General features: G+C 40.5%; 1 protein-coding gene and 1 pseudogene across 2 annotated transcripts in view; both read right to left on the reverse strand.

Annotated features, from left to right (window-relative positions):
* Nucleotides 1-5,381: 5,381 nt before the first annotated feature.
* LOC120563670 lies at nucleotides 5,382-31,566 on the reverse strand (annotated as a pseudogene).
* Nucleotides 31,567-48,477: 16,911 nt separating this feature from the next.
* LOC120563671 (cytochrome P450 2F2-like) overlaps nucleotides 48,478-66,674 on the reverse strand; it is an 18,894-nt gene continuing 697 nt past the window's right edge. Inside the window, exons 2-12 of one of the 2 annotated variants that reach the window (XM_039808018.1) lie at nucleotides 66,389-66,551; nucleotides 65,736-65,888; nucleotides 63,995-64,155; nucleotides 52,463-52,531; nucleotides 52,269-52,373; nucleotides 51,511-51,649; nucleotides 50,935-51,020; nucleotides 50,481-50,582; nucleotides 49,725-49,866; nucleotides 49,406-49,597; nucleotides 48,478-49,356 (exon numbers count right to left, since the gene is read on the reverse strand). In XM_039808018.1, coding sequence (XP_039663952.1) covers nucleotides 49,410-49,597; nucleotides 49,725-49,866; nucleotides 50,481-50,582; nucleotides 50,935-51,020; nucleotides 51,511-51,649; nucleotides 52,269-52,373; nucleotides 52,463-52,531; nucleotides 63,995-64,155; nucleotides 65,736-65,888; nucleotides 66,389-66,551 — 1,308 coding nt within the window. In that variant the 3' untranslated portion in view covers nucleotides 48,478-49,356; nucleotides 49,406-49,409. Of the gene's footprint in view, nucleotides 49,598-49,724; nucleotides 49,867-50,480; nucleotides 50,583-50,934; nucleotides 51,021-51,510; nucleotides 51,650-52,268; nucleotides 52,374-52,462; nucleotides 52,532-63,994; nucleotides 64,156-65,735; nucleotides 65,889-66,388; nucleotides 66,552-66,674 lie in introns of both variants that reach the window. The other variant, XM_039808017.1, reaches the window with a different exon arrangement.

Genomic DNA, 66,674 nt, shown 5'->3' on the forward strand with positions numbered 1-66,674 from the left:
CTGATCTCAGCTAGTTTGTCTCTTTCACTCGACCAGCTCTGGTGTTGCGGAAACACCCAAGCTTTCGTATGAATTGACTCCAAAGACATTGTTGCTAGAAATATTGGCCTTCCACTCTCATCATTCCACAGACTGACAATTGCTTCTCCCTTTGACTTGTACACTCCAGCTAATACTATTAAATTTTATTTTATTTATAGTATCAAATCATAACAAGAGTTATCTCGAGACACTTTACAGATAGAGTCGGTCTAGACCACACTCTATAAATTCCAAAGCCCCAACAATTACAGTAATTCCCCCAAGAGCAAGCATTATCAGTGGCTGTTGCTACAGTGGCGAGGAAAAACTCCCTTTTAGGAAGAAACCTCGGCAGACCCAGACTCTTGGTAGGCGGTGTCTGACAGGGCCGGTTGTGGGTGTGATGAACAGTGGCGATGATAGTCACATTAGAGATAATGGAACAGTGACTTTGAGGTAGTCATGGAAGTTCATGTCATAGCAGAGCATATTGTGTCGTACTGAGTAGTGCAGTCTCCAATACCGGATCCTGACTACTCTGTGCGTATGAACATCACAGCAGGGTGTTGCGGGATGTAACGTGGCACTGCAGAGCATGGGTGGATGCTGCGGACGCAGCAGGACTAGGATTTCAATGTATGCATGCAAGTCAATCTGATCCAGTGACTTCCATTTCTTTTGAAATACACACCTCCCCTGCAAGTTGGTCATGTCCACTATGATCCTATCTATTGGTTGGGATATGAAGAGATAAAATGGTGATTGAATATCATCAACTAGTGTGGCAGAAAATCTTGTGGGGCTTGGAGTCATCTTGATGTCAGCCTTGTCGTCAGTGTTTTGATGTTGACCATTTTATGTTAGCATCTTTAGCTGTCCATGTTGAGGATGATTGCTGCCCATTGTTTTCAGCTAATGTATACTACACCAGACTGGTCCCCTGAATCCTCTTCATCATAGGAAAATTCACAATCTGGATCGTCAATAGCATCGCACACACACACACACACACACACACACACACACACACACACACACACACACACACACACAAACACACACACCCCCCCCACACACACGTACACACACACACACACCTAAATGGGTGTTGAAAGTCTCCGGGTCAAAATGACCCGCAACATCATCTTTGTATACAAACTCTGAACAGACATTCCACTACACATCAGTGTGTCCAGATTTTATGAACAAGTTCATGACCCTAAATGAGGAAATGTCATACAATTTCATGGAGAAAAAGATAGGTTAACCAGTATTTTGGTCAACACAAAAACGCAAATGGGTCAAATTGACCCTTAACATAATATGAGGGTTAAAATACTGGAGAGAGTCGTCTCCCCCGCCCCCTCATCCCCAGACTCGAGTTCACGGAGGTTGCCAGGCTGAGACCGCAGCATCCACAACAATGTTGCTAGACGATTGTCTCACATAGCCAGACATTACTCCACAGCACAGCGGAGTAGCTAACGTTAGATGCCTGCTATATTGACAGTCATAAAAGCCCGTGCTCACGCTGAGCTCTGTACCCAACTGACAGCACACTTTTTCGGCTTAGAATGACAGTAGGAACCGCTAAAAACAAAACAACCTCGCTGTCCTCTCCACACGCCAGGATAGGAACTGCTAAAAATAACACTACCTTGCCGTCCTATTCCACCCGACTGAACACACTTCATCGGCTTAGAATTGCGGCAACAACTGTTAAACACACTGCAAACTCATGGTCCTCTCTTCCTGATTCAAAGCCTCCCTCTCTTGGCTTAAAATAACTCACCATTGTACACGTTGTAAACAGCTGTTTACTCCGGTAACGTTAGCAGTTAGCAGGGTTAGCATGGCATTGTTAGCCAGGACCAGTCGGGATCACTTTACTGGCTGTGTCTCAATTGTTTTTGCGAGTAACCAACTCAGGTAACATTACTCTAGCTATATAATTCAATGTGAGTACACAAATGTTTAAATTACATAAAATGCCCGTCCCTTGTAGCTGTGATAAATTAGCCCGAAGCTAATGCTTACCTGTTCAGGAGTAAATTAGCCAACTCAGCGTCCTTTTGGGGCTCTAAGCTGTCTCCATCTTTCAAATACATCTCCAATATTTATCCGGGGTTTGTTACATCTCTGGGTGGTATTTCAGGTAGAAGGTTTAACAAACTCTGTGTGAAACCCTGATGTCTGAGTTGATTTACGCTGAGATGGGAAACTGAGTTTTCGGTTTCAGAACAGCTGATTTGAGTTGGTTCAATCAACTCAGAGTAGGTTCACACGCGTGCACCACCACAATAAAAAGGCAGCATGAATGGAGCCTTCTACGATTCACCATGGTAACAACCATAAACAAACGGGTCGGCGCCATTTTGTTGCTACAAACATAGATATAGAACAATAGATATGACATGTAATTCTGACTTGCCATTCCAGGATGGAAGCACTTGGCGGCCATCTTACCAGGGTTAAGTTTTAGAATTGCTTCCATTGGAATCAATGGGGAGAGAGGCTCATGTTGTCTTTATTATCCTTATATTTTTCTACCAATACATCAATAGTGGTTTTAATTCAAAGTAATGACTGTAAGACAACTGTGCCTTTCTAGAAAGAAACACAAAATAGAGATTTGGGTGGAATTTTGATTGATATAGCTCCAAGAGAACAAGTAATGTGTTCAATTATGAAGATAATCTCATAATTTTGCATTTATATTGCAGGTAATAATTTTATTTTTTCAATTTTGCATGAACTTAATATGTAAAAACTGTCTTTCGTATTCTGAATGGCTAATATACATTAAACAATATTTTTTAATGTCAATCTCAACTATAAGACCACATTTCCCATCAACCCCGCTACTTCCTGTTTAGCGTTTGTTTTCTTACTGTCACCGGCCGGCATGGAGTTTGTTTTGACGATGAGCGGAGTAGTTGAAGAGCCTCGCTAGCTTCAATGAGTTTTTGTTGATAAAGACTATAATGACTTTACCAGAACTGCTGATGGACTTGTCGCAATTTTCATTGCGCCTAACGTTATGGAAATTACATTTTACGATAGTAATGCGGAGACTTGCTGCTGAAGTAGACGAACTAGGAAGTTACTTTACCTTGTCAAGACATGGATTATTAAGTTTTAATTTGCTTTACTGAAAGGAAAATCGTGTAAAGGCATGAGGTAAGCTGACAACAATAGATAGTTAATAGAATAGTTAATATATGATGACTGACAGCAGGATTCAACATGGCTAATGTTTGGGGAGCTAACGTCAGCTGGTGAAAATGTACCGTTAAGTGCGGCTGGTCTGTTAGGCTCCGTGTTGCTGGTGTGTCTACTGTTGATTTGTGTAACGTAACTTTACTCTACGTGTAACGTTACAGTACTTGTCGTTAACTTTAATTTAACTGAAAACTTAACACAGATTGAGTGAAATCAGCCGCAGCAGTCAATGTATGTATGTCAATATTAACAACGTGTTAAAAAAACTGTTATAACGTTAACGTTACTAAATGTCTTATTTGAGGTAAAAATCAATCAACTAAAACGATGTTTGCTGTTCATAAATGATGTTAAGAGCTAGCTAGCAATCACCAATAACTGACATCTCAGCCGGTCTGTTAACAGTTGCTAGGCAACGTAACTAGCTAGCTACCTAGTTCACCAACTTTTCTGTATTTATAATTAAAAAAGAAGAGAAAAATACTCTATCTACTCCTACTGACGTGTGGAAAGTGATGGCAGCCTCCTGGGTCTCTTTGGTCCTTCTGGTAAAGCAGTTAGGTGCTGCACAGCTGATAACCATATTGCTGCCATAGGTGACAATTGTAAACAGTACCCTAGTAAGATGGCGGACAGTTATGCCATAAATGATGACGTCATGTCATATCTATTGTTCTATATCTATGGCTACAAAGCCATCAACTCCTGTCAGCATTCCGCCAGAGAATGTCTAATAAGGGGAGAACTTGCACTCTCGGGAAAATTCCGGGTTGGTACAATGGGGCTAATAGGGAGTGAGATAGGGAGTGAACAGGCTCTCCATAGACAGGCTCTGATTCCGCTGACTGCCATTTTTTTTTTTACGTCACTTGACTGGAATAACTTTACATCTGAAGCATTTAAAGACTCTATTTGTCCATTGTTTATTTCTAAAGAAACACAACGATGTATAAAAGGCTCCATTACCTTGTACCTCACGTTATGGCTCCGTAGCAGATGTTTTTGTAAAATTAGGCTAAGGATTGTGTCATAACCACGCGACTTACTGTCGCATAGTCGAAAAATTACCGTATTGCCAGGAGAAGCCATAGACGGCCAAGCTCGCAGGGAATCGGGGGGCGTGGAGCTATTGTCTATGACGTGGAGCTTATATACTGTCTATGCCGTGGAGGCATGCAGTCAAGTAAGAAGATGAGAAGCCCATAGAGAGTTTATAAAAAGCATCGGAAGAAAATATTTCAGCTTTATCATATATAATATTTCAGTTTTCAGCAACGTTTTGATGGATTGGAATTACTCATACTTCGATATGCAAGTGAATTCATATGAAGTAACATTTATCCACGAACAAGTATGATATTTTAAGAAATGTATGTTGTTAAATAACAAAGTAGGGTTAACAAGGTATACACGGGGGATGGGGAAATTATACAGCCAATGGACAAAAAAAAAACTTCTCAATGCCAATTGCGGTTAACGTTATTCCTTTATTTATTTACAGATCTACGCGTGAAGATTAGGGATCCCTTTCATACAATGTTACTGTTATTACACTGCACATATCTATACATACTGTACATATCTGTCTATATTGTTCATACTGCATATCCATGTGTTCTGCTCTTATAATGCTACTGTTAATGCACTGCACATAGCCTTACTGTAAACCATACCACTTGGTTAACTGTTGCTACACTACCTGTCTATACTGTACTTTTTTTGCACTTGTTGTTAGACACTAACTGCATTGACTTGTCTCTGCACTTGTACTCTGCACAATGACATTGAAGAGAAATATAATCAAATCTAATCTAAAGGTGTCTTGACACCTCCCTTATCAATAATCACGGTGTAGGCAAGTGACTTTGAATATTTATCATTATAAAGTTCTACCACATAAGTAATAAAACCACATGACATTTCTGTCAAAGCATGTCTACTTGAAGTGTCTACTGTGTGTTTCAATAATAAATATTGAATAATTTGGTTAATAATATTGCTTTATTAAAAGTTGAAATAGTAAAACACAAATAAAAACATTATATAAAAAAGTAATAATAATAAATAAATAAATCCCTATCTCTGTTAAAGCTGTATAAACGACCCAGAACACAGAGATACCACTCAGGACACAGATAAACAGTTCAAGTATTTATTAGGCATAAATACTCAGAGGAGATGAACAATCAAGGCTGAGCTTGTAGTCTTCTGGGAATGGACTGCAGCTTGAGGGAACCAGGCAGTGGCAGATCTGAAGAAGTTCCGAGTAGAATCCAGGAGAAGCAGGTGGTTGTGTCTGAGTGGCGTGAGGAAGGCAGCACGGCAGAGCACGGCAGGTAGGAAGCAGGTAACAGCGGGATCTGCACAGAGGAACTGAAGTTAGACAGAGAAAATACTAAATCACTAGAGTTTCTTGAAATACGTGCAGGGATACTGAGCCAAGTTACCACGTAGGAGTATGTAACGATCTGGCGCTGAAGAGGTGAACAGCCCGGGTATAAAGAGCAGTGACTATTGAACAGTGTTATGTCTACCAAAGTGATGATGTATTAATCTAAAGACAAAATGCACATACACAACCCCAAAAGAATGTAACATTCTTTAACTGTTTCATGTTAAAAACATGTTGAGAGGTTTAATCCAGTATCACCCCTACTGGATTAAGACTCTCAAGCCTTCAGCTAAATTATTTAAAAAAATATCATTACCCCTAGTGGATAAATGAACTTCATCCCTAAGAAACAGTTCAGACTTGTCAAATTCAATTTGAGGGTGATGCACGATACCCCCCTGCATTCCCAAGACAAAGGTAGCCATGACACTGTTCACCCATTTACGGGACTTGTCAATTTTCCCCGGATGGCCCGATCTCCACCGACGTCTCTGGGTGATGTCAGACAGCATGATGATCATCTGAGGGAAACGCCGATGGAGATGTTGCAGATCCTGCTTCATCGCTGCCACGAGATTGATGCTCTTCCTGCATCCCAAGTCGTTCCCGCCGCAGTGAATCAGCAGGATATCCAGGGCTGCTCTTCCTCTAAGGGACCGTTTGAAGAAAGGAAGGAGTCCGTGCCATCAAAGTCAGATTCATTTTTATTTAAAACAGGGACAATGCACAAGTTAAAATTAACCTTGTATAAAAACAAGGAGAGATGCATAGTGCCAGGTTGTAGCACAAGTGCTATTTTCCACCCGTAGTCCCTTAACAGGTCATTAACACAATAAAAATGCCATGCAAGCGAAATACAAAACATTAAATATACAATTTTACAACAACAATTGTTCCCCCTTCCTAAAACCACCCCCCCCACCCCACACCAACAAAGCTATGGCACTCAAAATCCTTATATCTCCCAACACACACACACACGCATACACACACACACACCTTCCATTGGCCCGCTGAGGCTGAGGCACACACACACGTCATAAATGTGTGCAATTTTGTTGTGACAGTAACCATGCTTTTGTCAAACTCGAAAAGGTTTGAGGATTTGTACACATAATGAGATGTGTGGGGAGAGTATTCCACTGACTTATGTCTACAAAAGAAAAGGATGATTTCCCAAATGAAGTTTTGCGATTGGGAATATTGCACTCTCCTCTAGTGGCTGACTGAGTAGCTCTTTTTTTTCTGAGTTGAGCGTAATACATTTTTTTAGAGGAGGAGAGACAGCATTATGAATGATTTTAAAAAGTATGCAAACATTCGAATGCATTTTCAAATTTTCAAAATTTAAAATATTATACTTTATATTATTTTGCAGTGGTGATATTGACGTGTTTTTTTATCATGGATCTTAAGGGCTGTTTTATATAATGATTCAAGTGGTCTTAAGGCTGTCTTACCTGCTTGAGACCAACTTGTCATGCAATACAAAAAGTGTGGAACAATCATTGCACTTAAGTAGGTATTTGATGCCTCAATGGTAAGAGAGTTTCTTATATGTCTGAAATTTATAAGGTTAAATTTCAGTGTACTACTCAGTTTTTTAACATGTTTTTTAAAGGTAAGAGTTGGGTCCAGGATGACACCCAAATATTTGAATTCATCCACATTTTTAATTGTATGCCCATTTACTAAGACCTCAGGACATTCCTTAAGTTTGCATCTATTTTTAAAAAACATGGTTACCGTCTTTTCAGTATTCAAAGTAAGACATGAGTTATGTAACCAATCAACAACCTTATGCATAACATTCGTTAATTTTAGAGCAACCTCTGTGGCATTCTTCCCATGAGTGTACAGCACAGTATCATTTGCATACATTATTAAATCAATATCATTACATACTAGTGGAAGGTCATTTATACATATACTAAAAAGCAGCGGCCCTAAGATTAACCCTTGCGGGACCCCCATGGTACATCTTTTCAATGGGGATAATGTATTGTTCATCCGCATGCACTGATGTCGTCCACTCAGGTAAGATTTGAACCAGTTTTGTGTGCTTATTGAAAGATTCTAGTTTGCCAAATTGCTTATTAGTATCTCATGATTAACCATATCAAAAGCCTTGCTTAAATCAAGAAAAACTGCTCCCACTACTCCACCTTGATCTAAATTTGTTTTAATTTGTTCAAGGAAGTAGCAGCACGCTGTTTCAGTTGAGTGTTTTTTCCTGAATCCAAATTGCATAGGGTGTAAAAAGGCCTTAGAGTCAAGGTGAGCAATTAGCAGCCCATGGGCCCACCACCTGTGGGAGGAGCCGCTGGGGTCGGGTGCGCTGCCACATGGGTGGCAGTGAAGGTCAGGGGCCTCGACGGACCAGACCCGGGCAGCAGACGCTGGCTCTGGGGACGTGGAACGTCACCTCTCTGTGGGGGAAGGAGCCGGAACTGGTGCGGGAGGTGGAGCGCTACCGGTTAGATCTGGTGGGGCTTACCTCTACGCACAGTCTCGGTTCTGGAACCGTACTCCTGGATAGGGGTTGGACTCTTTTCTTCTCCGGAGTTGCTCAGGGTGTGCGGCGCCGGGCGGGTGTGGGGATACTAACAAGCCCCCGGCTGAGCGCCGCTACGTTGGAGTTTACCCCGGTGGACGAGAGGGTCGCCTCCCTACGCCTGCGGGTTGTGGGGGGGAAAACTCTGACTGTTGTTTGTGCATATGCACCAAACAGGAGTTCGGAGTATTCGGCCTTCTTGGAGACCTTGAGTGGAGTCCTGCATGGGGCGCCAGTGGGGACTCCATTGTTCTGCTGGGGGACTTCAACGCACACGTGGGCAATGATGGAGACACCTGGAGAGGCGTGATTGGGAGGAACGGCCTCCCTGATCTAAACCAGAGTGGTTGTTTGTTGTTGGACTTCTGTGCTAGTCATGGATTGTCTATAACGAACACCATGTTCGAACATAGGGATGCTCATAAGTGTACCTGGTACCAGAGCACCCTAGGCCGAAGGTCAATGATCGATTTTATAATCGTTTCATCTGATCTGAGGCCGTATGTTTTGGACACTCGGGTGAAGAGAGGGGCAGAGCTGTCAACTGATCACCATCTGGTGGTGAGTTGGGTCACGCAGGTGGGGAAGACTCTGGACAGACCTGGTAAGCCCAAACGTGTAGTGCGGGTAAATTGGGAACGTCTGGAGGAGGCCCCTGTCCAACGGACTTTCAACTCGCACCTCCGGCGAACTTTCGTGCATCCCTGTGGAGGCTGGGGGCGTGAACCCGAGTGGACAATGTTCAAAGTTTCCATTGCTGAAGCTGCGGAGGAGCTGTGGTCTTAGGGTCTTAGGTGCCTCAAGGGCGGTAACCCACGAACACCGTGGTGGACACCGGTGGTCAGGGAAGCCGTCCGACTGAAGAAGGAGTCTTTCCGGGATATGTTATCCCAGAGGACTCGGAGGCAGTTGCAGGGTAACGAAGGGCGCCGAAGGCTACAGCCTCTGCCGTGAAAGAGGCAAAGCAGCGGGTGTGGGAGAAGTTTGGAGAAGACATGGAGAAGGACTTTCGGTCGGCACCAAAGTGCTTCTGGAAAACTGTTCGCCACCTCAGGAGGGGAAGCGGGGAACCATCCAAGCTGTGTACAGTAAGGATGGGACACTGTTGACCTCAACTGAGGAGGTAATAGGGCGGTGGAAGGAGCATTTTGAGGAACTCCTGAATCCGACTATCGCCCTCTATGTTAGAGGCAGAGCTGGAGGATGATGGGGATTGTCGTGATTTCCCGGTCGGAAGTCACTGATGTAGTCAAACAACTCCACAGTGGCAAAGCCCCGGGGATTGATGAGATCCGTCCAGAAATGCTCAAGGCTCTGGGTGTGGAGGGGCTGTCCTGGTTGACACGTCTCTTCAACATTGCGTGGAAGTCTGGAACAGTGCCAAAGGAGTGGCAGGTATTACATTCCATCTATCGCACCGTTGTGACGAAAAGAGAGCTGAGCCAGAAGGCAAAGCTCTCGATCTACCGGTCAGTTTTCGTTCCTACCCTCACCTATGGTCATGAAGGCTGGGTCATGAGCGAAAGAACGAGATCCAGGGTACAAGCGGCCGAAATGGGTTTCCTCAGGAGGGTGGCTGGCGTCTCCCTTAGAGATAGGGTGAGAAGCTCAGTCATCCGTGAGGAGCTCGGAGTAGAGCCGCTGCTCCTTTGCGTCGAAAGGAGCCAGTTGAGGTGGTTCGGGCATCTGGTAAGGATGCCCCCTGGGCGCCTCCCTAGGGAGGTGTTCCAGGCACGTCCAGCTGGGAGGAGGCCTCGGGGAAGACCCAGGACTAGGTGGAGGGATTATATCTCCAACCTGGCCTGGGAACGCCTCGGGATCCCCCAGTCGGAGCTGGTTAATGTTGCTCGGGAAAGGGAAGTTTGGGATCCCCTGCTGGAGCTGCTCCCCCCGCGACCCGACACCGGATAAGCGGACGAAGATGGATGGATGGATGGTTAAAGGGATGGTCAAAGATTCTGTATGAGTTTTTAAGAAAGCAGTATCAAGACCATAAATGTCCTTTGCTTTACTATTATACAGTGTTGAGAGTATTTTACTAACCTTTATATCGTTTGTGGGAGTCATAATAAAATCAGCACTATCACAGACTAAGGAATAATTCAATGTTTTTTTAGTAAAATTCTGACCCAGTATTTCCACAGAATTAAAAAAATAATCATTAAATTCTGTTGCAATAGCTAGGCTATTGTTTTGAATATCATTATTTATTTTGAGATGTATGCTATCACACTTGAACTTGTCCTTGCCAGTTAATTTGTCAATGATCTTCCATAGTTGTTTATTATTCTCTAATGATTTCAAGAAAAAGGGATACTTTAGCTTTTCTAAGCTGCATTGTAACCTTATTTCTCAGGCCTTTATAGATTAGATGATCAGTAGTTAAACCTGATTTTAGAAACCTTTTTAGAGAAGCATCTCTTTTTTTCATTAGTTCCCAGAGATTACTATTAAACCAAGGCAATCTATGTTTAGCTCTAAGTTTTCTGGCCATTGTTTTTGTATATCTAGTTATTATATCTTTGAGGGCTGACATTATTTCATTGCATGCTTGCTCACAGGATTTATTTTCAACAGTGTCCCTCCAATTTGTTTGCTTTATTTCATTCTCAATTTGTATTAACTCTCTTTGGAATAAATGATATAGTGGAGTTACCTTTCACTGTATTTTGGTCCCTGTACCTTGATTTAGTCAGTTTCCTAGCAGCTAAAGTAAGATTATGATCTGACAGGCCAGTAACCAGGTTGTATGTTTTAGTTATCCTTTCTGGTGTATTTGTAAAAATTTAATCCAATAATGTTTGGGAAGATTTTGTTATTCGTGTGGGTTTATTTATCTTTTGTACCATATTAAATGTTTTTGCAACATCCTTAAGCTTTTTTCTGCGTGATTTATCAAGCCAGTTTAAGTTGAAGTCACCCATAAGTATAACTTCTTTTCTTTCATGTTGTTTAAGGGGTGGAGATAAACAGCTAAAAAAATCATTTGTGGCAGTAGGTGGGCGATAAACTGCAAAGACAACAAAAGACATTTCTGGGGACAATGTAATAGTAACCCCTACACACTCCAGGGTGTTTTCATTAATATCTATTTGTTTGCTTAGAATGCTCTCCTTAACATAAATTAAAACCCCACCACCTTTCCCTTGACTTCATGTTGACTTCAAGTCCACCCAGCCAAACCAGTGAACCTTGGCCGCTAGGCCAAGATTGGCCCCCATGGTCTCTCTGGCCCTCTCTTCCCCACGACGAATGTAGCTGCTGCCCATTATCCAAATCATTGGACCTGTTAATAGCATATACAGTAATCACAATCATAAAAGTGTTTTTTTTATGTGAAAGTGTCAGTACACATATGTTAACACACACAAGTAACTTGTCTTGGGCCATAAACAAAACAGAAAAAGTCTATGCAGATATATAATAAATCACAAATGAATTGCTCTTATCTGTTCATTGAAATAATAATATAATAATAATGACAATATAAGTATTACACAACGTTTGAGGGCTTTGCATTCTTTGCTACTGCTTACTGTTAAACCTTAACTATAGTGTGAAATCATGCCATGTATTGATTTGCAGTGTGTCAGTTGGGTTACCTATTTGGACTTGTACTGAAGGCTTCATGGCCATAGTCTCTCCTGCTGTTCCCGAGGTGGAGGATGGGAACGGGTCCTAGAAAAATAAAAAGGCACAGTACAGAGCACGTTAGCTTTGGTATGACTAAATAACAACATTACAACTAACAGGTGACATCTTATTTTAGCACAATCTCATATAGTTCCAAAATATATCCTAGGGTCCTGTTTCTTCAAAGACGGCATTGTTTGCTAATTCAGTAGCTGACAGGGATTATATTTGGACCCAATCTGTTTTCTAGTTATACAATTCAAATCAACTTGTGTAATACTTCCTTTGGGCACCTACAATTGATTGTTAGGCATGGTGTAGGCTAACAGCTTAATGTTAGTATTTAAACCTATGTGGAAAGAAAAATGAAAAGGGCAACCCTCAGTTATAGATGTTATTGGTGACATTATTGTCCATCTATTACATATCTGTTATTCAACAGGCCAAAGTAGACGCTTTTGTCCAAAGCGAATTACTGATTAACTTTTTTATATGACTGATTCGTCCATTTTCTTTTGCGATGTAGCTAGATAACAGTTGACGCCATTTTGTGGTATATTCGGCCAGAATTAACGTTATACAACATGTGCAAGCAAGCTTGTTATCTTTACCAATGCCTCAACTAGATGATATGCATTAACTTAATCTGGCGTACTGGCGTTATATTTTAAAATAAATAAATGCTATGCAAAACGACCAAATAATTAATCATAATACTTAGCAAAAGTTGCTTGTCTAAAATTAACGTTATACAACATGTGCAAGCAAGCATATCTTTACCAATGCCTCTAGCTTAAATGATATATGCATAATCAGGCGTACTGGCGTTATATTTTAAATTAAATAAATACTATGCAAAACGACCAAATAATTAATCATAATACTTAGCAAAAGTTGCTTGTCTAAAATTAACGTTATACAACATGTGCAAGCAAGCATATCTTTACCAATGCCTCAGCTAGCTTAAATGATATATGCATTAACTTAATCTGGTGTACTGGCGTTATATTTTAAATTAAATAAATACTATGCAAAATGACCAAATAATTAATCATAATACTTACCAAAAGTTGCTTCTCGTGATCCATCACGGTCTGCGAGATTCGTAATGACTGAGATTTCTCTTGGCACAGCTACTAGAAGACTTACAACTTTCAGACACGTTGCTCACATCACATTTACGTTGTCTCTGTCAGTTGGAGGCTGCGCAGTAAAGCAAGAGATCACCGGCAAAGTGCTTCTAATAGCCTTCACTGGTCTCCGTACAGAGCAACAGGGTCTATTGGTCCATTATATATATATGTCAATGACTCATGCGCACATACAGCGAGTTTAAAAAAAAAACAAGCGGCTGCAGCAAAAGAGAGATAATTTGCGTGGGAGAAAATTGTTGCTAGAGTAAATGTGTATATTCCAATAAAGTGTATATCATATTTAATCATTTTTTAATTTTTCAACTTTTATTTCAAAGGCCATAATGGTTTACCTCATTCACCTGCAATACTGTGGAACTCCTTTTAAAAACGTTTAAAACACGTTTCAGAGCGAGTCACACTCTTCTGACGGCGCTTTGCTACAGTGGCTTTACTAAAATGCTCCGCATCACCAATGTTGTAAAGACAAATGCCGTTTGCAAAAAAACTTAATGCGACACAAATAGTCTGCTGGGATGTAAGAGCATAGATGGGTGAGGTTAATGATATGAGGACGGATAAGGTTATAGGCTACATAACTGATCGACTGGGAAGAAAAATGATAAGTTACTGCTCAAATAGGAAGTTATCTGAAAATTAAAATGTCGGGGCTTCAATATCATCTCCCGACGTATGTTTAACTCTCTGTGAAGTAGGCTAAAGCAGCTTCTTCATCAATGGGATCGTAGACAAAAGGAAATGCCATGTTTTGAGAAAGAAAACATTTTATCGTCTGCCTAACATGGTTAATAAACCAACATTTTTATTTTTTTATTTATGCCGATAAACTGCGTTAAAATGCGCCTGATCCAGACTGAATGAATGAATGAGAAAATGAGAGAGCGCTGTGTCAGAGGGATGAGACTGAGAGAAACTCAAGGTTTCTTGAAGAAAACCTGCTCCCGACTAGGTTAGGTTCACAGGCTCAGTTACCAAAGTAACTGACTCTGAGGTTAAGTTACCTCTCTTTCTGAAACAGAAAACCCAGAGTTTCCCTCATCTCAGGGTAAACAAACTCAGAGTTTTCACTAAACCTGCTTTCTGAAATACCACCCTGGTCACGGAACTGTTAGAAACATGCCGTTTTTTTATGTCATCTCCGTTGATCCCGTTCGTTTGTGTGCTGCTTTCATGGCTGTACTAACGTTACAGCTGCAGCGCGCTGGGTTTACGTTTTTACAGGTATATCTGGCAACCCAGCCTGGCTGTCAAAATGGGCAGTTGATAACAACACACAGGCCAAAACATAAACAGAAATTCCGTCATGGAACGTAAATTTCAAAAAGAAAAAATACTGACATTAGCATTGTTGTCAGAAAAGATAGTTTTTCAGCTTAACATGTTTCCTTAATATCTGATGAGGCATTGGTGTCATTTTTGGATTTATTACAGTACATATATTACATATTGGACCTTTAATGGAACACACAGTACATTAAAAGCACATTGTAGCCTGTAACCTAAACAGATATAATGTAGATATGACGCCTGGTATAATTGACTATGTGGGTTGTTAGCTGTCATAGCTAGCATTTAGATAGTGACTGCTGTGAATAGGGCAGCTGACAACTAAGGAAAGAGCAAATACCAGTCTGTGTGTCTGCAGACAGCCTCACTGTGTTGCCCTGAGTTGGATCTTCATGCAATAAGGTTTGGGAGTCAGCGTGACCCCATAGACTTGAGTATAGTCTGGCTCTCCTGCATCCTCAGGCCAGATGAACTTAAACTTCCTCAGCAGGGTCACCATGATGAGGAAGAGCTCCATACGAGCCAGACCCTCTCCGAGACACATACGAGGACCTGGGACATAAAAAAAATACCTCAAAGTCATCCACAACAGATTAAACCCACCCTGTCTGCATGCCGCTGCATTTTTCATACAATTAGATCCATACTGTTGTTGTTGTTGTTGTTGTTGTTGTTGTTGTTTTATGCTCTTACAGTATACCTGCAGAGAAAGGCATGAAGGCCTCTGGTTTAACGAACTCTCCCTGGTCATTGAGGAAGTTTTCAGGGTTGAATTCATTTGGGAATTTCCATTGTCCCTCCTCATTCAGCACTGAGGTCAGGTTAGGGATGATCAGTGTGCCCTGAGGAGAAAATTAGGCAAAATAGAAAAGGGCATAGAGGAAGGCAGAAAACATTTGTTAGAGGATTCATTTAAAGGGGTGGTTCAGAATTTTGGACATTTCCAAGTTCGCCAGTGTGTTATTTATCAGTGGAGACCGTTTTGAACACTTTTCATCCAGTCCTTCCAGTTGCAGAGTGTGCTGGTGTTAGTCAACAGTATCTGCTAGCCTGCCACTAAAAAGAGTCTTACCCAATCCACAGTACACCCAAGGCAAATAAATTATAACGCCAGACTATTAATGTAAATGTCTGTGTTGATAGAATAATGTTAGAAATTAAACTAGATAGTAGATAATAAATGCTGTAAACATATTTTTTAAATCTTCACAGTCATTCCCCAAAAGTACCAAGCAGGCCTGCATTATTGCAAGATTCAAAACTACGTCATACCCTTCCATTTTGAATATGTAACTTTAGCTTGCTAGCTCGGAGGTTGTTCTTGTTGTTTCGACACACAGATAGCAGTAGGGGATGTGTTTATTCTGGTAATGTACTTCCGTTGATCCAAACTAGAAAAATTGTAACCAACATTAAAGACACTAAACTTTTATCTTACAATAATTCAAATCAAATGAGAATTGAATTAAGAGTCATGTTTAACTTTATTCCCTACAGAGGTTACCTTCCCTTGCCTCCACAATAAGGTACCGTGCTGATACAGTACAGTGATGTTTCCTTCCACAACACTTCACTATAGTGTTCACTATACCAGTTGCTTCTTACCCTGGGAATGGAATATCCCATGAGCTCTGTGTCTTTAGTCGTACAGTGAGGGACGCTGAGTGGAACAGTGTTGGCTATCCTCTGCACTTCATGGATCACAGCCTGGATCAAGAGAGATTTAAACATGTTCTTATGCTTTATGTGACTTTACGGACCAGAAGAAAAGCAATGCAGGCTATCAGAAGCTCAGCCACAAAACAGTAGACCAATAAACTTGCAATATGGGAACCTGCCAGCAATGTGCTGACAACCAGGCAAAAAATATCATGATAAATGTGGTTCAAAAGCAGTGATTATAATTGATCTACCCCAAGGACAACAACCTAAACAGATTATTTTACCAGATTCATGGTTGATTTAAACACGTTTGCCAATGACCCCCTACCTGTAGCAAAGTTTGTGTCATGCTCTAACAAACATGCAGACCCATGGGTACGCATACAATAAAAGTAAAATTATGACCTGCATGTAAGGCATGTTGTGTCTGTCATCAAAACTGGCCTGATCCTTCCCTTCCAACACCTCGTCGATCTCCTGCTGACAACGCTCTGAAAGATAAAGTAGAGAGATAATGATAATTTGCAATACAATTTACCTAACATAAATTGTGACACCTTCCAAAATGAACCCTAAATAAAAATATAGCCATTTAATTACCACATCATCAATTTAACAATGAATATCAAACTAAGCAAACTAACACCGGTAAATACTAAGAAATATAAAGACACTACTCACAGGCTGTACATACATACACTTTTGGGATAAAGTCTGCTGTTGGCCGCCTACTTCAGCCAGCATTCTTCTCCCCTTATGCTATCTCCGCTATCTATTTTGCAAGGGTACCATCTTTGCATCTGGGGCTTAACACCACCAAAGACTATTGTGATTGGTTTAAAGAAATACAAACAAGCCCAGATGTTTTTTCCCCTATCTCAGAATGTTGCCTTGTGCAGCCAAACAGGTTTGTAAATTGGGTAGGTAGCTTCTCACAAACTGTGACCAGAAATGGTTAGCAAGCATCAAAGCTGTATCTCCAGCGGTGTTTGCTTAGCTGCTCCATTGCAGTGTAAATCACTTGAGGAAGGTTACAGTGCCTTGACGCCCGATTAGCAAGAGCTTTTGGGTTATTTTTAAACAGATTCTCTTTACTATGCACCACCAAAGTGCAGGGCGGCTATCTTCTTGCTAGCAAAGGGCTGTGGGTCAGATACAAACCGACCACTGCCAAGGACTTATGTTGACTCAGTTTTGTCTCAAATTTTTCTCCCTAGCCTAAAAGTTCTGCAGGAGTTCCTCAGTAGTAAATCTCAGCACCATGAGAAATGAATCCACAATGTATGTCAGGACATCTAGGTGCAAACCTAAGGCACCTAAAACAACTCCCCATCTTTTTACTGTTTCTGCCAATTTTAATGAAGAATGGCCCAAAGCAATCTATTCATTTGGAGTGGAAGTGTGGCTCTGAGAGTCTGAGCCTTGCAGGTGGTAAATCAGCCATTTTTGGAATTGATGCCTTCCATCTTCGACACTCAAAACAAATAGTAATGATGTCTTCATATTGCTTCACTGGCAATCAAAATCCAGAATGCGTGACCCAAAATACTCTTTCTGGGCCCAGATGGCATAGTTTAGAGTCTTAATCCTGGAATAGGAGCGTGGTTATTGGATGAGCAGAATGAAGGACTGGGTGGACGGCAAACACCTTAGTAAGGTTTTACAGTCAGCACCGAGGGTCTTGAGCATCCCAACCAGGCTTCAAACTTTGAGAGCAAATCTCTTCAAGGCTTTGACTTTACCTCTGTGGATATCAGAAGCATACATCACTGTAGCTATCTTGTTGTGTAAATGTGTGAACGGGTGAGGCTGGCAAAATGTATTGTTTAAGGCAGAAATGGTGTCTTTATAGGGGGTTGGAAAGACAACCACCACACAGTCCTCTACCAGCTTTAGATGGTCTACAATTAATGGTATTTGAACAACTCAATCCCAAGACACAAGAAATGCCTTTTCTGTTTATGACTTTCATAGAATAAATTCCCTAAGCATGAAATGAATACATATTGAATACGTAGATAGAAAGACAATGGTAAAACTATGGAGCCGGTGGCAGAAAAGCAATTTACATGTGCTTGCATACCTTGTATGTGTGGGTAGGTCGTAAGGTAGAGGAAACCAGTAAGCAGGGTGTTGGAGGTAGTATCTGTCCCAGCAAAGTGAAGATCTAGAGCGTACATAATCAGTCGCTCATCTGAAAAGTTAGAACCATCATCACCTCTCTAAAAAGAGGAGAATGATTGTTTTATATAAACAGACATTAAATGCTATTATGCCTTTCCGATACACACAAATACACACTATAGGACATGAAAACTACACAAACGTGTGTGTACACATAAGCTAAAGATACATGCATATCATGCTGCGTACATAAGGTTGTAATCTAAAAATGAAAACGGTACACACGCACACGCACACACACAGACCTTATTCAGTTCATCCAGATAGCAGTCAACAAAGTCTCGTGGCTCTCCATGGACTCTGGTCTTCTTGTGCTCTTTCATCAAACCAATCACAAGATTCCTACAAGTCTGAAAAGAATTCAAGTCAACATTCATAGTTTGAATGAATTAAAAAATATTCTTCCCACTGATTCTCAACCCAATATTTTTTTGTATATTTTTAACATACCTCAACATTCTTAAGGACCTTAGTGAAGGGCAGCGGCAGGCCACGAATAATGGGAAAAGAGTCATACAGCTGTAAAAGAAGATAAATCATTAATTTATTTCAATCCAAACCGTAGCCTGTATAAAACATGGATGCTAGTCCGTGATGTCAGCCATAGGTTTCTGTTGTAAAGTTAGGCATTTTAACATGGTGGTCTATGAGGTCTGACTCGCTTTTGGAACCAACCTCAAGTCGACTTTCAAGGAACTGCCGTTTTAGGCACTTCTACGTTGGCTTCATTTTTTAGACCCAGAAGGTTCAGCTTGAGCCAAAAACATAGATTTGGCTTCCTGGAATAATTGCTGTAATTGTTTTGTCCACACATATTTTATTTGAATGGACAGTACTGCATTAGTTATACAAAGTAACTTCTGGTTAATTTGCAAGCTAAGATTCTGTGTTTTCTTCAATGTCAGTCAGGTAAGGTGAGGAAGTTTGTCAAGCTAAAGAAAGATGTCTTTAGAGTGTTAGGGTTAGGGTTTGCCACAGGTGGTTCATCTGAGAAATACCAAGACACTATCAGCTACTGCAGAAGTGCTGCAGAACAATGGATGGCTTCAAAATGCAGTAATTTACGGTAGGCTCAAATTGGTTCTGAAGAATGGTACGGCCACACCCTTCTCATTCAAACCCTAATCTTCAATGTGCACTGGGAAAATTTGCATTTCCTCAAGCCTAAATAGCACGAACACCTGCTGCAATCACAGAGTCGAATGAGATGATGGAAGGACGGACAATCCAAAGTGAGGATTCAGATGCAAAGTTTATTCTGACATCGTATTCATGCAGAATAGGAGGACAGTGCAGGATATAACGCATACTCATCTTTCAGCTTGATTATTTGTCTAATGCTGTGTTGTGAAAGCCTATCAGCTTTTAAAGTAGACTTATTATATACTGTTTCCAGATACATACTTGTATTTTGTGATTCTGCTAGAACATGTTTACATGTTTTAATATCAAAACACTTTTTTATTCTCATGCCCATGGCTGCTGTTCCTGTATTCACCCTTATATTAGTCTGAGATGCCCTCTTTAAGCCCCCCTCCTGAAAAGCCCAGTCTGCCTTGATTGGTCAAGGTTACCGCATATCCACGACTCTTCTGGGATCTCCGTAACTACTTTGTTGTTGCACTCCATAAGAGCAGGAGACTAACTGCAACGGAGCATATAGCAGGACTTTGTAGCGTGAAAAATCACCAATAACGGCTTTTAAACCAAATACTACAAAAACAGACATGTTTCAGCAGTAATGTGACCCGAAATTGGGGAGAAATTAATAACATTGGCAGCCAAGAGTACAGCTTTATCTGGCGTTACCATGCAGCTACTTGTAGTTAGTAGTGGATGTAATGGAATAAAGCAGCACTTTCTACCATCAAAAATCCCAGATAAAGGAATGAAGAATGAATCTTCGCAAATGTAAAATGTACGCATGTGTGACCGTGCTTTGATTCCGTGGTCAAACACATGCAAGTAATTTGCGTGCGTGCGTATTGTTAGCATGCTAATGTGCTAAACTAAGATGGTGATCACGGTAAACATGCCTGCTAAACATCTCCATGTTAGCATGCTAAAGTTACTATTTATGTTACAGCACTATTGATCCGAAGAACAGTCACACGGACACACTAGCGTCAAAAGAATGGATTGCGGCCACTGATAGCATCATGATTGTGCATCACTTGTAACCACTATCTGCCCTGTCTCAAGGTCGGATTCACAAAAGATATTGAGCTAATGATTTTACAGCACAGACACACCTATACATTTTTTAGTGCAATTTGCACTTTGTTTTTGCATTTGATCGGCGCAGGCCCAGACTGTATCTGGAGCATCAGGGGAAATTCCGGTGGCCTAGCTAGCTGATTGGCCCGGAGTGTCAGACCAGAGTAAACCCCTAAAGACCGCCAGCGATTTCTACCGAGACTACCGTCTTTACGAGGTTGTAGCAGGCTCTAAAATGATCCGAATTATGATATTGGTATCATATGAAACTTAAGTACTGTCACTACATAACTACAACCCTGGGAATAACTTGTCAGTGTCTAGGCTCCCAGAGTTAGGTTTACTCATGCCTTTGAATCTACCGTATGAGAGCTAAACACTCAGCCTGCCAGGCTAAAAGCAAGGATGAGAAGCTTACCTTTTTTTGTAGCCAGGCCATTGTTCCGCTCTTCGGACCAGCCAGGTCATTGGCACGGTGTGAATCAGCTTCGACACTAAATTTAGACTTAATTTGTAGACATTTAAGATGCGGACAAAACTTTAACACAACTTGATGGGGAAACGTCACGTTCCCGATCCTCATATGCCCGCATTGACTTGGCACAGTATGGTTTCAGACTTCCTATAAGGGGTGCTCAAAATGTAATTGAGGTCCCCTACCTTCCTCAACACTCTGTATGGACCAGTAAAACCAGGTCTCAACTGATCACATGGTCCTTGAACCAACACCAACAGAAGGTCACCTGGATAAAAAGTGCGCAAAAAAGCCTTGTCATACCTGGTCCTCATTTGAGCCTTGGCTGCAACCAGATTCTTCCCTGCAACTTCTCAACGTGCCCCACACATCGTGACCAAAAATGAGTTCAAAAGGACTGAAACTCAGAGACTTAGTGGGAGTATCATGAACAGCAAACAACAAGAATGGGATGGCCTCATCCCATTCGTTTGACTGTGCCTCAACAAATGTTCAAATGTAGCTCCCTGTGACTGCAATTTTCAACTCAGCCATGACATGCTTATGAAATTTCAACAATGAAAGGGCCCGCCTTAAAGAAGTAGAGGAATCGGGGCGCTGTATACAGACTCTGATTTTTGTATTTGCACTTTGCTTAAGCCTATATCATGGGTTTGATTCAGGCAAGGTATTTAAAAGCAAGCAAAAGCGTCTTTGAGTTCCATGTAAAGCGCTATATAAAACTTATGTATTATTATTATTATTATTATTATTATTAAATGTGCCAGAGAGAAACCGTATTTGGGATTTGAATATTCCAGTCTGTCAGTGCTGTTGGTGTTTTCCAAAACACACCACCAGACTTAAAAAAAAGATGGCATGATTTGAAGCAGAGGACACGCCTAATTAATGAGCTTCATTACCACCAACTCTCTGAAGACGCCAATAATTTCCCTGTAACTGTGTGTGGCTATTAGTGCTTATCTTTGTGAGTTGAACTGTTTTTGCAATGAGGCTCACTTGCATCGAAATGTGCTGATTTTACACTGAATGTATGCAAATTACCTAGGGTGCATTTTACACTTTGCTGATGCTTTGGGATTTACACTGTCTTATTGTGTTATTTGTGCAGGTTTAGCTGTAGAAGAGTGCAATCCTTTTGGGAATTTGAACATTATACTTGTTAATATTTCTGAGCCAGGTTTGAAGGCAGAAACATGCTTTCACTCACCACAGTCCATGGTCCATTGATTATCTTGGCAATCTCAGTAAAGCATTGAACAATCACTTTGATGAACTCATCATCATACTCGTAGCGTGTACCAAACAGAACCTGGCAGATGATGTTGGAGGCCGCTCTATGAAATATAACTTGAGGATACAAGGTATTGCCTGTAAAAGATAATGTTGGTATGTATGATACAGCATTGTACAATAACAGAAAAGAACATTAAACATAGCACAATGCAAAATCCATTCACATCAATCAAAATCCACCTTATCAATGAGTAGTAATGAGTATTTGTGCTGCTCAGAAAACCCTCCCATCCTTATTAGGATTGTGTGGACCCTCAGATGACATACCAATACTCTTTTCCAGTGTATCAATGGTGTATTGTATCTCTGTCCGAATCCTCTCTTCCATGGAATGTTTCCCAAGACCAAAGTTCCTCAAGGTCGCCAGAGCAAAGCGACGATGGTCCCTCCAAATAGAGCCATAATCTGCCAAAATCAATCCTACAGTGTAGGACAAGGAATATACAGTATAAGCTTACAAGTCTTCTTAATTTACTTTCAAACCTGAGACATTGCTATCTATTCAACAATTAACCTGAGACATTGCTATCTATTCAACAATTGTCCAAGTCATTGCTGCATCATTGCTGCTGCAACACAGAAAAAGCTTTTGATCAGTCCAAAATTAATTTGTTAAATTAAGGCCCTTACAGTGCTCCTCTCTCATTTAACTAATTCTATTTTCTCAGAACTCTTTTAATACAGCCAAGGGTCTGGCATGGCTGCCCATACAGTCCCCTGCTTCTCATTTTTGACATTGAACCATTAGCGTGTGCAATTAATGCCTGCAACGTAGTGTGTAAATCTTCATGATCATGTTTTATTATTCAGTTATTTTTATTGGTTTCTTCAGAACAAACAAGAAACACAAACAATCATCCCACTACACCCACCCCTCCCTCCCCGGAGACTGGCGAGCATACAAAATAAATAAATAAATACATACTGTAAATAAAGTAAAATAAAAAGGGCAGTGTTGGATATCTATATTAGAATAGGCACAGACAGTTATCAAGTGACATTGTGTAAAGTGTAGACATTGTTATAATAGTCCAGGAATGGTTGCCAAACTTTATGGAATTGATTAACCGATCCCTTCAAGGTATACCTGAGCTTTTCTAGTTTCAAGTGAGCCATGACGTCATTGGCCCAGCGACTGTACAGGGGGTTAGGTGGGACTTCCAGTTGAACAGAATGAGGCGTCTTGCTAGCAATGATGAAAATGCCAGAGCACGAGTCTGGGACTAGAGGGAGGCCCAGATCTCTTCGAGCCACTCCGAATATTGCCAACTGCGGTTCTGGGACTATGGCCTTATTGCACAATATGAAAATGTCTCGAAGATCTTGTCCCAAAATGGTCTCATCCTTGGGCAGGCCGTTGACAGGTTGGATCCAGTGAAGGAAAAAGCTGAGCAAGTCTGCTCCTAGACAGGTGAAGTCTGTGTTGTGTCTAACACATATGGAGGCTGAGTGGATCCCAGCCACAGCCAACCTCCAGCAGTCTTCTGAAAACCTTGTACCAAAATCCTCCTACCATTTTAATTTGAGGTGGTCCAGAATGATCATGTTTTAAAATTAAACACGTATGCTGATATGTTTCTCACTACAGACCAGATTCTTCTACACCAGCAATTCTTAATCCCATCCCACTACTATAATTGGAGAGCGGTGTGGTCATTAGTGTGAACGTGCATATTATGAGAAAAGTCCGATTTGATCTCACACTTTGCAGTTTTATTGCTGGAGACCTCATCTTGCATCGCCAGACCCACTCCACAGCACTGCGGAGAAGGGTCTGGTCCCTCCACATACCCTCTTGAATAGAACAGTCAGGGGTTGTTTGCTAATCACAATCGTCTTGGGTGTTGCTAAGCTCTGGACCCAGCAACCATGGTCTCTGGAAGCAATATGTTTTGGTGGAACATTTACACACTGCAAAAAAAAACGCCACATACAATATTAAATTAAAGCTATAGTGTGTAGTTTCTGTCTCCCCCATGAGGAATTCTAATTGATGACAACAAAACTGTCAGCGCATCCACATGATACATGCCTTTGGTGACTGGCACCAGCCCCTCCTCCATGCAGTTGCTTATAACCAACTCGCAGGATTAAAAAAAACATAGACCCTTCAGGAAAGGTAATTATCTTTGCTCGATTTTCTGCACGCGAAAGTTGCCAAACGACACACTTATCTGAACATAGCCATACTGAGAGATACAGAGAGAGTTTTGTGGAGCTGATAGTCTTAATAAGCTTTGTGTCAACTCATTTGGCAATAATGTAACAGCTGTTCATTACTGTAATATAAATATATAATATAATATATAATATAATAATAAATATAAAAAACATTACGCACTAAAGCTTTGAGTTAACTTATCACACAAATACAGTAAAGTGAGCTATATAAAACTTTCTTCAAAATTGACCATTTTCAGCGTGTAATGTTAGTTTTTATAGCTCAGATGTTCGGGTTGCTGTTCCTTGATGCGACCAGAATTTAACGTAAACACAAAGAAAGTGGAGGGTAAGGGACATCTTGTCATCGATCCAGACTACTGCTGATCCAAGGAAGAGTCCTGTCGTGTCAAATTATTACAAACCATCCTCTCCGCTGGAGTGATAAAACCACATGGCTACTTTATATGCACATGAATGACGTAATCAGACTTTGCGTTCACTCGTTCTAAACTTCACTCAGCATTTTGATATCAGGAATTATATTCATTTATTTTAGCTTCAATTTGAGCTTTGAATAGAAAAAAGGCATAGTACTTTGAAAACACTGCTTTCTTCTAATTGAAGAAAGCAGTACAATACAATACCTTTTGTGGCAATACAACCACAAAAGATCACTAACAATGTTAGAGCAGGCCAAAATCATTTGTGTGTCTGAAAACACCCTTGGACCCCAGAGGGATCTGGGTCTTCCTGTTGATAATGAATCAATACTATGGAACAGAGTATGGGCTGCTGTGATAGAATCCTCTAAGAACCCTGATAATCAGCAGATCCATTTGAACTTTATCCATAGGACTTACCGTACTCCAAGGAAACGCCACATAATAAGAATTAGTCCCTCTGCGATATGCGACTTCTCCGCTGATGGAAAGATAGGCTCTTTCATGCATATGTTTTGGGAATGCAGCTTTGTTGTGGATTTTTTGAGTTAGGTCTCCTCTACACTGTCAGATGTGTTGGGCACTGTAGTTCCATGTTCACCATCAGCCATGCTCTTGAATGACTTCCAATTATCATATCCCACTAAACGTGTAGTGTTGGCAGGCCTAACCGCAACTAAAAATAAGCTGTCTCTCGGCTGGCAACCTCCTTACACACTTACACATATACAATGGCTAAACACTTGTTGATGTAATCACCATAGAGCTTTTAGTGGCTAGAATGCATGGCAAGATTGAGAGAACTATTTCACAGTGGACTGATGCGTATGATAAGATAAAGGCGCTAATGAAATGAGGATGTTGGTTTTCTGTCTATGCTTTATGCAAGTAATGTATGATGCTGTATTGCTTTAACTTATCCTGAGATCTTTGGGGTAGATGCAGCATGGGTGGAAGCCCAATCCAAATTTCATACAATGTAGGACAGTAAAGTGACGTAAATTCTTAAGTCTAACTGTCTGGTTGAATGTTATGGTTTTGATAAAGGGAGACTATGAAGCTACATGTATACCTTCCACGTGTCGGGAAGGGTCCAATTCGGTCCATGTGGCATAAATGTCAGCAAGGCACAATGACTGACGGGTAATATTGCATGTGAACATCCGGCGAAGTTATGAACCGTTGTTAATTTTTTCACTATACAGTTCACAGTTCCCTTTAAACTGAGCATTTTTTCTTCTTATAGTTTGTAATCTTAGGGGGCTTTCACACCTACGGACTTTTCAGTTGGATCCGAAAAAAATTACAGGTGTGAAACCTTTTCCGGACCACAGTCTGGACCAAAGAGCCGAAATTTGGTTCGACCACAGGAGTTAGTCTTGGTCCAGATCAAGCTGTACCATGATCCGGTTCGTTTCTAGTGTGAAAGCATTATTTTGATGGTTCAGACTTTCGGGCCAAATAAAGGAAAGCTCTGGCAGGCAATCTGCCCGGGGGAAGATCCTTAAAGGAATAGCTCAGTGCTTAGTGTGTACGTGAGAGAGTGTGACGGTGAAAGCACTCAGAGCAGACATCTTACGGCTATCAGAGCAGAGAATGAATTCAATTCAATTCAATTTCATTCATAGTATCAAATCATAACAAGAGTTATCTCAAGACACTTTACAGATAGAGTAGGTCCAGACCCCACACTCTATAATTTACAAAGACCCAACAATTTCAGTGGCGAGGAAAAACTTCCTTTTGGGCTTTTAAATCAATGGTTTACTTTTTAAGTGATAGTAAATGTACAGTGAATGTGTCAGTTTGACTTTGAATAAATGCTGCAGCTCCTCAAACCCCAAGTAAAGTTCCCGTGTCTTGCTTCTCAACAACGCAACAAAATAAAAAGAGCCGCGGTAGCATGGGGAGGGAAGCAGTCAGTGGGAAAACCTCCGACATCAGAGAGAGGATACGAGAGGACAGGGAAGCCTGTCTACAAACCAATCACTTACAACTGTCAGGAGACGCAGCTCACGTTTGAGATGATGACAGGACGTAGTTTCGTCACATATAGTTCTTTAGTGTGCTTGCATAACTGCAGTGTGAAACCAAAATTTACCGGATCAAATGCCAAAAACATGAACCTTGGTCCGGACCATGGTTCAGACTTTCAGGTGCGAAAGCCCCCTTAGTTAGGGACTGTTTTTTATTTATTTATGGGGCCACCAGAGGAGTTTTGGGACCTTCAGTCAAAATAGACATGACCTTCCCCTCGCCAGTAACAATTTTTCTATGACCCTCCAAAACAATTTGGAAAAAAGGCATGACCCTCCCCCAACAATTTATCAATACCTTCTGCACTGGTTTGTGCTTGGCAAAGATATACAGATTCCCATTGTGTTTTTTTACAACAATGACAGTGACTAAACCTCTGCATTCTCATCTGACGCATCACACTCCTTTGTTATAGTGTGGTGGCCATTTCAGTAGATTTACTCACTAACGTTGTTGTGGAAACACAATAAGCATGGAAACTAAATGCACACTTCCTGCATTACTGCATTATTTCAAATACCAAGTTACTCCTCTAGTAAACTAGTATTCACGTGAAATAAAACAATAAAACATTGAGACCATTCAGCAAGGCACTCTGGGTAACATTCAACACACAAACTGGTTGCTATGGACTCGACACTAGGCTTCCTCCACTTCGCCGTTTAAACAAAGTGGAATAAACGTAAGTCCAAATCTACACAAAACCCGCAATCAATTAGTAAGCTGACATCAAATGTGGCATTTAGGAAACCTTTATTGCAACCTTGGCACGGTAAGATGTCCAGACTAGCAACATTCATTTTCGTTTTTTGCGTCCTGCTGCTTGCATCGTCAGCCAGAAAATATTTTTTTTACTAAAGCAGTATATGAAATCAGATTTATTACCTACCACCATTTAGTTGTTTTGTGTTATTTAGCTAAGATATTTATAAAATATCTGGTCATGCCAGACGTTTTATTATTCCACTCATTTTTTAAACAATGCAATTACCCGTTTCAGCCACCAGAGGGGCAGTGCTCCCTGTGCCCCATAGCCAAACTCATGGGTCAGACCCATCTGGTAGCGAAGGAGGGCCGAGACTAAGAGCTACATGGAAAAATATGCACCAAATAAGCCACTTTGAAATTTTGCTGTTTCTATGAATACAAAAGTTGGGTACCCTGTGCAGTCGCATAGCAGATTACTACTAGGCAATCGTTATGCACCTTCTGCTTTTCTTAGAGTGGTGAAGAGAAGCCTCCTACAAAGATAAACTAACTAACACTAACATGTGACCTGTAATTTCTACCCCCAGGTGCTTGTTTCTCCCTTTTCACCATTTCCCAGCATTTCATTTACTGGGATACAGTAATTATGACAATAAAAACTTAAACTGCACAACCATACATTTTTGCAAGATATATAGGATTCATGGTACCTGCCCCATCCCTACATACAGTACATGCTTAGAAAGAAATACATTACTGACATACAGTATGTACTATATGTTTTTTTTTTTTTTTAATTAGCTAAGTTTGATAAAACATTCTCTGCTCTATGACATATCGTGTCTGTTCTACCTTTCCTTTGGGTGGCGTCATTGACAAACATATCTTGGGGTCGTCCAGCAAAATCAGTGCCCTTGGTCACCATAGCCTCCTTCATGGCCTTCATCCCATTGATGATTACAGCTGGTCTGGTACCAAGGAACAGACTGTAGACATTCCCATAAGTATTCCTCAGCTGGGAGAGAACAATATAACAATGTCAGTGTTAACATTCATATACATCACATAACTTCAGATGGATATTACTCATTGAAAGGGAAATTTACTAATAAACACAAAAAGTTTAATCTTTTATCGTCTGAAAGTGCAATTTAAAAACCAGCAAATGAGAACACAAGGATTTGAGATTGAGATATAGTTGCAGAAATATCCACACACGAATTTGCAATAACTTTGCTACAATAATGACCCCATACCTGTACCACTGTTTAGCTAATCCAAGTGCACAAGCAGTCAACTCTTTACAGACTAGGGCTGTTGGAACAAATTCCAAAAGTCGAATATAATTCGAGTAGTAAAAAAATCAATACTATTCAAATGTTGAAATTACTATTCAAATGTGATGTTTTTATAAATATGTTGGCTAACGGTAGCTTATCTCCGTCTTCTCACCTTGGCCTATCTGCATGTGAAAACGAAATGCTTTTGTCATGTCACGTCTGATGAACAATACATTAGCGGGAGTGAGAAACACAACGCGTTGTGATGTTAAGATATCACAACGTTGAGCATCGTAGCATCGTAGCATCGTAGTGTTGAGCACGTGAAGTTAGTTCGTGGGGAGTGACAGGCTGCGGCTCGAAATCAGTAGAAGGATGGGAAATAGTTTTAACATGACATTAAAATCGTCATCCACCGAGCCAAAATACTTATGTTATCATTAGTTTGCTCATTCTTATTTCCTAACTGCGTCACGAGTTATAGGAGCTTACGCTGCCTTCACACTGGCAGTTGAAATCAGCTCCGATACGGCTTTGAAACGACCGGAAGTCATCCGGATGCGTTCAAAAAATTTAACTCTTGCGAAAGGCTACGGACGGCTCCTATCCGACAATTCCAGCAGAAGTTAGCGTTGCTATGGTACTGATAAACAAACCTGCTAATGCTAATTGGTTAGCTAGTAACAGACATTGAACTATTGACATTATACCGCTATATCACATTTAACCGATGTGACATATCAATGTCCTGGGCAACTTTTCTCCACGCAGCAGCCTTTCTATTTATATCTGTATAAGAGAGGTCATAGAGAATCGTACATTCAGACACTTATCAGTCGTTCTAGTCTCTCTGCCATTTTTGTGAGTCGCTTCCGAAGCTTTTCATCGGTGTAGTTCGACGTCCGCTGGGGGCGTATTGCGTATTACGGAACTGATTTCAACTGCCAGTGTGAAGGCGGCGTTAGGAGCTTCATATGGAGACAGCTAAAGTTAATGTTAGCTGCCCTACAGCTGTCAGAGTAGCTTTGACTTCATATATTACCTTCTAATAGCTGTATTCTCAGTAACATGAAAATCTGCAAGAAACGGGTTGCTTATAAATCACTAAAATAGTATTGGCAGTACCGTTTGGCTTAGTTATCAATGCTGTTAGCATCGTTAACACTTTTGTTACTGACAAATCGTTTCGTCTGTGCTTTCTAACATGATGTCATTGTGCTAACCGAGCACCGTTAGCCTTTACAACAGAACCTCTTCACTACACTTGTTAGATGATGTTTCATTACAGAGTTCTCTGTTGATTTGTGTTTGTCGCTGTGTGCTCATGGTGAAAAATTATATCAAACAGAGATCGGCGTGTCGGAAATGCAAGGTGCCGCGAGGTAGGTCCCCTTCAAGGCCAGGCTAACAAAGTCCCTCTAGTGGACAGAATGTGTAACAACAACCACATGCCTATAGTGGCATTGACAATGCATAAGCCTGAGTAGTGTAGTACACACATATATATATATACACACACTACCGGTCAAAAGTTTTAGAACACCCCAATTTTTGGGGTTTTTTTATTGAAATTTTAGCAGTTCAAGTCCAATGAATAGCTTGAAATGGTACAAAGGTAAGTGGTGAACTGCCTGAGGTTAAAAAAAAAAGTAAGGTTACCCAAAACTGAAAAATAATGTACATTTCAGAATTTTACAAAAAGGCCTTTTTGAGGGAACAAGAAATGGGTTAACGACATAAAGCTGTTCTGCAGCAATGGAGGTTGATCAAGCTTTGAAAGTTGGTGCTACCAATCATAACACTTAAGAATGTTGATCTTTCCTACAGAGAAATTGTGAAGAAAGTCAAGGTGTCACTGAGTACAGTATTCTTCACCATCAAAAGGCACTTAGAAACTGGGGGAAACTCTAACAGGAAGAGGTCTGGCAGACCCAAAGCCACAACAGAATCAGAAGACAAGTTTCTGAGAGTCAACAGCTTGCGTGATAGGTGGCTCACAGGACAACAGCTTCAAGCACAGCTTAATAGTGGTCGTAATAAGCAAGTCTCAGTTTCAACTGTAAACAGAAGACTCCGAGCTGCAGGTTTGATAGGTCGAGTTGCAGCAAGAAAGCCATTGCTAAGACGTCAGAATAAGAAAAAGAGGCTTGCCTGGGCCAAATGAAATCTTCGGTTCATCACGCAGGATTTTTGTACGCCGTCGAGTAGGCGAAAGGATGGTTCCTCAGTTTGTGACATCAACTGTTCCTCTATAGTTGACATCAACTATAGAGGAAGATTGACAGCTGTAGTACAGACAACCTGTTGTGAGTATCCTTTACATTTAGAAGCATATTGTGCAAAGATTGTATCGGTTTTCCCAATTGTTTTTTATTTTACACTTAAAATACAGCAGCCAATAGGTTTTATTCATAGTCTAGAAGTTCAGTGCAGCAATTGCTGAAACTATTACTATTAGGAAAAATACACAGTTTAAGTATTGAACCATTGTAGACACATTTTAAGTAGCTACCTACTATAATGTATTAGTAACTACATCAATGCCATAACAATTTCAGGCATTGGAAGAGCAAAACATTAATTTCACTGTTTTTTCTTACCCTCTCAAAGTCCTTCAGGGGGTTCTCTAGGCTCATGTGCAAAATGTTCCCTAGTATCGGCAGGATAGGGGGTCCTGGGGGAAAGTTCTTGGGCCTCCGGGATTTGAGTAGAAGGATGAGGAATACAATGCAGAGCCATATCAAGAAGATTGAGGCAAACATGGTTGATGGACTGGACTGAACTGAAGAGGCAAGCTAATTGACTTGCTTTCAATGTGTAGCTCATCTTAGCCCTACCCTTTCTAGTTGTGTACTCTGCTCCCCTATACAGGGAGCAAAGTAAATAAGCAAAAGGTGAACAGTAACTGCTGACACACCGAGCAGACATCAGTAATGACTACAGCCGAGGAGCATGTATTGCTGCGCCTGCGTAAGAGGAAATGACTCTCTATGCCAGCAGTTGGTGGTTATCTATTAGTCATTTAAAAAGGGAAATGGGATATTTGATATTTCACTTTATAACCTCTTAAACACCCAATGCCCTGAGAGCAGAGGACACAACTGGAGATCCTAATCTAGAACAAAATACACTGATGTTTACATTTTAAGTACTTATCCAAATGCCTGATCACAAGGGACACAAGCAACAGAAAGCTTTGTCTCACAGCATCCCTGCTGTGAAGGTGGAGACTTCAACATGAACCCAACAAAAGCATGTGATTTCATCAAAGTGTAACCATTTATTTCATTTTTAAATTTTGTAGACACAGATACTCATACTCATATATATGTAAAGACATAGGAATGCATCGATCTTTTGTTAGGTAGTCTACAGTATATCAACGACGTTTCATTTCCGGTATTGTTCAGGTGCTGCCAAATATTCTGCCGGATGTCCCTCATTTCGGCAGGATGTCCATCACCTTCCACTTTCTTTGTGTTGGTGTTTTAAACTCCAGTCGATTTATGACGACTATGGTTACCTGCTCGTCAGATATCTGCAGGGTAAATCCAGACAGCTAGCTAGACTATCTGTCCAATCTTAGTTTTCTGATGCACGACTAAAACAACCTTTGAACGCAAACGTTCCACCAAAACAAGTTCCTTCCCGAGACTATTTTGCAGAGGCACAGTTGCTATGTCCGGTGCATAGCGCCACTGCGTAACGTTGGACTGGTTTAAAGATATTCCCAATTTTAAACAGAGCACGTTTTCTGCAACATACTGGGTCAGTTCGTTCAGCGCATCACCTGCTGCGTCCACCGCATCCACCCATGCTCTGCAGCACCACGTTACATCCCGCAACGCCCCGCTGTGATGTTCATATGCACAGAGTAGTCATGATCCAGTATAGGAGACTGCACTACTCAGTATGACACGATGTGCCCTGCTATGACATGAACTTCCACGATGACCTTCAAAGTCACTGTTCCATTATCTTTAATGTGACTATTATTTGCCACTGTTCATCACACCCCCAACCGGCCCCATCAGACACCGCCTACCAAGAGTCTGGGTCTGCCGAGGTTTCTTCCTAAAAGGGAGTTTTTCCTTGCCACTGTCGCAATAGCCACTGCTAATGCTTGCTCTTGAGGGAATTACTGTAATTGTTGGGGTTTTGGAATTTATAGAGTGTGGTCTAGACCTACTCTATCTGTAAAGTGTCTCGAGATAACTCTGTTATGATTTGATACTATAAATAAAATTGAATTGAAATTGAATTGAATCATCTGCCGCACACGAAGCGACGAGGGAAATAACCAGCTAAGAAAACCAAGTTCCCAGTGTCTTCATATATCCGTCCAGCCACCCATCTGAGTGGGTCAAAACTTTGTTTACCTGTGAACTTGGTTGATGCCTTGGGTTGTGTAGGGAAGATAGGGTGACTATAGGGCCTTCATGGTGTTAATTTCCCTTTAGACTTAAGCTGCTGTCCATTTTGACTGATTCTGCATAAAAGTTTGCTTCATTCATTATTTGCCATTCATTTGTTAATTCAATCAGGAGAGACTTCGTTTGCAGGTATGCAAAATATTTACTGTACAACTGCATGATAAAATGTACAAAGACATTAGACTCCATCAAATTAATATTATTTTGAAAAGGGGTAGAGAACAGGAAGATATGATGGAGTTGGATGGAGTCTAGACACTGGTGGCGGCGGAGAAAGAGACCAGAGACCAGACCGAAGAGGAAATGGAGGAAACGTCAGCTGGGAGAAACACGATGACCGGAGGCGGCAGGGGAGGTGGAGGGTTGAGCGCTTTGCCTGAAACGACAGCTGACAGCACAGGGAGAGAATAGATTTAAAGCAGAGTTGTAATGCTGTGATTGGGTCTTGAATTTTGTGGCCCAGTCTGATTGGTTTAACTGAAAGTATTGCTTCTAAACAGCTGATTGATTTAAGAAGAAAGTGTAGTGATTGGGTTAATGACGTCTTCCTGAAAGAATTTGCGCTGAGCTTCATTTCTGTTAGTTTCCATTCATTCCTTTTTTTCAATCATTTATTCCTATTCTGATTTAGTAGTGTATATTCTTAAGTAAACATTCTTTATTTATAAGAACCTGAATACATGAATTTGTGTTTGAAATCTTACGCCACTGTACACTGAGTTGTAGCAGACCTCCAGATTATGAGATTGGCAATTAATTAACTACCCATATACACTGCAACAACAACCACATAAACTAATAAATGTGCAAAATTAAATAACCCTGGGATGCATGCACAGCTGTCTTGATATTTGTAGGTAATTAAATACTTTAATTTTAACCCACCTGTGTCCCAGAAGAGTAGGTTCAGACTCCTCCATGTTGACTACAGCATGTCAGATGGACAAAGTAAACAGTACCTTTTGCCCCTCTATTTGAATTCTTTCCGATTGGATGGTCAGTGAGCAACATGCTCAAGTTCAAGTTCAAACTATTTTATTTACCCCAAAGGGGAATTCAGTTCAACAGTCTGCAGAACAAACAAACCCATTTACACATAAACAGCTTGGCAGGGGTATGTCAGAGACGACACATGAGGGCCAAGCAATAAGTATACACAGTTCAGTTCAAGTTAAGAACAATGATAAAAATAAATAAATACATAAATAAATAAGATTCCCAGACAAATGGTACACAAGCAAAATAAGCCTTAGAATAGTAAAATACAGTAAGATGTTCATTCCAAGATACTATTTTCTATGTTTAAAAGTCTGAAAGCACATAGTGGTTTGATTTCCTGAGTGGTGCCTGAGGGCATTAATGTGAATTGTGCTGATTGGCTATTCAGCTCAGGCTTAAAAACAGGGTCGAAATGTTGTGCTTGTAGCTTGTAGACTGTAACTTCAGGGTCGCACACACAAATAGGACATTTGTGTATCCATTGCTCAGACACAAACCTCACTGTTAAAAATCTTCCTCCACAAATTTTCATTACAAATGCACAAAATAATTCTACAGATACTCATACTCATATATATGTACAGACATAGGAATGCATCGATCTTTTATTAGGTAGTCTACAGTATATCAACGACGTTTCATTTACGGTATTGTTCAGGTGCTGCCAAAAACTCTGCCGGATGTCCCTCATTTCGGCAGGATGTCCATCACCTTCCACTTTCTTTGTGTTGGTGTTTTAAACTCCAGTCGATTTATGACGACTATGGTTACCTGCTCCTCAGATATCTGCAGGGTAAATCCAGACAGCTAGCTAGACTATCTGTCCAATTATGGTTTTCTGATCCACGACTAAAACAACCTTTGAACGCACACGTTCCACCAAAACAAGTTCCTTCCCGAGACTATTTTGCAGAGGCACAGTTGCTATGCCCGGTGCATAGCGCCACTCATGACGATTGTGACTGGTTTAAAGATATGCCAATAAACCAGAGCACGTTTTTCTCCCATCCCAGAATGCTGTGTGGGCTAGCCAGACCCTCCTCCGCAGACACCAGGGTCATCGTTCCCGGCCACGTCCTGCTGCGTCCGCCGCGTCCACCCATGCTCTGCAGCGCCACGTTACATCCCGCAACGCCCCGCTGTGATGTTCATATGCACAGAGTAGTCATGATCCAGTATAGGAGACTGCACTACTCAGTATGACACGATGTGCCCTGCTATGACATGAACTTCCACAATGACCTTCAAAGTCACTGTTCCATTATCTTTAATGTGACTATTATTTGCCACTGTTCATCACACCCCCAACCGGCCCCGTCAGACACCGCCTACCAAGAGTCTGGGTCTGCCGAGGTTTCTTCCTAAAAGGGAGTTTTTCCTTGCCACTGTCGCAATAGCCACTGCTAATGCTTGCTCTTGAGGGAATTACTGTAATTGTTGGGGTTTTGGAATTTATAGAGTGTGGTCTAGACCTACTCTATCTGTAAAGTGTCTCGAGATAACTCTGTTATGATTTGATACTATAAATAAAATTGAATTGAAATTGAATTGAATCATCGGACGCACACGAAGCGACGAAGGAAATAACCAGCTGAGAAAACCAAGTTCCCAGTGTCTTCATATATCCGTCCAGCCACCCATCTGAGTGGGTCAAAACTTTGTTTACCTGTGAACTTGGTTGATGCCTTGGGTTGTGTAGGGAAGATAGGGTGACTATAGGGCCTTCATGGTGTTAATTTCCCTTTAGACTTAAGCTGCTGTCCATTTTGACTGATTCTGCATAAAAGTTTGCTTCATTCATTATTTGCCATTCATTTGTTAATTCAATCAGGAGAGACTTCGTTTGCAGGTATGCAAAAATATTTACTGTACAACTGCATGATAAAATGTACAAAGACATTAGACTCCATCGAATTAATAATATTTTGAAAAGGGGTAGAGAACAGGAACATATGATGGAGTTGGATGGAGTCTAGACACTGGTGGCGGCGGAGAAAGAGACCAGAGACCAGACCGAAGAGGAAACGGAGGAAACGTCAGCTGGGAGAAACACGATGACCGGAGGCGGCAGGGGAGGTGGAGGGTTGAGCGCTTTTCCTGAAACGACAGCTGACAGCACAGGGAGAGAACAGATTTAAAGCAGAGTTGTAATGCTGTGATTGGGTCTTGAATTTTGTGTGTAGTCTGATTGGTTTAACTGAAAGTATTGCTTCTAAACAGCTGATTGCTTTAAGAAGAAAGTTTAGTGATTGGGTTAATGACGTCTTCCTGAAAGAATTTGCGCTGAGCTTCATTTCTGTTAGTTTCCATTCATTCCTTTTTTTCAATCATTTATGCCTATTCTGATTTAGTAGTGTATATTCTTAAGTAAACATTCTTTATTTATAAGAACCTGAATACATGAATTTGTGTTTGAAATCTTACGCCACTGTACACTGAGTTGTAGCAAACCTCCAGATTATGAGATTGGCAATTAATTAACTACCCATATACACTGCAACAACGACCACATAAACTAATAAATATGCAAAATTAAATAACCCTGGGATGCATGCACAGCTGTCTTAATATTTGTAGGTAATTAAATACTTTAATGTCCCAGAAGAGTAGGTTCAGGCTCCTCCATGTTGACTACAGCATGTCAGATGGACAAAGTAAACAGTACCTTTTGCCCCTCTATTTGACTTCTTTCCGATTGGATGGTCAGTGAGCAACATGCTCAAGTTCAAGTTCAAACTATTTTATTTACCCCAAAGGGGAATTCAGTTCAACAGTCTGCAGAACAAACAAACCCATTTACACATAAACAGCTTGGCAGGGGTATGTCAGAGACGACACATGAGGGCCAAGCAATGAGTATACACAGTTCAGTTCAAGTTAAGAACAATGATAAAAATAAATACATACATAAATAAATAAGATTCCCAGACAAATGGTACACAAGCAAAATAAGCCTTAGAATAGTAAAATACAGTAAGATGTTCATTCCAAGATACTATTTTCAATGTTTAAAAGTCTGAAAGCACATAGTGGTTTGATTTCCTGAGTGGTGCCTGAGGGCATTAATGTGAATTGTGCTGATTGGCTATTCAGCTCAGGCTTAAAAACAGGGTCGAAATGTTGTGCTTGTAGCTTGTAGACTGTAACTTCAGGGTCGCACACACAGATAGGACATTTGTGTATCCATTGCTCAGACAAAAACCTCACTGTTAAAAATCTTCCTCCACAAATTTTCATTACAAATGCACAAAATAATTCTACAGCTACAAAACGTTTTTACACAAGTACAAATTATATCTGTGTGCACAAAACATTTTTACACATGCACATAATGATTTTAAAGCTGAACATTACTTCACAAGCTCAAAATATTCATGACCCTTAATTGATTTCATATTTGCCCGAGTAATGACTGCCCAGCACCCACCTCCACCATCATAAAGTGTAATAAGTGGTTGGTCAAAATCTTCATCGTCGTCTCCTTCCCAGACTGACTGGACCCACTGGAAACTGGAAACGATCAAAACAGTTCAGTCAGTCAACTAAGTGTTTAATCAGCTAATCATTCAGCTGTCCATGTAGGCCTGTATATTGTTGGGTAGTTTAAATTAAATAAAACATCATATTACATGTGTTTTGTGTGTAAAACGCTTAATTTGCAAAGTAACTAGTAACTAAAGCTGTCAGATAAATGTAATGGAGTAAAAAGTACAATATTTCTCTCTGTTGTGGAGCAGAAGTAGAAAGTGTCATGAAAAGAAAAGACCTGAAGTCCAAGTACTTAAAATTTGTACTTAAGTACAATACTAGAGTAAATGTACTTGGTATTCCACCACTGGTGAGAATACCATTTATAGACTTTAGTTAAAGCTCCAATGTGTAATTCTTTGAGTTGATTCTTAGCAAAAAAAACTTTGTTCTTCCACAAATATGTGCTCATTCATGTGTAATTACTCCCACCAACTAATCAAAGTGTAGAATCTGCCATTCAGAATCATAGCTACAGCTAGAACAGCTGCGTGTAAACGATGGCGATACTAAGAGCTAATTTTGGTTTCATTGACATTGTTCATACTGCTCAGAGAAATATATAAAAAAAAAAAACCTCTGTTGCGCGTCTCCTACGCTGTAAACATTGCCTTACACTATTAATCTTGTACAATATACAGAATAACGATAGCACTGATACTTTACTAACATTAGCTTGCATATGTTTGGGAACCTGATAGGTGATATTAGCAATGAAATGGTACCAAAATAATGTAAAACTATTATTACACTGGAAGGAACACTCACGGACGAAGTCGTACTTCTTGGAATAATACGGCCACCGTAGGAGTTAAAATGCGCTTGGAATGGGAGGGGCAAGAAAGTAGTATTCAGTTGGTTGTCATATACAATTTCATCGCTATGGGATAAAGTCTTAAACAATGTAGCTTTAAGCTAGAACACCATTGCACCCTCCAAACTCTATATCAAGTTTAAAGACATTGGGCCTCATTCACCAATATCTTCCTAATTTTTCTCTTAAATATGTTCTTAAGAAAGTCCCTAACAAAAGTCTATGTCGGATTCATGACGTTCTTAAACAACAGAATTGTTCGCACCTGTGTTCTTAGGATTGAAGAATCGTCTTCGTAATTGAAAGTGCGTGCCAGTTGTTCCTAATTAGCATAAGAATACTCCCCGCAAATTCCCATATAAGGACACTTCCTGTGTACCTCCTGGTAAGCGGGAGAGAGATGGTTGTTGGAGTCGCAGATGACTTGTACATTGCAGTGGTGGAGGAAGTACTGAATCTCAGTACTTAAGTAAAAGTACAAATAACCGTGTTTGCCTGTCAGCGATTCCACTACAGCTGTATGGGAGGGGTGATGTTACAGCAGAGACAGATCACCACCCACTGGTGTCAATCTTCAGTAAGCCCCTCCTCAGTACACCAAAGCGCCTCCAGAGCATGCTCCTTACGCTTCAGAACTACTGCCTCAAAGTGGTGTACAAGCCAGGACCCGAAATGTATATCAGTGACATGCGCAGCAGAGCTGCTACCCCATCACAGAGAACAGACACACAGTACAGGCGGGAAATGGTCTGCAGCCTGCAGCAGGAGCAGTACAACACCGCAGCAATTCAGCAGACAGATTATCTGAACGTCACCAGCCAACGATGTGTGCCTTCAAGACTGTCGTGCTTGAGGGATGGCCAGAATGCAGAGAGGAGATGCCCATAGTGATCAGAGGGTACTGGGCCATCAGATACGAAATCAGTGTACAAGATGGGGTACTCTTCAGAAGCCAGCGCGTTATCATTCCTAAGACTTTGCGACTGGAAATGCTGAGACGGATTCACTACAGCCACATAGGGGGTGAGGCTTGCTACAGGCAAGCCCGTGACACTCTATTTTGGCCCAACATGCAGGGGGAAATCAAAGACTTTGTACAGCAATGCTCTGTGTGCAATGAGTACGCACATGAACAACAGAAGGAGACTATGATATCTCCCCACACTTCCCTGGCAGATAGTGAGCATGGTGGGAGGTCGATCTGCTTCCTGACCTCTCAGCTGAAACTACGATCCTGAGGTGCAAGGCTCAATTTGCATGCCACGGCATACCAGACCGGGTCATCTCTGACTGTGGATGTCAGTTTGCATGGGGAACTTTCAGGACATTTGCGAAAGAATTCTGCTTTGAGCATGTTACCTCATAACCAAGACACCCAAAAGCCAATGGCAAAGCAGAGTCCGCAGTAAAGATTGTGAAAAACCTGTGTAGAAGAGTCGCGTTTGCCAGCGAGCACCCATGGAAAGCTATCCTCCACTGGAGAAACACGCCCACGGAGGGACTGCACTGTAGTCCTGCACAGCAGCTGATGTCACGGAGACTGCGGACGCACCTTCCTGTGGTGGACCAGCTGCTTATGCCCCGGGTCATCACTGAGATACCGGTCAAACTGTGTGTGAAACGCCAGGTGGCAAAACTAAACTATGACAGATCAGCTAAAGATTTGCCTGAGCTCAACGTCAGCCAGCCCATCAGGATGAAACCCCTCCCTGGGGACAGGACGGGCCGGTGGAGGAAAGGTGTGTGCCAGCAGGCAGGCCCCAGGTCCTATGTTGTTAATGTGGAGGGGACAACATACCGTCGCAACAGGGTCGATCTTAGACCAGCAGAGGGAGTTGTTATCAGGGCATCTAGGACGTTCCCCGGAGCATCCCGGGGACGCACAGGCACCAGTCATGGGGGGGGCACCCCATTCATCACAGACCATTTGCACGCCACACCAAGAGGAGCAGGGCCAGGCATACTCCTGGAGTGGCAGGCTGATTAAGCCTCGGGATAGATTGGACCTTTAAAACGGACAAACTGAATAAGGAAAGTGAACACATGAAAACAAGAACACTGTTAACAGCCGTTATATCAGTAGTTGTGTTGCAACAGTTGTGTTAGGAAAATTAGGTTTTTCTGTTCAGTTTAATTGCCTTTTATTAAGTCGGCACGTTCTCTGCAGAGTTAAAAGGTAGAATTTTGCTGAAGTTCATGTTTGTTGACAATGCCATTTTATGTTTGGACATCTTACTTCAGAGGTCCGTTCCAGGTAGGAGGTTTAACAAACTCTGAGTCTAACCCTGAGGTCTGAGTTGATTTACCCTGAGATGGGAAACTCCGAGTTTTCGGTTCCAGAACAGCTGATTTGAGTTGGTTCAATCAACTCTGAGTATGTTCACTCAGGGTTACGCGCGTACAAGGCAGTATGAATGGAGCCATGATTCTACGATTCACCATGGTAACAACCACAAATAAATGGGTCGGCGGAAATACTCATGCGCACAAACAGTGAGTTTGAACATGCATTTCGTTAAAAAAGCAAGACAGCGGCTGCTGCTGCAAAAGAGAGAGAATTGGTGTGGGAGAAAATTGCTGCTCGAGTCAATGCGTACGCATTAACAGTGTATTAATTTCATATTTAATCACAGTTAACTTATAATATTAGGCTACTGGTGAAAACTGGAATTGTAGGCTACACCTATAATTTTATTCAGGTGCAATCCTGCAGGCGAAAAAGTAAACTATACTATTCCCATTCTGAGGCTGCAGCACCATGATCATTAACAGAATTATAAGTATAATCATGTATTTATTTTTAATGGCTCTCACTGGTTGTTTTCAGGGAACACATTAAAAAACGTTTCAGAGCAATCACACTTTTCTGACGGCTCTGCATACAGTGGCTTTACTATTACAGTACGATCCGCTGCTGTTATAAAGAAAACTGCCGTTTGCAAAAAACGTAATGCGACACAAAGAATCTGCTGGGATGTTAAAGCCTGTCCACGATGTTGAACTAGTGGAAGGATAAGGTAGGCTATCTACATATCTAATAGACTGTGATAAAAAATACCACTCAGATCGGTTATGTGGAAATGAAAAAACTCAATATCATCTCCCGACGTAAACTCTCTGAATTAATACAGCTTTTTCATCAACGGGATCGTTGACAAAAGGACATGACATGTTTGAGAAAAAAAACATTTTATAGTCTGCCTAACATAAACCAATAAGGTTTTTTATTCATGCAGATAACAAACTGCATTAAAATGCGCCTGATACAGACTGAATGAATGAGGAAATGAGTTTCCCCTCCCTCTGAGAGGGAGGAGACTGAGAGAAACTCAAGTTTTTTTCCCCATTTCTCTCAGTCTCCTCTCTCTCAGCGGGAGGAGACTGAGAGAAACTCGAGGTTTCTTGAAGAAAACCTGGGGCCTGTTTCACAAAAGCAGAATATCTAAATCCAGGATAACTGATAAAGCGAGGCTTGTCCTAGTCTAATCTGTGCATCCTGGCTTGGTGCGTTTCACGAAGGCCAAGCCAGGCTGAGGAGGAGCGACTAGGTCGAGCCGGGCTGAAGTAATTCAGATAGATGCGCGTCCACGGCTTTCCTCAAAAGACCGCGAGGTCGATCACAGATTTACTGATGCAAAAAGGGAGAATACGTATTGTACATACTTTATACAGAGTGAGCAGCAGCTTCTTGTGGAAGTATGATGACGTGAAACACATGATTTGTATAAAAAGAAAAGAAACACGGCCGCTGTAATGAAACAGCGAGAAAAAGCGCAGCAGACGATCACGGACCGACTGAATGCAGCCTAAACATAACTAACCACTGCTCTGAATTGAAACCGTCATAATCATACCATTCAAGGATTAGGCTACTAATCATTTTCACAAATTAACAGTTGTACTCTTTGCCTTGAAATTTACCATCAAGATCAATTTTCTACAACGCTAAAATATGATGCGTAAATATCTCTTTCACTCTGTTCCTCTTTTTTTTTTTTTTTTTTTTTCTCTCTTTCTTATGGGCTAAAATATAAATTTCCTAAGTCATATTAACTTCCACTGCTCGCTTTTAATGCAAAGTGTAGCATACAACTGTTCGTTTTTCCAAATGACAGTGACTCATTGAATGGTTTCAGTTAAGAGCAGTAGTTCATAAATGGATATTTTTAGACTAGCATTCAGTGGTCCGCTATTATCTGCCACGCTTTTTCTCGCTTTTTTTTTATTTTTATAGAGGACCTTCTTTCTCTACATATTATATGCCTTGCTCCCTCATATACTGTATGGACATAGAAAATAAAGACACTGAAGAAATTGGACTAAAATCTAGAAACTATAAAGATAATTAAGTGATAAATTCCATGCACACTGTAAACATGAATGGAACAGAGTATATTCATCAGTTATTTCCCCAAATATAAGGTCAAAACCATTGAGTTGTCCTCTACCTGTTGTTATATGAATGTACAGTAGCCTACATCACTAGATAGTTACTGGTCCAGTGAACTAAGACTATCATTTGGGAGGATTGTACAATAAGAATATGTTATTAAAATTGTTCAATTCTCCCAAATTATAGTCCCAGTTTACTGGACAACACAAATTGTGTGCTAAGAATTCCAAATACAGTGCACATGAAAGAGGAATAAACACGATCCTTATTGTTAAAGAATAATAAAAAAATAAATTCTCAACTAAAATAATTCAAGGTGCATTGGTCAACTATAGAAATGTACAGCATTGTATGTATTGCCCTTAGTAACAGACTTCATTTGAAACACATTTGAAATGTTATCAGCCTTTTCTAATCATCTCAAAAATGCCATAATATATTCATCAAACTTCTAACAACAATATGAACATCAGTCTTCATACAGCAATATAACAGTAACAATGACTGTCACATGAATAATTATAAAAAATAATGGTCACAATTTTAACTAATAACTTTTCTTAAATGAACAGCAATATGCTGTATTTTAATCCAGGCTGATAATAACAATAGGGTAAAACCAGTGCTGGGTGAACAGAAAAGGTTCCAGGATTAAATAAATCCTGGCTGTTAGCCTGGTCAGGAGCAGGCTAGCTGCACAGAATAAATCTCCATGGTGATTTATGTGCCTCCGCTTTTGTGAAACCGAGTCAAGGCTAAATTGAGCCAGGATAACTGTGGAAATCCCGGCTTAATCCCTTATCCTGTTTTTGTAACAGGCCCCTGCTCCCGACCAGGTTAGGTTCACAGGCTCAGTTACCATAGTAACTGACTCCGGGGTTATGTTACCTCTCTTTCTGGAACGGAAAACCCAGAGTTTCCCTCATCTCAGGGTTAACCAACTCAGGGCTAGATTTATCAAGCCGTTTGCGCCTGTCTCCAGGCGCTAATTGGTCGCAAAGACAGACGTAACCGATGCGGGCTATTTACAAACAGGGCGCAATTTGGGTAAATCGTCCGGATTGTTTTGCCACATGAGCGAGAGAGACAAGTTGCGCTTTCAATATGCGTTCGTGGGAGGGTCGTTGGGAAAGTGGGAGTTCCACCCAAAATGGTGGAAGGATAAGCGCAAAGTGCACCTAATTATATATTCCGTGGTATTTACAAAGACTGCATAAGCAGCGCGCCTCTATTCGCGGGGAAATTCTCCGCCTCTTTAAACCAGCCGCTCAATCGAAGTTTCCTCGTAGAACCTTTGTTTGGGCTATGGCAACAGTAATTTGAGCAAGACGAAGACATAGGCGAGGCTGAAAATATTTTTAACAGAAGAATCACACTTTGTCAGTGAACACAACATTTAGCGTTACAGATCAAGCAGCCGTGCAATATTAGAGTTACTGGAAGAAATCAAAGATGACATTGAATCTCCCACTCAGCGTTCACATCCCATTCCAGCAGCTGTTAAACTCCTCGCTACATCACAAATATTGGCATCAGGATAATTTCAAACAGTCATAGCATCAGCAGTGGGAATATCGCAGTCTGCACTCAGCCGTATCATAGCACCAGTACCGCTTTGCTATAGCGCAATTTACGGTATAGTGGGTGGAGAAAGACGCTGATTGCCTGATGGGTGTCAGGGTTGATAAATACTACGCAAAATGTGGAAGCATAGCGTGCGCTATTACCGAACTCGCATAAACGGACGCAGCACAAACTGCGCTAGTGTTAGTAAATCTAGCCCTCAGAGTTTTCACTAAACCTGCTTTCTGGAACGGGCCTCTGGTCGTGAGCAGGTTCTCTGAGAGGGAGGAGAAACTAATTTCCTCATTCATTCATTCAGTCTGTATCAGGCGCATTTTAATGCAGTTTGTTTTCTGCATGAATAAAAAAAACGTATTGGTTTATGTTAGACAGACTATAAAAGTTTTTTTTCTGAAACATGTCATGTCCTTTTGTCGACGATCCCGTTGATGAAAAAGCTGTATTAATTCACAGAGAGTTTACGTTAGGAGATGATATTGAGTCCCGACTATAGATGTATTTTCATTTCCACATAACCCATTTGAGAGGTATTTTTATCACAGTCAATTAGATATGTAGATACTTTATCCGTCCTCATATCACTAACATCCACCATCGTGGACAGGCTTTAACATCCCAGCAGATTCTTTGTGTCGCATTACGTTTTTTGCAAACGGCAGTTTTCTTTATAGCCGTCAGAAAATTGTGACTTGCTCTGAAACGTTTTTTAAACATTTTTGTAGTGTTCCCTGGACACAAACCAGTGAGAGCCATTACAGTTTTTCACAATCGCTATGACAATTTTTTCAATACTTTTAACAACTTTCCTAAACTCTTAACGCACCAACACACCTACAACACACGATTGGCAAAACAGTTAATTTCATGCTCAAAATCACACATTGTAAACTAAACTCCAACACTGATTTTCAAAATACAATAATTCACTAACACAATACACTATGTTTACCAAAACAATGCAATCATGTCTCAAAATCAAATACTTCTTCCACAACACTAACACATGTTCTCTCCCAACAGGAACATTTAGTCAATCATAGCACAATGTCATACAAAACACTAACATCACATGGAATTACAGAAACTGCATTATTTTATGTGTCAGTCAGGTCTGCCCTTATACAACAGACACAAGTGATTGTATTGATCATATTGCACTGTAGTTTCTGTTGAAGCCTCTCTACATTTTGGTTTTGTTGGGTTTAGTACATTTTTTTTGAAGATTATTTTTTGGGCTTTTCCGCCTTTATTTGACAGGACAGCTAGTTGAGAAAGGGGAGAGAGAGAGGGGGAAGACATGCAGGAAATCGTCACAAGTCAGATTTGAACTCTGGACCTCTGCGTCGAGGCACAAACCTCCAAGTATATGTGCGCCTGCTCTACCCGCTCACCAATTTGTTTCTTTTGCTGCAGAGATTCAATACAAAAAAATTATTTACCCATCTCAGAGTAGCTTTATAGAATGTACGGTTTATGAAAAAAAGGAGACAGAGGCAGAATTGTCCTGGTACTCCTCTTCCTCTCCCCTGTGAAGGCATTTTTCTTATTTTCTGTGTTCATCTACAGTATATTGTTCAAATAGGTCCTCTTTTACTGTACTACCATATGATCATGTGATTGAAAGAACCTCAACACCTGAGTGTGTTTCCTAGAAGGGAATCAGCTGTGATTGATCTATAACTTCAATCAGCTGTTTCTCAATAAATGCATGTATAAAATGCAGGGGATATATTTGTGTTTCAATTTACAATATGATCAGCTGTTCACTTTGACTTTAGCCTATAAGTTAGGTTTAGAACATGATGTTATCTGTTCTGACATACAGTGTGAAAGCATTTGTAAATTTGGCAGTAAAGATCCATTGTTTTGGTTTTGGTGGAGCTTGTGTGTAAAAGAAGTTCAAGCATTTTAAATTTGTGTTAACTGTATGCATTTTGTGTCAAAGCAACAACAAATGTGTTAATTGTATAGCCTACACAGACGGATGTTGTGCTAACTGTGTTAAGAGTTTAGGAAAGTTGTTAAAAGTATTGAAAAAAGTGTCATAGTGATCGTAAAAAACTGTAAAAAGAAATAAATTATTATACATTATAGTTCTGTTAATGATCATGGTGCTGCAGCCTCAGAATGGGATTAGTAGCCTATAGTTTACTTTTTCGCCCGCAGGATTGCACCTAAATGAAATTATAGGCATAATAAAATTCCAGTTTTCACCAGTAATATTATAAGTTAACTGTGATTAAATATGAAATCAATGCACTGTTAATGCGTACGCATTGACTTGAGCAGCAATTTTCTCCCACACCAATTCTCTCTCTTTTGCAGCAGCAAAAGTCTTGTCTTGCTTTTTTTAACGAAATACATGTTCAAACCTATGGTTCAAACTCGCTGTTTGTGCGCATGAGTATTTCTGCCGACCCATTTGTTTGTGGTTGTTGCCATGGTGAATCGTAGAATCATGGCTCCATTCATACTGCCTTTTTTTGTGGTTGTGCATGCGCGTAACCCTGAGTGAACCTACTCTGACTTGATTGAACCAACTCAAATCACCTGTTCTGGAACCGAAAACTCCCATCTCAGTTTCCCATCTCAGGGTAAATCAACTAAGACATCAGGGTTAGACTCAGAGTTTGTTAAACCTCCTACCTGGAACGGACCCCCGAACAGCCCACGAGGCACATCAGGCAGCGACAACAGTGGACAAAGGGAAAGTCGGAGCTTACCAGATGGGCATTTATTTCCATGTGTCTCACGTGATGTCTCACGTGACAAGGTACTTAACCTACCGGTTACACATGGATGACATACATAAACATATAGCCATTGGTACATACCGAAATGTACCCTATTGTGCTTTGCTGTGCTGTGTAAATCCTTCAAAAACTCAAGTTCTGGATTAAATGACATCAACTCCTTTGTGTTCTGACCGACACCCCAGTGAGACACCCATATGAAATACATCATTCTTAATACAGTCCTACCATATTTACCAAACTAACACTATTTAACAGTTCCACTTCCGGGATTGCTTCACTGCCGCCCAAAATTCTGCCGGAATTCACTCTTTTTAGCCAGATGTACCTTACACTTTCTATGTGTTGGAATTTTAAACTGATTTATGAGGGCTATGGTAACTGCTCCTCAGATCTCTGAAGGGTAAATCCACACAGCTAGCTACAGAGTATCTGTCCAATCTGAGTTTTCTGTTGCACGACTAACATAAACAACTTTTCAACGTACAAGTTCCACCAAAACAAGTTCTTTCCCGAAGCTATTTTGCAGCGGCACCGTGGCTCTTTCCAGCACTTCGCGCTGCCCATGACGATTGTGATTGGTTTAAAGAAATGCCAATAAACCAGAACACGTTTTTGGCCAGACCCCTCTTTGCAGTGCTCTGGAGGAAGGTCTGGCAATGCAAGACTAATACCTACCTAACCACCGGGGAGCTATTAACAGGATGTCCTAATGAAATCCTTTTAATGTTGTATACGGAATCAGAGGCAGTGGCGGTGTACACAAGCCTTTTGGCTCTTGAGACAGAGCATCAAAGTGCATCTTTACATCCATGTGTACAGCGTTTTGATAGAGAGACCCTAGTGGCAGAAATTTACACATTGTACGTTCAGATGAACTTTCTGATCTGTCTAAGATGCTGTCCCGCCCCCCCTCCACACAAATTTTGAAGATTATGTAAACATCATATATCAGCGTCTTTAATGAATCATTTTGCCATTTATAGTAAAAGAGTTTTTTTATACCACTTTTAGTTTTGGGCTGAGAGAGTATTTTCATTACCACTGTAACAGAGAGGTGGGATTTCATGGTCATTTTTAAGAACATTACCAACTCTTTCATGCTTCAGTTAGACCACTGTCACAGTCACTCCATAATGCAATTTTACTGTATTTTTGTATTATATTTTACTTCTTGCCTTTTGGTTGTGTAATGTACAGTCTATCAACCAAAACAGAGACACAATGAGGAGACTGAGACGATTTGGTTAATATTGCTATTTATTTTTGGAAATCATAAATGCATGTCATTAAAATGCTATTGCAATACATTTTGCACATCAGACTAAAAAGACGACGAATTGGCCAGAATGGCCTTTATCATATCAATCCCATATAAATCAATTACATATCAAAGCATGCTATTTGAATACATACTCTAGGTAGGCTAAGTGGTAAGTATACATATCAAAGCATGTCATGGAATCAAAAAGTTCTCCAAAATAAACAACAAAAAACTTTGCTTGTCCAAGCCCTATTAAAACTACTCATTAAAGTGTTTTCTGATTTGACGCTCCCATCGGCATGACAACATCATTTGTCTGTTCCTTTAAACGTTACAAATCACTGTTGGAAAATAAATCTGTTTTATGATGTTACAATTCTATGGTTAAGGTTTGATTAGATGTAGGCACTAAAACAACTTGGTCTAGTGAAGCATTATGGTTTGGGTTAAAATTTCACTAAGATTAGAGGATCTTTGTTGATGTTTCTTTGACCCATTCTATACCTCACCAACCCGGACCTCTGCTATGCAGACTTTGTCACACTAAAACATCACCTGACTGCCTCCTTTGCTCCTATAATAATTTCTACAGTCAATAGAGGGCTTTGTCACTTGTAAACGACTGATGCGGTCGTTCTTCCTGTGAGGACAGTCTCAATTCAAAAGTAAGTCTATATTTACTTAATGGAACACACAGTACATTAAAAGCTCATTGTAGCCTGTAACCTAAACAGATATAATGTAGATATGACGACTGGTATAATTGACTATGTGGGTTGTTAGATGTCATAGCTAGCATTTAGATAGTGACTACTGTGAATAGGGCAGCTGACAACATAGGAAAGAGCAAATGCCAGTCTGTGTCTGCAGACAGGCTGTCTGCAGACACAGACTGGCATTTGTGAGGCTGTGAGGCTCACTGTGTTGCCCTGAGTTGGATCATCATGCGATAAGGTTTGGGAGTCAGTGTGACCCCATAGACTGGAGTGTAGTCTGGCTCTCCTGCATCCTCAGGCCAGATGAACTTAAACTTCCTCAGCAGGGTCACCATGATGAGGAAGAGCTCCATACGAGCCAGACCCTCTCCAAGACACATACGAGGACCTGGGACATAAAAAAAGACCTCAAAGTCATCCACAATAGTTTGATTAAACCCTGTGCATGCCACTGCAGCTGTGATACGAGTTCCTTAGCAGTGTTTTTTTTATTTTTTTTTTAATGTTCTTTATACCTGCAGAGAACGGCATGAAGGCCTCTGGTTTAACAAACTCTTCCTGGTCATTGAGGAAGTTTTCAGGGTTGAATTCATTGGGGAATTTCCATTGTCCCTCCTCATTCAGCACTGAGGTCAGGTTAGGGATGATCAGTGTGCCCTGAGGAGAAAATGAAGCAAAAGAGCAAAGGACAGAAAACGTTCATACAACACAGTATGTGAGCTATTTAAATTAGCTGGATACATGTCTAAACATGATTTGCTTTAATCACTGCATGTACTTTTGTCCAAAGCAAACCCCGCCAATCGTTGCCGAAACATCACAGTAAGATAGTAAATGCCATAAACATATTCTTTCTTCTTTCCCTTCACAGTCATTCCCTAAAAGAATCAAGCAGGCCTGCTTTAAAATTTTGTCAAAACCAGCCATTTTGAACATGTAACGTTAGCTTGCTAGCTCAGAGGTTGTTCTTGTTGTTTCCTGTAGCGAAGGGATTTGGACACACAGATAGCAGTAGGGGATGAGCGTATCTTGGTAATGTACTTCCATTGATCCTAACTAGAAAATCTGTAACCAACATTGAAAGACACTAAACCTTTTTCTAACAGTAACTCAAATCAAATGAGAAATTTGCAGAAAAGTCATGTTTAACTTTGTTCCCTACAGAGGTTACCATACCTTGCCTCCACAATAAGGTACCGTGCTGATACAGTACAGTGAGGTTTCTTTCCACAACACTTCACTATAGTGTTCACTATACCATTGGTTCTTACCCTGGGAATGGAATATCCCATGAGCTCTGTGTCTTTAGTCGTACAGTGAGGGACACTGAGTGGAACAGTGTTGGCTATCCTCTGCACTTCATGGATCAAAGCCTGGATGAAGAGAGATTTAAACAACATGTTCTTATGCTTTTTGTGACTTTATGGGGCAGAAGAAAAACAATGCAGGCTCTCAGAAACTCAGCCACAAAACAGTAGACCAATAAACTTGCAATATGAGAATCTGCCAGCAATGTGCTAACAACCGGGCAATAAAGGTCATGATAAATGTGGTTCAAAAGCAGAGATTATAATTTATCTACCCCAAGGACCCCAACCTAAACAGATTATCTCACCAGATTTATTGTTAGCAGAGTTTGTGTTAAGTTCTAACAATTACACTCAGACCCATGTGAACACGTACAATAACAATAAAATTGTGAAATAAAAAATGAAATCTATGTACCTGCATGTAAGGCATGTTGTGTCTGTCATCAAAACTGGCCTGATCCTTCCCTTCCAACACCTCGTCGATCTCCTGCTGACAACGCTCTGACAGATACAGCAGAGAGATAATAATTAGAAATATAATTTAACTAATATAAATTGGCACACTTCTATAGCACTGTTACCTTACCCTCAATTAAAATATAGCCATTAAATTACCCCATCATCAATTCAACAATGAATATCACAAACTAAGAAAATTTACTCCGGGAAATACTAAGATATATACAGACACTACTCTGAGTCACAGGATGTACACTGTTGCACCATCTCTGCATCCGTGACTTAGCACCACCAAAGACTAAAAAAAGAATATTCCTTTGGAGTGGAAGTGTGGCTTTGAGAGACTGAGCCTTACAGGTGGTAAATCATCATTTTTGGAATTGCCATTGCAATGGTATTGATCTCTTCATATTACTTCACTGGCACGCAAACTATACTTACCAAAATACTCTTTCTGGGCCCAGATGGCATAGTTTAGAGTCTTAATCATGGAATCCGGTGGCAGAAAAGCAATTTACATGTGCTTGCATACCTTGTATGTGTGGGTAGGTCATAAGGTAGAGGAAACCAGTAAGCAGGGTGTTGGAGGTAGTGTCTGTCCCAGCTATGTGAAGATCTAGAGCGTACATAATCAGTTGTTCTTCTGAGAAGGAAGAACCATCATCGCCTCTCTAAAAAGAGAATGGTTGTTTTAATACAAACAGACATTAAATGCAATTATTACAATTACTGATGCACACAAAACCCTACTGTGGGGCATGAAAACTACACAGAAGATACATGCAGAACACGCATACATTTGGTTATAAGCTGATATCTTTTGACACGGCACATACACACACACACACACACACACACAAACACACACACACACACAAACACACTAGTCTATATCCTCGCATTCCACTTCCGGGATTGCTCTGGTGCTGCAGGAAATTCTGCCCGATATATGCATTTTCCGTTTCCTTCTGCTTTCTTCGTGTTGGAATTTTAAATTCGGTGGATTTATGAGGACGATTGTTGACTGCTCCTCAGATCTCTGCATGGTAAACTGAGACATCTAGCTAGACTATCCAATCTGGTCCAATCTGAGTTTTCTCTCGCACGACTATTTTGCAGTGGCTCTGTGCAGAGTTTAGCACCGCCCATGACGATTCCGATTGGTTTAAAGAAATGCCATTAAACCAACAGGTTTTCCTCCTATCCCCGAATGCTATCTGGAGTTGCAAGACTCTCCTTCAGCGCGCTTTTGAGGAGGGTCTGGCAAAGTGAGCCTACAAACACACAGACCTTATTAAGTTCATCCAGATAGCAGTCAACAAAGTCTCGGGGCTCTCCATGGACTCTTGTCTTCTTGTGCTCGTTCATCAAACCAATCACAAGATTCTGACAAGTCTGAAAAGAATTCAAGTCAACATTCATAATTTAAATAAATGCCATGTTTAATTCTCAACCCAGTATATTTTTTATTATTTTTAACATACCTCAATATTCTTAAAGACCTTAGTGAAGGGCAGCGGCAGGCCACGAATAATGGGAAAAGAGTCATACAGCTGTAAAAGAAGATAAATCATTTGTTTATTTCAATCCAAACTGTAGCCTAAATACAATATTAATGCTAGTCTCTGTGACATCAGCCATAGGTTTCTAAAGAGCCAAGATGAAGCTCAAAGTGTGTGGGTCCTGGTGGCTGTGACCATCATTGTTTTGGCAGTGCCTAACTCCCATCTAATCCAAAAATGGGGAAAGAGGTGGAGCGTGGATGGAGCTGAGACTGGCCAAATGAAGCCTATTTACTTAACTTTCGTAACAAACATTATGAGAAGCTCAAGCCACCTAGGCCAGAGTTGAATACTTCACTTGCACATCCATATATACTGTTACTAAACACTTGCACATACATATATACTTCACTTCCACATACATATATCCTGGTACTAACCACTAGCACGCATACATGCATACTTCAGTTGTGCATACATATATATTACACTTGCACATACATATATACACAAAGGTTTATTAGGAACACCCTACTAATATTGTGTTTGACCCCCTTTCGTCTTCAGAACTGCCTTCATTCTTTGTGTCATTGATTCAACAAGGTGCTGGAAGCATTCTTTAGAAATGTTGGCCCATATTGATAGGATAGCATCTTGCAGTTGATGGATGGATTTGTGGGATGCACATCCAGGGCACGAAGCTCCCATTCCACCACATCCCAAAGATGTTCTATTGGGTTGAGATCTGGTGACTGTGGGGGGAAGTCATTGTCATGTTCAAGAAACCAATTTGAAATGATTCGAGCTTTCTGACATGGTGCATTATCCTGCTGGAAGTATCCATCAGAGGATGGGTACATGGTGGTCATAAAGGGATGGACATGGTCAGAAACAATGCTCAGGTAGGCTGTGGCATTTAAATGATACCCAATTGGTACTAAGGGGCCTAAAGTGTGGCAAGAAAAAACATTCCCCACACCATTACACCACCACCAGTCTGCTCAGTTGTAACAAGGCATGACGGATCCATGTTCTTATTCTGTTTACGCCAAATTCTGACTCTACCATCTGAATGTCTCAACAGAAATCGAGACTCATCAGACCAGGCAACATTTTTACAGTCTTCAACTATCCAATTTTGGTGAGCTCGTGCAAATTGTAGCCTCATTTTCCTATTTTTAGTGGAGATGAGTGGTACCCGGTGGAGTCTTCTGCTGGCGTAGCCCATCCGCCTCAAGGTTGTGCGTGTTGTGGCTTCACAAATGCTTTGCTGCATACCTTGGTTGCAACGAGTGGTTATTTGAGTCAAAGTTGATCTTCTATCAGCTGGAATCAGTCGGCCCATTCTCCTCTGACCTCTAGCATCAACAAGGCATTTTCACCCACAGGACTGCCGCATACTGGATGTTTTTCCTTTTTTTTTTCATTCTTTCTAAACCCTAGAAATGGTTGTGCGTGAAAATCCTAGTAACTGAGGAGATTGTGAAATACTCAAACCAGCCCGTCTGGCACCAACAACCATGCCACGCTCAAAGTTTCTTAGATCACTTTTCTTTTCCCATTCACATTCAGTTTGGAGTTCAGGAGATTGTCTAGACCTGGACGACCCCTAAATGCATTGAAGCAGCTGCCATGTGATTGGCTGATTAGATAATTGCATTACCAAGAAATCTTACAGGTGTTCCTAATATCCTTTAGGTGGGTGTACTTCACTTGCACATACATGGATACTTCACTTTCTCATAAATATATACTTTGCGTGCACATACATATATACTTCACTTGCGTATACATGGCTGGACTGGGACAAAAAATTGGCCCTGGGATTTTGGGCCCAGGCGGCCCACACCCACCGTGATTGGTCAGACACATTCCCTGCAGACGGTCCTCTTAAAATATGCGTGCATTCTATTATATGAGTTGCCTATATGGGATTAGTTTTGTGACTTTAATTCCAAGCAAAACGTCTCAAGTATCAAACAAAAAACACGAACTCAAGCAAAAAAACTGTCACCTCAAAGGTAAAAGTTAAAACTTGCAAATAAAACATTTGTGTAGTTGTAAACTATTGGTCTTTTATTTGTTTGATATTATGTCCTTTTGTTTACAGTTCCCTCTGCTTCTTTCTCAATGATCAGTCTTTTGCTCTCTCCATCACGTTTGCAGTCATGCTCCCAGCTTTCTCCTTTGCGCTCCCTGAGTTTTTGCTTGCGATTCTGACACAAATATCTCGCGTGGGCGGGTCTTACAGGGGTGCGTCCCCATTGGCTAATGAGAGTTAAGGGGAAAGTTTGAGTGACAGCTCAGCCTCAGTGCAGGTAAAACAAAAACAAGTGAGGGGGAGGGGGGGGCAAAAAACACCACAACCAAATCCCTAAAAAAAAAAAAAAAAATAATTAATTTAAAAAAATAAATATTATTAATTTATTTTTAATTAAATAAAGTGTTTTTTTTTTTTTTTTTTGTTTTTTTGAAGGAAAAAAAAAGAAAAAAAAAAAATTAATTTGTTAGTAAAAAAAAATAAGAAAAAAACAACTAAAAAATTATTAAAAAATAAAAACCAACGGCTACCTTACATTGAGCTAATAATTTACCATGGGACTCATGTATTCTTTGTGAGGGCCTTACTCAATGGAGCTGTATTAATTATCGTCTTCTCTCTATAGAGACCTGCAGGACCCGAGCAGAGCTACGATGCTCTCCCAGGTAACCTAAAGGTTAGTAACGTAGCTATATTATGGTCTATTAGGAAAAATTATTATCCAGCTAACTACTAATTGTTGTGGTTGCTATTGGCCTGATAATACACAATGCTAGGGTATTGGTTAAGTTGTACAATGTAGAAGCTGTGAATGTAATGTATTATATCTAGAGGTTGACACATACTGTACAGTACAAATGCAGTGTTAGCACTGCTTAACTGGTTCATCTTTATAGTTTTGTGCTCATCTGTACTTTCCTAGTTATGACAAAGACTGGCTATTCTAACTCTAATTACATGTCTTCTGTTGCATTTGCAAGCAGGTCAGCATAAGGAAAATGTTCATAGTGTTTTTAAAGCCTACACATTTGCTAATGGCTACTTAAAAGCAAGTTATTTTAATTGTAAATCACACAACCTTGGAAGCCTCAGTTATCAGTAAGAACTTTGTTACCATTTGATTTGTGTAAGAAATTTTGTTATAATTTTCTATCACAGCTCACATCAGGCAGCAGGCAGACCAACCAGGAGGACGTGGAGCAGCAGAGGGAGAGGAGCCTTTAGTCTCTCTGTGGAGGAAACACTGTGTGCGAAGGCTTCAAACAGCCAGGGTATAGACCAATAGTGTATGTATTGATCATATTTTGCTCAGATACTCAATTAACACTTACAATAACCTTTTTCTTAAGTTTTCATTGGTGTACTTGTAGTTTCTTAGTCCATTGTATGTCAATATATATCCTACTACAGTATACTGTCCTGTAATTTAATTTGTGTTTATATTGTCTTACTGTAATTATATTTTAAAATGCACATAATATATAAAAAAAAAATTTACATTCACCCTTGTCTGTTTGGTTCATTATATAAAACAGGAAATAAGGTTGAGACTATTATAATGCTTTATTTTTAGTCCAATATAAAACTTCACATACATAATGGATATTTGAACATATTTAGCTGGGGCTCCGGTGGTAGAAGAAGCTGGAACTCAGTGTCAGTCATTATTTGCAGTACATCACAGGTCAGGGTCAGTTTTTCATCACCAACAATACACAAACATACTGAGTAATTGGGTTATGTATATATTTCACATATTCAGTTTCACCTAAGGCAAGCTGTATTTCTCTGCTGACTTGTGTCTGCAACAACACTTCTGAGGGTGGTGCAGGAATATCACACAACTCCTGGACGCCTGGGATCATCTGGTCTCCTGGGCTCACTGATGGCCCACCGCTCCAGTCTGGACGACAGCCTTTTCTGCAGGACAGTTCTCTGAAGGGCTGGGATGTGGCTGTAGTCCTTCACTTCCTTGACTTCTTATTGTAAAGCTTGAAGTACCTTATTGGATGATAAAAAAGTGTTTGAAATTAGCTCAATAATAAATAATTGTAATAAAGCCTGCACTCTAGAAACATTTTTCTAGCTTTCTGAACACTACTGGAACACTTATTTCTGGAATATTATTGATCACACTTTCTAGATTCCTACCTCCACGTTGACTACATCTGTAAAGTAAGATATGGCCAGCCACCAGGACACATGCACATCACATCAAACCATAAGGATCACTAAGCAAAGTATTTGTCAAGGGCCTGGTGTGTTAGTTAAAGTACATAGTTTGGACAGTAGTAACACTATGCATTAATTCTAAATATTGTTGACATTTACAGCTTAAAAATACAAAAAATGGCCCGTTATCCGCCATCTTAAGGTAGTGCAAAGAAAGAACAGTGTGTACAGATGGAACATTATCTAATGTATGTGTCGAACCCTATATATATTACATTCACAGCTTCTACATTGTACAACTTAACCAATACCCTAGCATTGTGTATTATCAGGCCAATAGCAACCACAACAATTAGTAGTTAGCTGGATAATAATTTTTCCTAATAGACCATAATATAGCTACGTTACTAACCTTTAGGTTACCTGGGAGAGCATCGTAGCTCTGCTCGGGTCCTGCAGGTCTCTACAGAGAGAAGACGATAATTAATACAGCTCCATTGAGTAAGGCCTCATGAAGAATACATGATTCCCATGGTAAATTATTAGCTCAGTAAGGTAGCCGGTGGCTTTTAGATAATGTTTGCAGTATAGCTAACGTTAAATGCTAACTTAAAAAAGCTTTGCTAGCTAGCTAGCTAGTAACTTAATACAACAAAACAACAAATGTCTAGTAACCATGCTTGCAACGTAGATCACAGATAATATATATATTAATAATACTTACTTTATTAATCTTGTAGGAATCCCCTGTGGAGTGGCTTGTGTGTCCTTCAGACCAGACTCTGAGTCTCTAACGTTAGTTTACCTGCACTGAGGCTGAGCTGTCACTCAAACTTTCTCCTTAACACTCATTAGCCAATGGGGACGCACCCCTGTAAGACCCGCCCACGCGAGATGTTTGTGTCAGAATCGCAAGCAAAAACTCAGGGAGCGCAAAGGAGAAAGCTGGGAGCATGACTGCAAACGTGATGGAGAGAGCAAAAGACTGATCATTGAGAAAGAAGCAGAGGGAACTGTAAACAAAAGGACATAATATCAAACAAATAAAAGACCAATAGTTTACAACTACACAAATGTTTTATTTGCAAGTTTTAAGTTTTACCTTTGAGGTGACAATTTTTTTGCTTGAGTTCGTGTTTTTTGTTTGATACTTGAGAAGTTTTGCTTGGAATTAAAGTCACAAAACTAATCCCATATGCCTAGTGTTCAGCGTTTTGTGCGTGATCGTCTTGGATCCTTCAAGAGGGGTCTCAAGACTTATCTGTTGATCTTACACTTAAAAGATTTATGATTTGTATATTTATGGTATTTTATTATTTTTTATTATTGATATTTGATATTGTATTGCCATTGTTGTTATCATTACTATTTTGCTTAATATTGTCTTAGCAACTTTAAAAACAGTACTGTTAATTTTAACTATTGTAAGATTCATATTTTGTCACTTTGGACATAAGTGTCTGCTAAATACTATAACCATAACTATAACCCTTCCCAAAATCTACAATAAAGCTGAGAGTAGTATATGCCCTGGAAAAGAGCACCAATACAAGAGAAGCTACTTAAGCCATTCAAGGAACACTGATGCTTGTATCAACACTGATTTTATAGATCACACAGACTTTTCAGCTACCCAACAGGCTCCGCTAGCATTTTCAATGTAAGGTTAAGTACTTAGGTTACCTGACAGCCACTAACTTTAATGTTACAGCCAAACTGCTTGTTATCGTTATGACGTGACACACATGCACATGCACGCGCGCGCACACACACACACACACACACACACACACACACACACACATAAACACACACACACACACACACACACACAGCTTCCCTCCCTTCCTGAGAGTCCCTGTTAATTTGCCCACTCCTTACCACGTCGTCATCTACTCTCTCTTCCATCTTTTCCTCAATCGCTCCCATGGCCCTGTCATGGTCACTCGCCTCCTCCTCGGCTTCTTCCCTGTCATGATGCTGTTTCTGCATGCATTCTTCACTTGCACATACTTCACTTGCACATACTGTACATGGGTACTTCAATTGCGCATACGTATATTCTTCACTTGAACTCACATACTGTATGTTCATACTCATGCACATATACATACAAACTCACACATTGTTATGCATGCATGTAGCCTGGTCCTACCAGACTCTCGTACATTTAATTTGTACAGAGAGTCTGGCCTCTCTCCATTGACAAGTGTTAACTTCCTTGAAGGCGCTACTCTGTTGAAGTTTAAAACTATTGGATCTGACCAGAGCCACTCTGGATCTGCCATAACTAGGGCTGAAACGATTCCTCGAATAACTCGAATAATTCGATTACAAAAAATGCTCAAAGCAAAATTCTTTGCCTTGAAGCTTGGTTAAATCAATGTAATTAAGGTTGTACGGCTCACTGTGTTTCCGCACGGAGGATTATTACTAGCGCACAAGAGGTTTGCGCTTCTGCGGACACAACACAAGCACAGACAGTATAAGTGTAGAATTTATGTGACAATTTGTTGTATTAGTCCGTAAAATCGTCATATGGTGTGACATGAAAATAATTGAATATAAACTGAAAATGGATTATACCTTTCTTAAGTTACTCACTTTATCAAAGTCATTTATCATTAACTAAACTGTGATCCATTTTAGTTTTGTGAAAATTAATTAAATTTCTGTATTATTTTCTAAAACATTGCTCACTGTGAGACCTATGCCATCGGTCTTTCAACATATTTTCTATTTATTGTGACAAACCTTGCTATAAAATTATAAAAATATTTGTGACTCTTCCTGACACGAACACACGCGCCATAATAAAGCCGGTAAGTAAGCTATCTTTCAACTCAGGACAGCGCCACGTAACCGCGATCACCTTCCTGGGAAATTAAGAATCAATGCCACCGACATAACCAATCACACTATGACAGATGCTCCATTTAGCACCAACTGCAATGTTTAATTTTAAATGAATGTAAAAATGAACTGGCAGTCTGGCACACGTGGGTGCTTATTATTTTCGTATCGGCGCCTAGGTATGCAGGTGAGGTATATATGTATGCGAAAGTGAAGTATTTATGTACAGTGCCTTGCGAAAGTATTTGGCCCCCTTGAACTTTTCGACCTTTTGCCACATTTCAGGCCTCAAACATAAAGATATAAAACTGTAATTTTTTGTGAAGAATCAACAACAAGTGGGACACAATCATGAAGTGGAACGAAATTTATTGGATATTTCAAACCTTTTAAACAAATAAAAAACTGAAATATTGGGCGTGCAAAATTATTCAGCCCCCTTAAGTTAATACTTTGTAGCGCCACCTTTTGCTGCGATTACAGCTGTAAGTCGCTAGGGGTATGTCTCTATCAGTTTTGCACATCGAGAACACGACATTTTTGCCCATTCCTCCTTGCAAAACAGCTCGAGCTCAGTGAGGTTGGATGGAGAGCGTTTGTGAACAGCAGTTTTCAGTTCTTTCCACAGATTCTCGATTGGATTCAGGTCTGGACTTTGACTTGGCCATTCTAACACCTGGATATGTTTATTTGTGAACCATTCCATTGTAGATTTTGCTTTATGTTTTGGATCATTGTCTTGTTGGAAGACAAATCTCCGTCCCAGTCTCAGGTCTTTTGGAGACTCCATCAGGTTTTCTTCCAGAATGGTCCTGTATTTGGCTCCATCCATCTTCCCATCAATTTTAACCATCTTCCCTGTCCCTGCTGAAGAAAAGCAGGCCCAAACCATGATGCTGCCACCACCATGTTTGACAGTGGGGATGGTGTGTTCAGGGTGATGAGCTGTGTTGCTTTTCCGCCAAACATAACGTTTTGCATTGTTGCCAAAAGTTCGATTTTGGTTTCATCTGACCACAGCACCTTCTTCCACATGTTTGGTGTGTCTCCCAGGTGGCTTTTGGCAAACTTTAAACGACACTTTTTATGGATATCTTTAAGAAATGGCTTTCTTCTTGCCACTCTTCCATAAAGGCCAGATTTGTGCAGTATACGACTGATTGTTGTCCTATGGACAGAGTCTCCCACCTCAGCTGTAGATCTCTGCAGTTCATCCAGAGTGATCATGGGCCTCTTGGCTGCATCTCTGATCAGTCTTCTCATTGTATGAGCTGAAAGTTTAGAGGACGGCCGGGTCTTCGTAGATTTGTAGTGGTCTGATACTCCTTCCATTTCAATATTATCGCTTGCACAGTGCTCCTTGGGATGTTTAAAGCTTGGGAAATCTTTTTGTATCCACATCCGGCTTTAATCTTCTCCACAACAGTATCTCGGACCTGCCTGGTGTGTTCCTTGTTCTTCATGATGCTCTCTGCGCTTTACACGGACCTCTGAGACTATCACAGAGCAGGTGCATTTATACGGAGACTTGATTACACACAGCTGGATTCTATTTATCATCATTAGTCATTTAGGTCAACATTGGATCATTCAGAGATCCTCACTGAACTTCTGGAGAGAGTTTGCTGCACTGAAAGTAAAGGGGCTGAATAATTTTGCACGCCCACTTTTTCAGTTTTTTATTTGTTAAAAAAGTTTGAAATAGCCAATGAATTTCGTTCCTCTTCATAATTGGGACCCACTTGTTGTTGATTCTTCACAAAAAATTACAGTTTTATATCTTTATGTTTGAGGCCTGAAATGTGGCAAAAGGTCGAAACGTTCAAGGGGGCCGAATACTTTCGCAAGGCACTGTATGTGCAAGTGAAGTATATATGAAAGTGCAAGTGAAGTATGTATGTATATGCAAGACTTTAGTACCAGTATATATGCATGTGCAAGTGAAGTATATATGTATGTGCAAGTAAATTAATTTTGGGGTAGGCGACTTCTCATTCTCTCTTTCCTCAAGCCTAAATACCTGCTGCATTCACAGAGTATGAATGAACAGATGGATGGATGGACAATCCACAGTTAGGATTCAGATGCAAAGTTTATTCTGACATCGTATTCATGCTGAATAGTAGGGCAGTGCAGGATGTAATGCACACTCAAATCTTTCAACTTGAGTGAGACATTTATCTAATGTTGTGTTTTGCGAAAGCCTGTCTGGCCAGCTTTTAAAGTAGACCTATTGTATACTGTTTTCAGATACATACTTGTATATTGTGATTCTACTAGAACATGTTTACATGCTTTAATGTTCAAAAAACACTTTTTTTTCTTATACTGCCCATGGCTGCTGCTCCTCTTTAATGTGCTATGAAACCGTTTTATAGCTCCCTGCAGAGATGGCAAAAGTACTCACTTCCCGTACTTAAGTAGAAGTACAGATACTTGTGTTAAAAAATACTCTGGTAAAAGTAGAAGTACTGATTTAACTTCTTTACTTAAGTAAAAGTAACAAAGTACAGGCTTTGAAATGTACTTAAAGTATAAAAGTAAAAGTAGCCTTGCAATGACAACCACTTTTTATGCAAAGCTACCTGGACCACACACGTTACTAGAGTGCAAGATGAGAAACTTCAGTGGACATAAAAACAGGCTCTTTATATGCCATTGTCTACATTTTAAATGGATGTCTGCCAAACATCACATATATGATTATTGTGACAGAGACTGGGACTCCAGCTTAATAAGATTCTGACTGAGTAGCAAGATATGAATTCAATTGTGATTCTGTGAGAATTCACAGATCCAGTTTCTCTTTTTTAATCGTCCCCTTAACATTTAAAGGAATCTACATGTATGTGTGTGTGCTCAAATATAGAAAGAAAAATAAAGGATACAATATGAATTACTAAACATAGATTAATTAAGAAGTTCCCCATACTTTTAGAGTTACACAGCACATTGGCCAGGAGTCATACTTGACGCCTCCTAGCCTATCTCAAACATCTCTCTCAGATAAGGCCAGGGATGATTGGGAATGTCTTGCTGCTTGTCTGCCTAATCTCTGGGATCTCTGTTTTCTTCATTTTTACCTATGTCGCCGTCCATACTACTAGTGCTAACGTTACCGCCAGTATATTCCCATCCAATTAGATTGAATTCGGTATTGATCACGTGAAAAATAATAACGGTAACTCCAGTGAAATTATTTGAAACTTGTTAGTGAGGACTAGATTAGGACCGTATTTAAAGCTGATGCTGGTTTCAAACTTCGCCCCCCCCCCCAGGTGTGTCTGTAAAACACGGACAGAGACAACTTCTCTCTTTTGATGCTTTACAAGCAACGTGAAACCTAGCTAACAGGTGAAGAACACAAACAACTAAATCACTAGCTAACCTACTTTAACTGTGCAGGAACTATAGACCAATACAACAACAGGCTTAAATGAACTGACAACATAAGTTATACGACTTACAGTTCTCAAGGACGTACACACACCATCTCAACTGATTATCCTCCGGACAGCAGTCTCTCTTTCTTTTTCTCACTTTTTTCTGTGTAGGCGCGCGCGCCCGCCCGCGGTGTCGAGGCGCCTGTCCGAGCTATTCTCCGACATTCTGCTATGTACAAAACTAAAGTAACGAGCCAATTTTTAAAATGTAAGGAGTAGAAAGTACCGATATTCGTGTTAAAATGTAAGGAGTAAAAGTAAAAAGTCGCCACAAAAAAAAATAGTAAAGTAAAGTAGAAATATCCGAAAAATCTACTTAAGTACAGTAACGAAGTATTTGTACTTCGTTACTTCCCATCTCTGGCTCCCTGTGACTGCTCTTTTCAACTCAGCAATAACTTGCTAATACAGTTTGGATGTGAAATTTTTAACAATGAAAGGGCCCACCTGAAAGAAGAAGAGGACTCTGGGTGCTGTATACAGACTCAGATTTTTTTTATTTGCACATTGCGTAAGCCTATATCATGGGTACGATTCAGCCAAGGTATTTAAACGTGCCAGAGAGAAAGCGTATTTGGGATTTGAATATTCCAGTCTGTCAGTGCTGTTAGTGTTTCCAAAACAAACCATCAGACTTAAAAAAAAGATGCCATGATTTGAAGCGGAGGACACACCTAATTAATGAGCTTCATTACCACTAACTCTCTGAAGACGCCAATAATTTCCCTCTAACTGTGTGTGGGTATTAGTGCTAATCTTTATGAGTTGAACTGTTTTTGCGATGAGGCTCATTTGCATAGAAAGGGGCTAATTTTGCGCCAAATGTATGCAAATTACCTAGGGTGCATGTTAAACTTTGCAGGTGCTTTGGGAATTACACCGTGTCTTTTTGTGTTATTTGTGCAGGTTTAGCTGTAAAAGAGTGCAATCTTTTGGGGAATTTGAACATTATACTTGTTAATATTTCTGAGCCAGGTTTGAAGGCAGAAACATGCTTTCACTCACCACAGTCCATGGTCCATTGATTATCTTGGTCATCTCAGTAAAGCATTGAACAATCACTTTGATGAACTCATCATCATACTCGTAGCGTGTACCAAACAGAACCTGGCAGATGATGTTGGAGGCCGCTCTATGAAATATAACTTGAGGATTCAAGGTATTGCCTGTAAAAGACGATGTTGACATAAATTATGACACAGCATTGTGCAAGAACACAAAATAACATTAAAGGGGTGGTTCAGAATTTTGGACATAGGACATAACTTGGCATTTCCAAGTTAGCCAGTGTGTTATTTAACAGTGGAGACAGTTTTCAACACTTTTCATCCAGTCCTTCTAGTTGCAAGTCAACAGTATCTGCTAGCCTGCCACTAAAAACTGTCTTACCCACTTCACAGTACACCCAAGTCAAATAAATTATAACGCCAGACTATCGATGTAAATGTCTGTGTTGATAGAATAATGTTAGAAATAAAACTACCCTTGCATCTCAATGATCGCATTACATTTTGAGGGACTACTTTCTCAGCAGCGGTGGAATTTTACTTTGCTCCGGTTAGTGGTACTGCGCCGAAAAAGTAAACATAGAATCGCAGTCTAGTCGGGACACCTAGTAGTAGCCTAGTGCAGTGGTATTGAAGCATTAGATTGGAAACTAAGGACTAGGCAACATGGTGATTCAGTGTGCATTTACAAATTGTAAAAATAAACCAAACAATGGGCACCACTAAGTTTCCACAAATTTCCATTGGGAGATCCAGAAAGGAACCAACTGTGGCTTCTTGGTGCTGGCTTGGACATCAAGGCGGAGACTCTACTCAAGTGGCAAATGTGTAGTGATCATTTTAAAACAGACAACTTTGAAAAACCTTGCAATCTAAAGGACCACAAGTTACTGACAACGAATGTGGTTCCATCTGTCTTTCCAGATGCACCAACAGCTATTGATGACCAGGTAATAACTTTTTGGTAGGCTACTCTAGCCCCTTTCATTACGTTAGCCTAACTGCTAATGATAGATTGAGACTGACAACGTTAGTGGAGATAATGTTACAGTTCAATGCATTGTGAAGAGTGACAACGTTAGCTGACGGTATAGCTACACTCTTGGTAGATACCTGGCTGGGCTAACCGCTAACTTTATGTAATTGCTGACAGAAAAGTCAAGTAAGCTCGGACAGTTTACATGCAAATTGCAGCGGCAGGTAAATAAACTTGTGTGATTGTCAGGGAAACCGGCTTTCTGAGTAGCCTAGGTAATATCACTCCGCCGCTGCCGTAGCCTGTGCTACCAACTACAGGGAACAAAGTATAACTATTGCAATGCGATGCAAGGGTAGTTTTATTTTTAACATTATTCTATCAACAGACATTTACATCGATAGTCTGCCGTTATAATTTATTTCCCCCGGGTGTACTGTGGAGGGGGTAAGACTGTTTTTAGTGGCAGGCTAGCAGATACTGCTGACTTACGCTAGCCTAGCACCAGCGAACTCTGCAACTGGAAGGACTGGATGAAAAGTGTTGAAAAAATAAATAACACACTGGCGAACTTGGAAATGAGGTCCTATGTTCAAAACTGTGAACCACCCCTTTAAACATAGCACAATGCAAAATTAATTCACATTAATGAAAATTCATAAGCAAAATCCACCTTGTAATATTATCAATGATAAGAGTATTTGTGCTGCTCAGAAAACCCTCCCATCCATATTAGGATTGTGCGGACCCTCAGATCACATACCAATACTCTTTTCCAGTGTATCAATAGTGTATTGTATCTCTGTCCGAATCCTCTCCTCCATGGAATGTTTCCCCAGACCAAAGTTCCTCAAGGTCGCCAGAGCAAAGCGACGATGGTCCCTCCAACTAGAGCCATAATCTGCCAAAACCACTCCTACAACAGGTGTAATGACACAATGAGTATACAGTATAATCATGGTTGCATGTCGTTAATTATACTAGTAATAATAATAATAATACATTTTATTTATGGGTGCCTTTCTTGATACTCAAGACACCTTACATCAGGGGCGGGGCTAGAAGGAGGGCATGAGGTGGCACCAGACCCCCCTGAAATATAATTGGCTAATAGAGTAGTGAAGAGAAGACTTCTACAAAGACACACTAGGCAACATGTGACCTGTAATTTCTGTTTCTCCCTTTCACCATTTCCCAGGATTTCATTTAGTGTGATATGATGGCAATAAAAACTTAAACTGCACAACCAGATGTTGTAGCAAGATATATAGGAATCATGGTACTTGACTCATCCCTACATACAGTACACGCATAGAAAGAGATATTTCTGACATACAGTATGCACTATACGTTTTTTTTAATTAGTTAAGATTAATAAAACATTCTCTGACCTAGGACATATCATGTCTGTTCTACCTTTCCTTTGGGCAGCGTCATTAACAAACATGTCTTGGGGTCGTCCAGCAAAATCAGTGCCCTTGGTCACCATAGCCTCCTTCATGGCCTTCATCCCATTGATGATTACAGCTGGTCTGGTACCAAGGAACAGACTGTAGACATTTCCATAAGACTTCTTCAGCTGGGAAAGAACAAGATAACATGTCAGTGTTAAAAATGCATATATATCATATAACTTCAGATGGATATTACTCTTTGAAAGGGCAATTTACTAAAACACACAAAAAACATATTTGCCCACTAC

The sequence above is a fragment of the Perca fluviatilis genome, chromosome 8 (genome assembly GCF_010015445.1).
Source record: "Perca fluviatilis chromosome 8, GENO_Pfluv_1.0, whole genome shotgun sequence".
Taxonomy (NCBI): Eukaryota; Metazoa; Chordata; class Actinopteri; order Perciformes; family Percidae; genus Perca; species Perca fluviatilis.